Source organism: Juglans regia, chromosome 14, assembly GCF_001411555.2.
Source record: "Juglans regia cultivar Chandler chromosome 14, Walnut 2.0, whole genome shotgun sequence".
Lineage (NCBI taxonomy): Eukaryota > Viridiplantae > Streptophyta > Magnoliopsida > Fagales > Juglandaceae > Juglans > Juglans regia.
Window position 1 is genome coordinate 163,187 of NC_049914.1, and position 68,792 is coordinate 231,978.

The 68,792-nt window shown below is 35.4% G+C and overlaps 6 protein-coding genes across 15 annotated transcripts; 4 read left to right on the forward strand and 2 right to left on the reverse strand.

Moving 5' to 3' along the window:
- The first annotated feature begins 6,857 nt into the window (after positions 1-6,857).
- LOC109001502 (putative uncharacterized protein DDB_G0290521) lies at positions 6,858-14,168 on the forward strand. Of its 4 annotated transcripts, none has more exons than XM_018978818.2 (7): positions 6,858-7,462; positions 7,870-7,913; positions 7,992-8,037; positions 9,373-9,450; positions 10,960-11,073; positions 12,478-12,557; positions 13,678-14,168. In XM_018978818.2, the coding sequence occupies exons 1-7, from the start codon at positions 6,986-6,988 to the stop codon at positions 13,796-13,798; spliced, it is 960 nt and encodes a 319-aa protein (XP_018834363.1). In that variant the 5' UTR covers positions 6,858-6,985; the 3' UTR covers positions 13,799-14,168. The 4 variants fall into 4 exon arrangements, with proteins under 4 accessions (XP_018834363.1, XP_018834364.1, XP_018834365.1 ...); XM_018978819.2 differs by having other exon boundaries at positions 13,690-14,168; XM_018978820.2 differs by lacking the exon at positions 9,373-9,450.
- Positions 14,169-15,304: 1,136 nt separating this feature from the next.
- On the forward strand, positions 15,305-26,583 carry LOC109001501 (protein N-terminal asparagine amidohydrolase). Of its 5 annotated transcripts, none has more exons than XM_018978813.2 (9): positions 15,305-15,490; positions 22,084-22,269; positions 24,083-24,147; positions 24,259-24,358; positions 24,478-24,516; positions 24,619-24,810; positions 25,245-25,420; positions 25,897-26,016; positions 26,256-26,583. In XM_018978813.2, exons 1-9 carry the CDS (start codon positions 15,443-15,445, stop codon positions 26,359-26,361), a joined length of 1,032 nt encoding a protein of 343 aa, XP_018834358.1. In that variant the 5' UTR covers positions 15,305-15,442; the 3' UTR covers positions 26,362-26,583. The 5 variants fall into 5 exon arrangements, with proteins under 5 accessions (XP_018834358.1, XP_018834360.1, XP_018834362.1 ...); XM_018978815.2 differs by lacking the exon at positions 22,084-22,269 and adding an exon at positions 23,145-23,222 and having other exon boundaries at positions 15,324-15,490; XM_035685479.1 differs by lacking the exon at positions 15,305-15,490 and adding an exon at positions 23,145-23,187 and having other exon boundaries at positions 22,127-22,269.
- A 2,237-nt stretch (positions 26,584-28,820) lies between these two features.
- LOC109001499 lies at positions 28,821-32,629 on the forward strand. Its single transcript, XM_018978810.2, has 3 exons — positions 28,821-29,454; positions 29,592-30,252; positions 31,416-32,629. Exons 1-3 carry the CDS (start codon positions 29,120-29,122, stop codon positions 32,442-32,444), a joined length of 2,025 nt encoding a protein of 674 aa, XP_018834355.1. The 5' UTR covers positions 28,821-29,119; the 3' UTR covers positions 32,445-32,629.
- A 290-nt stretch (positions 32,630-32,919) lies between these two features.
- LOC109001500 (protein EMSY-LIKE 3-like) lies at positions 32,920-38,648 on the reverse strand. Its single transcript, XM_018978812.2, has 10 exons — positions 38,207-38,648; positions 37,355-37,563; positions 37,151-37,260; positions 36,775-37,027; positions 36,402-36,620; positions 36,260-36,328; positions 34,582-34,824; positions 34,434-34,502; positions 34,250-34,313; positions 32,920-33,895 (listed from the first exon to the last, which is right to left on the reverse strand). Exons 1-10 carry the CDS (start codon positions 38,232-38,234, stop codon positions 33,846-33,848), a joined length of 1,314 nt encoding a protein of 437 aa, XP_018834357.1. The 5' UTR covers positions 38,235-38,648; the 3' UTR covers positions 32,920-33,845.
- Positions 38,649-40,108: 1,460 nt separating this feature from the next.
- LOC109001504 (AP2-associated protein kinase 1) lies at positions 40,109-45,091 on the reverse strand. The gene is made up of 8 exons (XM_018978821.2): positions 44,859-45,091; positions 43,346-43,835; positions 42,462-42,627; positions 42,318-42,368; positions 42,030-42,212; positions 41,802-41,895; positions 40,861-41,609; positions 40,109-40,755 (listed from the first exon to the last, which is right to left on the reverse strand). Exons 2-8 carry the CDS (start codon positions 43,807-43,809, stop codon positions 40,387-40,389), a joined length of 2,076 nt encoding a protein of 691 aa, XP_018834366.1. The 5' UTR covers positions 43,810-43,835; positions 44,859-45,091; the 3' UTR covers positions 40,109-40,386.
- Positions 45,092-61,847: 16,756 nt separating this feature from the next.
- On the forward strand, positions 61,848-66,543 carry LOC109001505 (beta-glucosidase 17-like). Of its 3 annotated transcripts, none has more exons than XM_018978823.2 (13): positions 61,848-62,167; positions 62,255-62,324; positions 63,140-63,198; positions 63,291-63,366; positions 63,551-63,628; positions 63,721-63,808; positions 63,917-64,169; positions 64,551-64,666; positions 65,224-65,441; positions 65,525-65,556; positions 65,697-65,799; positions 65,886-65,988; positions 66,213-66,543. In XM_018978823.2, the coding sequence occupies exons 1-13, from the start codon at positions 62,030-62,032 to the stop codon at positions 66,217-66,219; spliced, it is 1,341 nt and encodes a 446-aa protein (XP_018834368.1). In that variant the 5' UTR covers positions 61,848-62,029; the 3' UTR covers positions 66,220-66,543. The 3 variants fall into 3 exon arrangements, with proteins under 3 accessions (XP_018834368.1, XP_018834367.1, XP_018834371.1); XM_018978822.2 differs by having other exon boundaries at positions 61,850-62,167; positions 66,208-66,543; XM_018978826.2 differs by having other exon boundaries at positions 62,149-62,167; positions 62,262-62,324; positions 66,208-66,543.
- The last annotated feature ends 2,249 nt before the right edge of the window (positions 66,544-68,792 follow it).

Sequence of the window (68,792 nt, forward strand, 5' to 3'; positions counted from 1 at the left end):
CTCTATGACCAAATTATCGATCCTAGCATGTATCCATGACTCTAGACGAATACATCTCTTTGTTCGACTAGCAACTGCTTTAGTTGCTCTAGGTATTCCGGCGGGAGCTTTGTACCAACCCTTGTGGTGGTGGTCGGGCATTCTGGGTGCATCTTCACTATCTCTAAGGGCTCATTGGCCTTGACTTGGAGCAAGTTGTTTTCATCCCTGGTTTATATGTCTTGTTCCTCATCTACCCGAGGCGGTGGCGGCGGCTATTCCCTTGAGTTACCCACTGGACAGACTGTCGGCACTCCCGCTTTCAACTCCTAAACGAAACATTCTCGGGCCAGTATATGCTCGCCTCAAACTTCACTGACTCCTACTTCTATTGGGAACTTCATTTTAAGATGGTAAGTGGAGGTCACCACCTTCAGGTTGTTAAGGGTCGAACACCCTATTATGGCATTATAGGAGGACAAAGCTTTGACCACCAAGAAGTCCGTCATGTTGGTGACCGTATGGGCGCCTTGCCCCGCCATAACCAGAATCGTGATGGCACCAATGGGTTGAATGGCTTCTCCCGAAAACCCTTTGACCGGAGAAGGTGATGGTCACAATCTATCGGAATTAATACTCATTCTAGTGAACGCATCCCAAAACAGGATATCGGCTGAACTCTAGTTGTTGACCAAGACCCGCCTGGTCGTGTAGTTGGCAACTAGTAGCTTGACCACCAAAGTGTCGTCATGGGGGTACATAACCCCCTCGCAATCTTCGTCCCCAAACAAAATGGTTGGGGTTGCCCCTGTCTTGGGGTATTTGTGCGGCCTATCTGCCATGTATACGTCGTGATAGCTCGCTCTGTGGGTGTGGGCTTTCCTACTTGATGTTGTGGTGCCACCCCCATCAAAGACGCTCGCTATTGTTCGGATTTCTCCAATGGGGGTCTGCTCTTGGTCCCTTCTTGGCCGGGGAGAGTTATTCCTTCCTCGCCTTTCCTACCTCTGGCGCTTAGGGCTTCTACTTCGCCTTTGCTCTAGTTGGCGATTCGTCGCCCCTCTGTGACCTAATGTAATCAGCTAGCATCCTTTCCAATTCCCCACTCCCGGACAACTCATCGACTCTCTTCTTCAAGGTGACGCAATCTTCAGTCCAGTGGGAGTTGGTTTGGTGATACGTGCAATGGCGGCCCTATTGTTCTCTTGCACATTGTGGTTGTTGTGAATTAGGCGACGCCCTTGGTCTTATCGACTGGTGTATTGGTCGCGTTTATCATCCTGGTGCCCTCGGCGGTTGGCTCTTTTGTCTTTATCTTTGGAATTGTTTTGGCTCTTGTTTCCGACTTGGTTTCTTGCTTATGTGGCTCCACGAGAGCCTGTAGTGTGTCCTCCAAATTAACGAAGTCGTATGCTCAGTCCATGAACTCCCTTAAACTCCCTTAAAGTGGACAGAGTTCTTCTGGCCAATTCAGCCATGAACGGGCTCCAAGGCCATATTCCTCCTAAGAGGGCGGCCAAGGTGATCTTCTCATCTTGGTCATCCGTGGTGAGCCTCTCTTTGTTGAAGTGCGTTAGGTAGGTTTTGAAGTTCTCTCCCTCCTTTTGTTTTAGGGTCAGTAGATAGGCGGTTGGTTTACGGCGCCTTCTACTTGCCATAAACTGCGTAAGGAACTGTTATGCTAACTCCTCAAAATTGCAAATGGATCCGGGGCATAAGGCTCCAAACCAGCCTCGTGCTATCCCCTTTAGTGTTAACAGGAAGGCGCAACAAGCCACCTCCCTGGGGAAGCCATGGAAAGTCATGTGTGTTTTAAAATTCTCAAGGTGGTCAACAAGATCCTTGGATCCGTCGTATAGGTCGATCTGGGGTACCTTAAATTTGGGTGGTAGTGGAACCACCATGACCTCCTCGCTGTAAGGGAGGTCTGTACACATGAGGAGCTGCTCCAAGGAAGAGGAACCACCCATCATCTTATCCATCTCCTCATATTTGTCAACCAAACTGCATAGCTCGTCGTGCATATTTTTCTTTTCCATCTCTTCACTATTTACCCACTCTGCATTGTGTGCATCTCCTTCAAATTGTATGTTCTGTTCTGGGGGGTTATCCTTCTAGCGTTTTAACTCTTCATTCTCCTTTTGTAGTTGCTCAACAACTGCCATCACTTGTTTTAGCCTTGCTTCTGTTTCTTCTGTGACGATTGGCATGTAAAATCACTTTAACATCTGCAAAAAAATTCCACAGACGGTGCCATTGTAAATGACGTGTTTTACACCACCAACTGTACGAATGATCTGTAGCAACAAAGGGCGGCACTAGTTGTCCTAGGGAAACTCCGATGCTTAAGTCAGTAATATAGTATAAGAATTAAGTGTATGTAAAGATGAAGATGATAATGTTTGTTACCTCTTATAGGTTATTTATAAAAGTGCATGGACGTGGCGTGATGGTAACTGACTCTAATCACCATTTCCAAGTGTATATCCTTCATGATCCCTTATTAATCAGAGGGGGGATAACTCTTGTTTTATAGGAGTTATCTTCCTTAGGGTAATTGCATCCAACTGTGGATCAGACCTCCTAGTTTACGGGAGTTATCTACCATGTAGTTATGGTCGCAGGCTTTTCGGTTGTGGCTTTCTTAACCCTAAGCTAAAGCTTTGGGCCGGTTTCATAGTCGTGGGGCTGGAAGCCCAATGGATCCAACTATCCCCTCCAGAAATAAAAACAAACAAATAGAATTTATTTATTTTTAATAAATATACCATTCCTGGTGGGTTGCCCCCTTTTTTAATATATAACTCTTTTTCATATGAAAATCTATTTACAAGCCTATGTTATTATCATTATTATTATAATTTTTATTTTGTATTCAATTTGAACTAGAGCATTTTAAAGACAATTTATTCAAAAGTTTTTAGGGTTACGTCTAATTGGACAAAAAGAGCAACTACAATCACAATGTGGTGTAAAGTTTGCACCCTTCAATAAAATGTTGACATGTTAGTTTAGTACTATATTATAGAAGTTGAAATGTCACCCTTGAAGGCTTGAAGGTGTGGCAGGACCATCCTGTGTGGCGTCCCTTGAGTGGCCGGCTGCACCGCAAATGAGATTGTTAGACCACTAGTCAATAGTCACCCTCCCTTTTAATAATATTTTTTTAAGGTTTTATTAAGTAAAGATATAAACATTCAAAACTCATTGCATCTTCACCATTAAACATCTTGCATATTGGTTGGAGGTGGCAATTTGTGTTTGCGAGTTATGTTTATGTTGTGTCAAGTTATAAGTATTAAATTATATGGATCAACCGAACATGATCAGCTTAATGAAATGGGTCATACCTTAAAACCCTAATATCACTCATACAAATAACCGGTGACACAACACGACTCGTTTAACCAGTTTAATAATTCATTGTTATTGTGTTAACCTTGACACAATCCATTTAACTCGTTTCATATAAATGGGTTAAACTTACCCGTATATTTATTTTTTAGCTGAATTAATATAATTTCATATATAACACAAAAATAACTATATAAATCATTCATAATTACAACTGGATTTATAATTAAATATTTTCTCATCAATATCCAAACTAGTAACATATAAAAAATTATTATTTTCATAAAATAAATTAAATATTAACAAAAAAGGCTTAGTAGTCTAATATATTAAGTAGTCAAATATTAATATTAATATTACATCCTAACAACAACAACAACAAAAAAACATATAAAACAAAATATTTATCAAATTTGAAAATATAATCTAATCGTATTATACGGGTTGATTATGGGTTTCGCAAGTTGACCCGTAATTGACCTGTTTATTACTCGTGTCTTATTGGGTCAATCTATGTTGACCGAAACTCATTATTACGAACGTGTTTCATATTCCTACTAACAACTTCCAGTAACCTGCAACAAGAAAATAAAGGTGGCTTGTGTGGTGGAGGACACCTCCGATGCCTAAGTCAGAATAGAATATGGAGAGCGCTTTAATTTTCAAATAGTTCAAAAGTTACCTCTTGCTTGTATTTTTTGACCTTTATTTCTATAGGCTAAGGGCCTGACTGGAACGACTTATTTTCAGGCTTGGCATTCTCTAATCCTTGATGGACAGAAGATTGTTAGGGCTTCAAGTCTGCTGCCAGTCAGAGAAGGAATTAATATGCTGGAAGAATATCACGAGCGGGTATCACACTCGAGATTGCTCGAACGCTACATCAATTAATCACAATTAATTGTGCTTAAGTTTGAATTCTACAAGAGTGTATTTTGTCAGTTGGAGCTTTGGTTTTACTGAGTTGGCCCTTAGCTTTGGGTCCGTGGGTCTTTACGAACGTGGGATTGTCCCATTTACTTTAAGGAATGTTGGACCCAATACTCATTTATATCAAACTCGTTTATTTTGTGTCAAATTCACGGGTCATGTTATATTAAGTGATGTTGGCAAATCTTTTACTATATATAAAAGTGGAATCATATAATTTCGATGTAGCATTCTACCCATTAAATTTGAAGTGTTATGTTTATGAAACTGTAAACCTTTTAAAAATAATGTTTCATTATGAACCATTGTAACTTTTAAGTTTTATTTCTTTTCTTACATATAAAGATATAAATCGATTCAAGACTCCACCCAAAAGCATTACTTCAACATTTATATTGTTTTGTATTTTAAGCGAAGTCATATGACTCCAATGTGGCATTCTACCCATAAAAGTAGACATTCTACCTATTAAACTTAAAGCGTTATGTTTATGGAGTGGTAATCCTTTAAAAGCGATGTTTCATTATGAACTGTTGTAATTTTTAAGTTTCATTTATTTTCTTACATATAAAGATATAAACCGATTCAAATTTCCACCCAAATGCATTATTTCAACATTTATATTGTTTCGTCAAATAAAATGCCCTATAAACCGTTTCGAATTTCTCCACTATAAAATCCGATCTCTCTAAATCTCTCTCACTCATACATAACATACACAACAATCCACGCATTGCACGGGTTATAGGCTCTTAAAAATCCAAAAGCTTGACCACTATTTGGTTTTCTAAGCATAGTAGACATATACTATTTTTGAATTGTGTTCATTGGTATTTTAGTTTGATTTTATTTTTGTAGTTTTTAATTTTATAACTTTCAAATTATTTTACTTTTCAATTAGTTTAAATTTTATATATATATATATATATGTAAGAGTTTTTGTTATATATAAGTTGGTCTGATAGCACATTTCTTATAGTATAATCCATTATAATTTAAAGAAAAAAAAATACCAATCATTTGTTAATATAGTTAACGGAGAAAATTTCTACAACAATAATACGATGAATGTGGTTCCAGTTTCACCTACCAAAAACTCTCTCCATTCGCTCTAAACTCTCCTAACAACCAAATTCGACTAGAGGGGGTGGGAGCTTCGGCTCCTACCGCCCTCCCTTCACCTCTGTCCACTTTTCTTCCGGTATTGAGCTTTGCTTTTTTGTTTTATTTTTTCAGGTCAAATGAGGGAGAATCGTCGATCTGAGACTTTTCGGCGACCAAAAGACTATACACGCCCCACCACGGTGTTCCCTCATATATGTAAGACTACACACTCCCCACCACGATTGAAGGTTGGCGCATGGCTCTCACGCGCTACTGCAAGAGCTTTCAATCGACGCCATGCGCGGCGTTTCTGGGGCCTGCGATGCCGGGACTTTCCAAATCTACCGTCGGTCTTCCTCCTAGAGTGGCGCAAGTCCTGCACGCGCCACTACATCCCATTATCTTGTGTCTTTTTCAGTTTGTTTGCATATCCGGGTTTTTCCCGATTTTTTTTTATGTATTTTACAGTTTTTGTTGTTTATTTTTTTAGTTAAAAATAATAAGAAATAAGCTATTGGACTTGGTGTCTATAGCAACAGAGTCCTGTTCCTCCTTTGAGAGGAGTCGGAGAGATAGTAATCCTCATTTTGAGAAGGATGAAGATAGTACTTCTCTTTTTTGGAAGATGTGCATATAGTTCTGTTTTTATATAACGATCTTCTCTGTTAGGAGAAAGTTTATAGAAGTTAAGAAAATATCCATCATAAAGAAATTTGTGTGAGGGGTCCCTAGAGCAGATGCGTTATTTGACTTGTAGATCGGATTTTTCCTGTATTGATAAGTCACAACTATAATTTCGGTTTCATTGAATGAAATGAAGTCTATTGCTATAAAAAAAAAATGATTGATGATAGGATTATCAAAAAAAAGAAAAATGATAGATGATAGAGTTACCATCTACACACTATTAATTACAATTTGAGCAGTGCTACATCTCCCGAGAGATGTAGCCCGAAAGTTCACCGAACAAGCAAAACATATTTTTTTATTTTTTATTTCTTTTATTTGATGTATTTTTTTAATCATCATAAACATTTATGAAAAAAATAAAAAATTTATAATATCACTAAAAAATCCTTCTTTAATCACTAAGTAAAAAAAATAAAAAATAAAAAAAGATTTCAGGACACATCTTCAATATATATCTTCGAAACACATCTTCGAATAATTTAACATTTCTGTTACAATTTAGCATGTGTCAATTGATAAAGTACGTTTAAAAAAAAATTTTGATAAATTACGTGTCATTACGTACGTTAGGGAGAAAATCTATTTATAATGGATAAATATAGATAAAAGTTACTATTAAGAGTATCTATTTTATATATATGATGTGACATCATTTAGACCATACATCTCTTCAAATAAGTGTTGAAAATAATCAATTAAAAATAATCACATAATAAATATAAAATATACACTACTATAATAATTTCCCTATAACATTTCTCATTTATAACTCTTATATTTTACGTTCTATAAAATTTGCTTTTCTCTCCGACACAGAAAAACGATGTTTCAATTTTAAAAAACCCACCCACCATAGCCACCTACCATCCCACGGAACTGTAAAAACCTGGCTTTCTGTTCTCACAAAATCCCCGCCACCGCCACCAATATGGCCTTGGATCCCAACGCCAGCGCCACCCCCACCGCCACTCCAACAATCACTACTGCAAGTACAATCACCCCACGTCCCTTCGCAAACCTAAACACATACCCAAACCCAACCCCACCATCCACAAGACCCATATCTCCACTCCCCCACCCCCACCACCACCCATACCCAACAGCAGCAGCCCAATCCATCCGAACAACCCTAACCCATCCTCAGCAACAGGGAATTCTCTACCCTGTCGCCTCCTCCGGACGCGGTTTCATCCCCAAACCACCCATGCAGACCGTCACAGTCGCCGCCAACCCTGCTGCCCCCTACGCTCCTCGCCCGCTCGTTTCCTACCCCCACTCCCATCCTCTCCACCTCATGAGGCCTCCTAACCCCCACCACCACTTACACCCACAGCTTGGCGGGCCGGGTTTGGCTTCTGGTTCGGTTCCGATTAAGGGCATTCCAGTTTCTTCTCCGCAACCTAAGGTTGGGATTATTTATAATTGTCTTTTCTTATATATTATCTCGTATTTATTGGGTTCTTCTTTAGAGATTAATCGATAATGGGTTGGGGTTTTTATCTTTCAAAAAGCTTCCTTTATCGATTTTGATTTTTCGACGCTTTTTTGTGTGTTTTCTATATTGGATGGAATTTCAATTGGCATAATTTGATTAGTTATTGTTCTCTCAGAATAATCGAACTCTTCTGCAGTTTTCTTGTTGGTTCTTTTAGAGTAATCGTACTCTTCTGCAGTTTTCTTGGAGTTGATTGCCAATGACTTTAACGGGAATTCAAGTTACTAACTTTGTTGAACATGGATATATTATTTGGTTCTTTTATTTTATTTTCATTTTTCTCAACGTCCATTGGCTGTGGCTTCTCCTTGTTGTAGGTTCCTCCATCGCTTTCTGACTGTAATGGCTATAAAGACACGAGGTAAATATTTATGAAAGAGCAAGTTTCACAAGTATGGGATTATGTAATTTAATGGATCTTTTGTTCTGCATCCTGTAGGGATAGAAGCAGAGATGACTCTTTGACCACTGTTAGAGATCGAAAAGTAAGTCCGTGCTTTTTATCTGTAAATTTTTTATAGGTTAAAAAGATTTGGCTGTACACATGATACTTTGCAGTATTATGCTGCTGTGATGCTTGAAAATTTATTAAACAATATAAATAATGAATTAATCCAAGAACATAAGACCCTCCCAGACCTGCAGAACAATCACATTCCTTTGGAAAAGCACTTGGAGAAATAAGGCGCCTCTAAAGGCGGGGGTTTTTTTTCCGCTTGGACAGCTTCTTTGGGCAAGATTTTGACTATGGATAACTTACGGAAACGCCGGGTGATTGTTGTGAACTGGTGATGTATGTGTAGAAAGAATGGTGAGACTATGGATCATCTGCTAATACATTGTGAAGTCGCCAAGGCATTATGGGATGATGTCTTTAGAAGATTTGAGCTTGCCTGGATTATGCCTGCTACTGTGATTAAGCTTCTAGCCAGCTGGACGAATTTGGGCAGTAGTTCACAAATCACAGCTATGTGGAAGATAGTTCCTATCTATATTCTATGGTGCATATGGAAGGAACAAAATGATTAGAATTTTAAAGATAGGGAGCGCTCACAGGAGGAGATTAGATTGTTCTTTGTAATACTTTAGTCCTATGGGCTAAAGCCATAGATTCCAATGGCCTAGATTTTCATAACTTTATTGTCTCCATTTCTTCCTCCTAACTAGGTGTTACCTCTTGTACACTCCCTGTGTACTTGGGCTATACCTATTCTTATAAATATAATCTTTTACTTTTTGAAAAAAAAAAGAATCATTAATAAGAAAGGATTTGGAAGGAATCAACGCTGTAAATTGTTTTCTAGAAGTAATTGGATTGATAAAAGAGTATTTTGGGTTGTTTTTTCACAAGCTTTTTGGGTCATTAGGGGCTTTTTGGGTCATTTTGGGCAAGGCGTTTTCTTGTATACATTCAGTGTACTTAGTTTATCCTTTTGATATATATAATATTTTAACTTATAAAAAAAAATAAAAGAGTTTTATTTTTTATTTTTATCTTTGTTCCGGCTGATATGAGAACAAAAACCTGCGATATAAACTTTTCTTTTGCTTGAAGTCTGTGTGTTGCTGCCCCATTGCCATCCCTATCACACCCAATATCTTCACCAGCCAAATACTTTAATATGTTTTTAATCAATGATATGGTATGTTTATCTTTCATATGGACTTTTGCATATATCATAGAACTAATATTCACTTACAACCTAGAACTTCAACCAAACTGCTGGCACCCGTTTTCCTAGCTAGAATCTCTACTGAAAGACACTGAGTTCACATTTTGGCCTTGGTCACAATAATTTTGCTGCTGTTTATTTATGTAGGTGAGAATAACTGATGGGGCTTCTCTTTATGCACTTTGTCGATCATGGTTGAGGAATGGTTTTCTAGAAGAAATTCAGGTGTTCATTATTTAGATTATGGATTTCCCTTTTTATTCATTTGAAATAGGCCGTTTCTTCTGTGCTTTATTTTTTTCTCCATAACATACTGTAGCAAAGTTTCTGGGGGAGATATTTTGTCCGTATGTTAGGATCAAGTTGATGTTATATTTCTGTGGAATAATAATCCATAATGGTATTTTTGTCAGATACTTAATGTACTTGATTTTTTGATAAGTCAGTCAATTTTATTAAAAGTGTGAACGGGCATTACCCAAGTACACAAGAAGTATACAAGAGAAAGCCCCCAATTAGGGGATGAAAAACAAAAGGTTAACTTTCGTAATTTTCTGAAAAACAAGAAGGTGAAATTCCCTATGATTGGTGGGAATTTCATGTGGTCCAATAACTGGGATCCCTCTACGTGGTCCAGAATTGACAAATTTCTTAATGTACTTGATGATATATAAAAGTGGAAGAAGTGCGGATTTTTGGGAAAAGGTGATGGCATGTGTGCTAGTAGGCCAGTTGCATGGATTTCATGATAAGCAAAATATAATGCTAACAATTTCGGTGGCATTTTATGCAGTTCTCTTTCCCCCGCTCAATGCTTTCTCTCCTTCTTTTGGAGATCCACATATGATTCCTGTTCAGACTGCTGTTAGCATTATCCTCTCAAGTTAGAACTGTTCATTCGTAGGCTTCATTGTAAACTTCGAAACGCCAATCTTTTCTCCCACTTCCCCACTTCTATGCATACATATTTCAATAGGGTTATCAATTTTCTCTTTCCTCGATTAGCTACTTATAAAATTAAGTTTGATATGGTCTTTTTTTCTCGGTAAGAAAAATATGTGAGAGGGTCTTTGAGAAAACTTCTGCTGAATTACCAAAAATCTCATTTGTGCATTTACATGGGTTTTTTTATTCAGAACTATCTTGGGTCTATCTCCTGTTGAAAACACCATTATATCATTTTCCCACTTAAAGTCACATTCTTTATTAATGTCCTGTGTCTTTATAGTCATCCTTTGCTTAAATGGTTGATGATTTCAGCTTTGTTTGAAAACATTTAGTGTTAAAAGCATTATAATGTACCTTTCTACTCAACTTATTTTCTAATTTATTATTCTATAATGTTTATGGTGGCTGGTAAAATGAAAATTTCTCCCCTGCCTTCTCCAACTCCATCTTTTCATTATAGTGTATCTCTCAAGATGGTGCATGTTGGAGGACCGGTTAACATGATGATCAAACCCCCTTCTTGGACCTTTGTTGACGTTAAATGTTGAAATCAAGAATATCCTTTGGGCAGTCCCGGTCATTATCTGCTGTATTAGCCTTGCAGTAAAGCAGGCTATCACCTGTACTGTATAATTTCCTTGTAATTTCTTTGGTACCCCAACCTTCCCCTTGGGGCCATCATAGTTAGATGTTGGAGGTATACTGTTTTAGAGACTTGTGATTAGCATTGTTCTTTTCATTATTGGCCCCAGAAAGTGCTTTGTAATTTTTTTCTCCAATTGACAGCCACAATATGGAGATGCTGTGAAGTCTCTTCCCAAACCTTTGCCTATGCCCACCGGAGCCACTCACCTGCCAAAGAGAGAGGAAGCTGATGAAGAAAAGGCAGCAGATAAGGAGGTTGTCTTTTAATTTTATTGGTCCTTTTTTTCTATATAATATATTTGTTAGCAACAAAAGCATTATCGTTTTTATTTTTTAATCTGTATTTTGATATTACTATGATTGAGCTATTTTTTGTTATTATTAAATAAAATCTAAATGAAATATACTTCATAGGCATATGAGATAACATTGCCATGCTATTAGTGAGAATGTTCAGCTCCATCTGTTGTGTTGTGTGTCTTTTAGCACCTGTGTACATGAAAAAAGGTGTTTGGTGAATTATCAGTTGTGAAAAAATATTGATGCCATATTTCCTTTCAGACTAATAGTTTTTACATATTATGTAACAAGAGTGTGGATCGGTGCACTATCAACATCCACCTTTATATGGTGACCATATGTTTATGCTTGGATTTTTTGTGAATATTCCCAATAAATTAATGTGTTTGTGTGCCATTATTAAAAGAAAAAAATAGAACTCATTTCTGATTTTTTTATTTTCGTTTACATCTATTGATATGAGGCTATTTCTGTTTTTTTGGGGTAGTTCCTTAAAATATGTCACGATTTCATGAAATAAAAGTGATGTAATATGTTTTGTAAACTGACAAGAGCAGTAGTTACAGTCCTAGATTAGTGAGATGATGCAAACTTTATGTGGGGGTTCTTGGTAAGTCTGCCCACTTCTCCAAGTTGCCACTTATATTCTCAGACTGATAGTCATCCTTCATCACCATACTTAAATGTGATAGTGCTTCATCTTCAGTAGTTCTTTGATACTCTTGGATGAGTATCATACACTTCACGATATGACCTTGGTAAGTATTGGATTAAAAAACTATTTTTTGACTAGTATATATTATGGATGCTTGCATATGATAAACTTGACACACAATTTCACAACAAATTAACATACATCTGTCATCTAACGTGGATATGTTACCTATAAAAAAAATCTAATGTGGATATGTCTCAAAATTGAGAAGCTTCCAAGTGTGTTGTCTTAATAAGAGGCTTAGGAATCGAAGTGAGAGTTATTTAGTTATAGAATTTGAATGTTATATAAAATAAAATAAAATCTATAAAGAACTAATGTATGTAACGAGCTAAAGAAAAGGAATTTGAATTAGCCATTATAACTTTTTTTGTTTAGAATTTAAAATTCTTCCCAATTCTTTTCTATTATTATTTATTATTATAAATTTTTATTTGAAATCTATATAAATAAAATCTACTTTTTTTTATTATAGTTATATTAGTAATATAGGGCTATACAGACACGAACCATAGACCTTCTTGGTAAAACAAATCAAACTGATTATTATCAAAATGATTTGAACTGTTTCAAAGACCCAACATGCTCGGTTGAAAATTTTAGATACTCCTCTAACTCCTTCAAACTAACTTGTCTGTTTTCAGGATGAGGAATCTGTTGAGCATTTATCGCCACAAGACCTTTTGAAAAGACATGTAAAGCATGCTAAAAGGGTTCGAGCAAAGTAAGTTTCTCGATTTCATATTTGGTGCCATTTTTTTTCAAGCTCACATCTTTTAACAATATTCTTTTTATCGGACTGAGATCTTAAAATCCGAAATGACATAGGGCTGTTAGACCGGCCATTTTCTCTTAACTCACAGTCATATAGAGGCGTTTTAACTTGATTGTAGTTGAAGTAGGACCCTGTGATAGTGCTTCCTATGAGCAGTCTAACCTGAAACCTCTAGGTTCTAAAGTATCCCTCCAAACTTCAGGCTTAGAGTTAGTTCTAGCTCTAGTCTCATCAACTAATATAATAGCACCTGCAAAAACTTTCATTAAGGTATGGGGTTTGTCTATTTGAGGCTTGTACCTAGCATTACTCTTCATCCTAAATTGACTAGTATAAGTAGAATTATAAATGAAATGATAGAAAACAACCTGGCAGTCAAAAGATACATAGAATGATTAGTTTTCATGTTGGATCATTAATTCTTAACAATTGGGAAACTGATGAAGTTGTGATTTATGGGCTAAAGCAATGTAGATGAAATGGAGAAGTGCATTGGAAGTAAGCTGTGAACCTAGATACCTAGCAAGTTAATGGAAAAATAATATTGGACTTCCACAAGACATGTTTTTACACTTTGACATGACTTTTTATCACTAATCATTCAAAATAATTTACAACTTTTTACTGGTATAGTAAGTGCAGCTTTTTGCATGGCTGTTGCTTTCTAAAAACTACAATATAGAATCTTTATAAGTGGGGTCGAAGAGGGGAAAATGAAGAAAACATAAACTTGAAGAGGCTTGGAAGATTTGTGGAATCTGAAACGCTCCATTATTGTTTTAATTGGAATTTGGAAGTGACGATTTTCTCAAATAAGGGAGTTTCAAGACACATAAGGCATAATCACTTTCATGGCTGTGTGGCCTTTCTTAAAATGGATTTATTTCATGTCCATTCCCATTTATGCAACGGTTCCATTTTCCCCCCAATAGCTTATGTAACCTCTACGAGACATTCATTGTAAATGGGATGTCTAAAGGAGCCATTAGAAGTTTTCCCCTGTTTGGAAGTTTTTTATGATCATTTCCCTGTTTGCATTTGAATGCGATAAATGACTTGGATATCTAAGGTTTTGCTGTAGATTAAGGGAAGAACGGTTACAACGAATTGCAAGGTATAAAAGTAGACTTGCTCTTCTCCTTCCTCCACTAGTAGAGCAGTTCAGAAATGATACAGCTGCTAGAAACTGAATCACATCGAGTAGATCAGTACATCTTGCCAACATTGGGCGGGCATGCTTCTGCAACAGACTTGGGGAGGTCTTGTCAGTCTTCAGGGATGCTGAAGGAAGAGAGGTACTCAAATTTGGAGATCATTGATCAAGATGAAAGCCAGTAGATAGGGAAATTGGTCGGGTTCTTTGCTGATGAATATGCTGCATAGAATTGTTGGTTTTGCTATAATGAGGATTTTTAAAAGAGGGCAAAGATTGTTCTCCTCGCTGTAACTAATTTATTTCTTTTTCCTCTTTATTTGTTCAAAGAAGACGTTCTCTGCTACCCCCAGGATCACGCACCTCTTGAAAGTTGTATACTTCGTTGAAAGCATTTCATTCGGATCTTTTTTTCTTTTATATATATATATATATATATATATATATATCAAAAAGAGCAGCTAGGCTATCTAGCTGAAAGTATCACCTAATATAGCTATGAGAATCTGTCTCACTCAGCATTTTTCCCGTCATATGTAAAGGTTTATTGATAAAGTTGGAGCTATTCTCTTAAAAAAAAAAAATGTCGCAGTTTGACGATGATAGACCATGGGATGTTGATTGCAGAAACAAGACAATTTGGCCTCTTCGGAAAGGATAGATAAAGCGAGACCAAAGTATGCCGTTTCTAATCATTTTCTTGTATTCAACTGTGCTTTGGCATAAGAAATGAACGACGATATACATAGTACCGAAAATTAGTCAAAATAACATTCATTGGCCTTTGATTGTAACTAACGTTAAAAAGGAAAGATAACTTTTGAGATCACCTCATAAATCGTTACGAATTTAGGTTTCAGAAAGCGACACCTTTAAGATGATTCTTTTTGTCGAATGAATGACTCCCACAATCCTTTTTTAAATAAGTTAATTATAACATTCAGTTATAATTAAGTTGATACATTAACACAGTTCTTTACAGTTCATACATTAAAATATATATATATATATATATATTGCTACACATAAGTTGGTGCATTAACACAGATCTATTATAACTTTAAAAAAAAATCAAAATACCTATCTTTTTTTAGCATAATTGATACGAAAAGCTTCAACAGTAATACTGTAATAGGGTGTTGGGTATGTAAAAAAATAAGCTTATAAATAGATATATATATATATATATATATATGAAAAATATTAAATGTATTTAATAAAAAATTATAAAATACTTAATTCTCCACATGTCAGTTATTGATACATTAAAAATCATAAAATTTGAAATTTAAAATTTAAACTTAAAAAAAAAATTAATAAACAGAAATGCTTTGAGATCCGAATTTAGGTCTCGAATTTGTGTCCCAAATAGGATTTTTATTTTTTATTTTTTTTTTATTTTGTGATTAAGGAAGTATTTTTTATTGATGTTTTGAATTTTTTATATTTTAAAAAAATATTTATGATGATTCAAAAAATACATAAAAAAAAAAAAAAGAGAGAGAAAATAAAAAAATGAAATACACAGATATTCGGTAGACTCATTTGGACCAATTATTCGGTGGCCGTAGCAGGGCTCAAAATTAGTCGTCCTACTCCCATTCCGTTCATCTCTGATCTCTACTCCCCACCCCCTTTCTCCTCCAAATTAAACAGAGTTCTGCACCCCAAAAAAAAAACCATGATTTTTGTTGGTGGGCTACCATTTTCCACTGACCCATCGTCTCAGGTACTTTCTTCACTCTGTCCTCTATTTTCACTCCTTTCGTGCATTTTTTTTGGCACAACTTTCTGCTTATTTGCAGAAGTTTACTATTTTCTTGTCTCTCCATCACTTCGTTTGGCTTCCCAGAAAAACAATCCGAAAGGGAAAGAAATTGCATAGCTATTATTTGTCTCTCTGTTGGGAGACTAAGTGTCCATGACTTTGTTATTTCGGTTGTAAATTCTAGTTAGTTGTTACTCATCCTGTGCACTTGGGCTAGTCTATTGCCTTATTAATATAATTTGCTGATGACCTATAAAAAATGTCATCCTTTTTTTTTTTTATAAGAAGTCAGCTTTCATTCACAAAAGAAATACCATGTACAGATTACAATCTACATGTCAGCGTCCAATAATACTCTATTGGAAACAAATTCTGGACAAGAGTGCCACCATTGTTCTGTATCATCGATCATCAATGCATGTCTTGCTAGCAAGTGAGCAGCCTCATTACCCTGTCTTCCAACATGCAGAACCTCATAATTTTGAAAGCGCTGAAGAAGAGACTGAATTTCTATTATCAAAGACCCCTGTTTAGAGAAATTAGGTGCCCTTGAATTGAGAGCTTCTATAACTGTCAAAGAGTCCTCTTCTAGGATCAAACCAGAAAAACCCAAATGGAGAATCATTTGCAATCCCCTTAAAGCAGCCAAAGCTTCAATATCATCTTCAAATATTCTCACTTCCTTACGACTCATAGCAAAAACAACTGCACCATTATGATCCCTTAAAATGATTCTCACCCCTGCAGTATCTGATTTTCTAAATAATGCCCATCAAAATTCATTTTCACCTTACCACATGGTGGAGGCTGCCACTGAAGTACCTTCTCCTTTTTTTATAATCAATCGATTATGTTTGATGATATTGTAACAATCCACATGATGGTACTATCAGAATTCTTAAATAGTCTAAGATTCCTATATTTCCAAACACCCCAAGAAATAGTAAGGAAAATAGGAACAACTGACATATCCACTCCCATTAGATTCCATGGCCAAACGTCAAAAGCATTATCAGAATCCAAGAACTTAAAACATTAGTGCACTGAGAAGCCCATATCTGCCAAACAGTTGTACGCTTAAACAATGCATGGCTGCTGTCTTCAATTTGCAAATTACATTGAGCACAAATTCCACTGGTTAAAATACCCCTTTGCAACAAAATCAGCTTTGTAGGGAGACTATTAGTACATGCCCTCCAAGCAAAGTTCTTCACTTTATTTGGTAGTTTCAGATTCCACAACTTCCTCCAAAACTCATAAGTGCTTTGTGAATGTGAACTTCCAATCCTTCCTCCATGTCTTAACAACTCCAAAGCAAAATGATATTCTAATTTTACTGAATCCATTCCACTTTTATGAATACTCCAAACAAACTGGTCTGCAAACCGCAAGTGAATAGGAATTCTAACAATCTGCTCACTTACAAATGGAGGAAATACAGCTCTTATCAAATCTATATTCCAGGTTCTTGATAATGGGTTAAGCAACTCATTTATAGTAGAGTCTACAGTTAAAAACTGAGAGGATGGTTCGATACAAGGGATCAAATTTGCTGAAACCCATCTATCCTTCCAAATGTTAATGGATTCCCCTTCCCCACCTGCCATATACACCCCTGTTTAGTATATTCTTCGCTGCATAAATGCTTCTACATACATATGAAGGCTTACACCCTAATTGTGAGTCCAAAAAAGTTTTGTGGAAAATACTTAGCTTTAAAGAGCTTAAACAGCAAAGATTCAAAATTTTGACTTTTGAAGTCCATTCCTTTCCTCTTTCTTATGACTTTTCATCTTCTATTTCCAGCACTTCTCGCTGGGAATAATCTTTAATCTATTTCCGTTTATCATGTTTCATTATTCTGTTCTAGTTCCTTTCTTTTGTCATTCTTCCTTTTGCTTTTGGTGGTTGGTTTTGATGGAGTGCAGTTTTTTGGATTGAAGCAAAACAGTTTGTGATCAGAAGGAACAGGGGGAATTTCTTTTGTATTATAGAGAAGTGTAGGAAGTTCACAAAGGAAGGCTGAAGTTATTTGTTTTAAAATAACTAAATTGAAAATAGTCAATAAATCGTTGATTAATAGTTTATGGAGTTGCCAATGTGTGGGATGGGTTGAATTAGTTTCAAATGGAGCTTTGGGAGCTATTATTGCAATGTGGGATAGGAGGGCCGTGGAATTAGTAGACTATTATGTGGGAGAAATTTTGGTGGCATGTCACTTTAAGAATGTGGATGATGAGGTAGAATGGGCTTTTGTTGTTGTATATGGGCCAAATTCATGCTAGTAGAAGTATTTTGTGAGAAGAAATCGCGGGAATCTTCAGCTGGTGAGATCTTCCATGGTGTATAGGAGGGAATTTTAATATTACTCGTTTTCCTTGTGAGCGAGTAGGGGATTCTATGATTTCTAGAGTTATGTCCAAGTTTTCTGATTTCATTTCCGAGCTACAGCTGGTTGATTTATCAATGGTGGGAGGGGACTATACGTGATCAAATGGGAGAGCATGGTCACGGCTGGACAGATTCTTGGTTTCGGCTTCTTGGGAAGCACTCTTTCCCAAGTTAAGACAGAAAAGACTGCAGCGAATTGTTTCAGATCACTATCCTATCATGTTGGATTGTGGGGGCATTATTAGTGGAAAGAGATATTTTAAATTTGAAGCGATGTGGTTGGAGGATGAGGGTTTTATTGAAAGTGTAAGGAGGTGGTGGGTTTCATATCAGTTTTCTGGTACACCAAGCTTTGTTTTGGCTGGTAAACCCAAGGCATTAAAACAGGATTTGAAAAGATGGAATGTGGAGGTTCTTGGCAATATTAAAAATAAAATAAAACAGCTTATGGAGCAGCTGCATATTTTGGAGGAAAAGGAGATGAAGGGTGAAATATCCTATGAGGAAAAGGAGAAGAAGAGAGGGGTAATGGCAGAAATCGAAAAGTTCACTCTTATGGAAGAAATTTCGTGGAGGCAAAAATCAAGAATTCTTTGGCTGAAGGAAGGTGACAAATGCACGAAATTCTTTCACAAAATGGCTAATTCACACCGTAGACATAATGCTATTGAGGTTCTTCATGTAGGTGATAATTTTTCGGGAAGAATATTCTTGGAGACCTAAGTTAGATGGGCTGTCTTTTGAGTCCATTGATCATCTCAGTGCAGATTGGTTGGAGAGGAATTTTGAGGAAGAGGAAGCTCTTGATGTTGTTAGAGATAAGGCACCGGGTCCGGATGGTTTTTCTATGGCATTTTTTCAAGCATGTTGGGATATTGTGAAAGAAGACATTATGAAAGTTTTTGGAGAATTTTATTCATTCTTAAAATTTGAGAAGAGTTTTAATACTACATTCATTGCTCTTATCCCTAAAAAGGCGGGCATTGTAGATATGAGGGATTTTCACCCTATTAGCTTGGTGAATGGGGTGTATAAGATCATTTCTAAGGTGCTAGCTAACAGCATGAGTGTGGTCATGGACAAGATTATTTCGAAGACTCAGAATGCATTTGTGAGGGGAAGACAAATCCTGGATTTGGTTTTAATTGCTAACTAATGCTTGGAAAGCAGAATTAGAATGGGTAAATCTGGAATCTTAGTTAAATTGGACATAGAAAAGGCTTTTGACCATGTCAATTGGGACTTTTTTCTTTATTTACTTGGGAGATTTGGTCTTGGAGAGAAGTGGTGTTCGTGGATAAAACATTATATTTCGACAGCCAGATTTTCTTTATTGGTGAATGGCACTGCGGTGGGTTTTTTTAGTATCTCCTGTAGACTAAGGCAAGGAGACCCTTTATCTCCTTATCTTTTTGTATTAGTTATGGATGCTTTGAGTCATATGATCGAAGCGGCTGTGAAGAGGAATTTTTTGTCGGGATTTATGGTGGGAGATGACTTACGGGGCAGCATTACAGTTTCATATTTTCTTTTTGCAGACGATACTTTAATCCTTAGTGATTCAAGTCAAGATCATCTCCGTGCTTTGAGAGCCTTATTGCTATGCTTTGAAGCTGTTTCAGGACTTAGAATTAACTTATCTAAGTCTGAAATTGTTCCAGTGGGTATGGTCAGGAATATTTTTTATTGTCTAATATCTTGGGATGTAAGGTAGCTTCTTTACCTTTGAAATATCTTGGATTACCTTTGGGTGCTCCTCAAAAATCACTTTCTATATGGGATGGGGTTATTGAGAAGATTGGGAGTCTGCTAGCTGGTTGGAAAAAACTCTATTTGTCAAAAGGGGGAAGAGTTACTTTGATTAAGAGTACTTTGTCTAATCTCCTCACATATTTCCTTTCTCTTTTTCCTTTACCCGTTGGGGTTGCAAAAAAAAAATAGAGAGGATTTTTCGAAATTTCTTGTGGGATGGTGGGGAGGAAAGAAAATTTAATTTGGTGAGTTGGAACAAGGTTTGTCAACCGGTTTCATGTGGAGATTTGGGTGTGAGAAATTGCTTTTCAATAAAGCTCTACTTGTGAAATGGCTTTGGAGGGACCGTTTTGACAGTAATTGATTGTGGAGATAAATTGTGGATATTAAATATGGGAAGATGTGGGGGAGCTGGTGCACAAATGAAGTTAAAGGGGTTTTATGGGGTGGGCTTGTGGAAGTCCATCCGGTTAGTATGGGGGGATTTTGTTAAAAACATAAAATTTAAAGTGGGGGATGGGGCAAATATTTATTTTTGGCATGATAATTGGTGCAGAGATTCAGCTCTTAAGTACATTTATCCTAATTTATTTAGGATTGCTAGAGATAAAGGGGCTGCAGTGGCTGAGTCTTATAAGATTTCTAATAACATGCTTCAATGGAATGTGGATCTCAACAGAGACGTGCAGGACTGGGAAGTGGGTGAGGTATCTGATTTTTTGGGAAGATTATATGATATGAAAATTGATCAGAATAGAGAGGACAGCCTGCTGTGGTTGCAAACAAATAACTTCAGATCTACTGTAAAATCTTTTTATAAGGCATTAATTAGTCAGGGAGTTAAAGACTATCCCAGGAAATGTATTTGGAGGGCAAAGGTGCCTAGCAAGGTTGCTTTTTTCTGTTGGTTGGTGTCTCTTGGGAAAATATTAACCACAGATAATTTGAGGAAGAGAGGTTTATTTGTGGTTGATTGGTGTTTTATGTGTAAGAAGGATGGTGAATCTGTTAACCATCTTTTTCTTCAATGTAAGGTGGCGACAATATTGTGGAATGAGATTTTAGCAAGGGTAGGTATTGCTTGGGTGATGCCTATGCATGTGGTGGATTTTTTGGCTTGCTGGCAAGTTCAGTGGGATGTAGAGGCAGTGCAGCAGTGTGGAGGATGATTCCCTTATGTTTGTTTTGGTGCTTATGGCTAGAAAGAGATGGGAGGTGTTTTGAAGATTGTGAACGCTCTATGGGGGAGTTTAGGGATTTTTTCTTTAGCACTTTTAAGTTTTTGGGTGAAGAATCTTGTAAGGGACGGGAATATTTGTAATGTTTTATTTTAGTACTGTTTAGCTTTAGCTTGTATTTAGGTGTACTCACTTGTATACATCTTGTGTACTTAGGCTATGCCTATTTACTTGGAATAAAATCTCTTATTAACTATCAAAAAAAATATTCAGAATTTTGTAACAATTTCCACCCTTGCTTTGCAAGTAAAGACATATTAAACACCTCCAGATGACGAAAACCCATTCCACCACGCATTTTAGATTCACACAACTTAGCCCAACTTACTCAATGCATTTTACGTTTAGAGCCACGCTGACCCCACCAGAATCGAGCAAACATACTCTCCAAATCCCTACAAAATGTCTTGGGAAATTGGAAACAACTCATGGTGTAAGTGGGTAAGGCTTGAGCAACTGCTTTAATTAATATTTTTCTTCCAGCTTGTGAGAGCAGCTTTTCTTTCCAACCTTGCAAGAAAAGTTACGACTTTGGCGAAGTTTAATGCTTGGCTACCTTATGGTTTTCTAGCATATTGTTTAATGTAGTGGTAAAAGAATCACTGTAGGAGTTTAAAGTTCTAAGATTTTTCATCTGGGGAGGGTTAATAGTCTGTTCTCTATCAGTTGTTTTACTGAAAACACTCTGATTTATCAGTTCATAATAACATGATAATTTAAGGTCTTTGACATGAAGTTTGTGATCGTATTTGTTGAGATACTGCCGAGTAAAAAGAGTTTGAGCTGCTAACTGTGCTAGGTTTACTTTCTCTCTATTATCTTCTTATTGGGTTTTGAATTTCAAAACTGGCTACAAAAGAATGTATGCATATGCCATTGATTAAAATATTACTGTGAGCATCGGATGTCATAATTCGCATTTTTGTTATATTTTGTCTACATAATGGAGGTGTTTTTCACCATTTAGGATGTATAATAGAGCAAATATGACACTTGAAATACCCACATTTTCTTACTTATCGAAGAAGAAGAAGTTTTCGCATTATCTCATAAACGAAAATTTCTTTAAAAAACTGTAGATCTGTATATTATTTGACAAATACATGCTCGCAGGCTTTCTGTGTTATATTATGTGAGCAGGTAACGGACTTGTAAACTTGTGCTTATGAACAGGGAAGTGATACCCTCTCTGCTTTGATGGAACACCCCTTTCTGGTATCTGTCTCAAATTCTCTCAAGGCCATCCCAGTGAGGAATTTTTCAGTTAAAGAAGAATCTACCCAGGAGAGAGCAACTAAGACTAAATGGGTTTACGCGTTCCAAAGAGAATATGCAACCGTCGATCCTGCACTTGTCGATGTGTGTTTATTTCTTAATTTCTCGCATAAAATACCCATAAACTACTCAAAAATTTCTGACAATATTTTTTTTATAAGTAAGAAAATTTATTGATCCTCATAATTAGGCTTAGCCCAAGTACACAGGTAGTGTACAAGAGAGAAACACCTAATTACAATCTACGAGCTATAAAAAGCAGCATAAAAATCATTAAAGTTAACCCCCTCCAATACAATAGCCTTAGCACAAAGAAACAAAGTATGAAAAAATATATCTCTAATCCCCCCCAACAAACTTTCTCTATTTTCAGTCCATTCCTTCCATTCCATATGCACCACATAAGACATAATGGCACCATCTTCCAAATAGCCGCTATTTGATGATTGCCCTGAATTCTATTCCAATAAGCCAAAAGGTCCACCACGTATCACCCAAGCAATATCCAACCTAATAAAAATCTTGTCCCATAAAGCCTACACCACATCACAATGGAGAAGAAGATGATACACCAATTCTCCATCTTCTTACATAAGAAATAGTGGATTGGAAGCCTTTATATGTGTATATGCCTAATTTTTGGTTTCTCTCGAGCTTTCATGTTAAGTTGGATTCATATATTTTTTTGGCAATATGAACTTCTTGACCCTGCTTAAAAGGGTTTGTGTATACAATGTGTAATATGTTGAACATTCATGTACTTGAGAAATGGGTAGCATTTGCTTTAGAATCACTTATTAGCTCCATGTCATGCATACAAAATTACCTCAATTTTGACAATTGTGCACCTTACAAATTCTAGATGCATAATCTGGACTATCCGTTCCTTTCATTAATTTAATAGGAGAATCTTGGTAATTGGTGATTTTTGTTGTGTGCCATGTACTTACAATGTACAGGAACAACTGTTTTAGATGGATACCGGCCTTTGTCACCTTGTTGGTGAGTCACATACCCTGATGTCCCCAAAGTCTAAGGTACAATGAATGATAGAACAAAGAAGAAAAAAAATAGATTAGATGGATGGCAATGATATACTGATGGATGTATCAAAACTAGGTGATTGGCCACCTCTTTCTGTTATGCAAATTGGAAGTTAACTCTTTTTCATGCCTATCATTGTGCATTGTATATTCTCTTGCTACTCTTGTAGTTATCTGAGTTCTGTACTGGTGACCGCAGCATGTTCAAAATGGAAGGAAATAACGGCTTCTTTTCATTTGAAGCTTTGGTGTTATTTTCAGTTCTGTAAGAATATTGTGCATGCAGGGCAATATGATCCTCTTTTGGAACTGCAAGCAACAATTATTTTTCAGTACTTTATTGTGATACCATCATACCACTACTGTTGCCAGAATGTTTTTTTTATTGGCACCGGGTGTCCGAGAACAAAATCACGACTAATCCTAGGAGTGCACAGGCCCTCGACAATGAGTTTACTTCAAGTGCACATCGGGTAATTTAAGGGGAATCGAACCGATGGCCCCTATAAATTATTTGCACCCAAGAGGAATCGAACCTTAAACCTAGAGGGAGCTTTCCACCAAGACCAAGGCCCTTACCCCTTTGTGCCAACCCTTGGGGCTTCTATTGTTGCCAGAATGTTGTTCTCTCTAAACCCCATTTTCTTTGCGAGTTAACAGGAAGATTTTTTTTCCTTAAAACCGAAATAAATTTTTCTGTTATTAAATTCTCAAGAGAACCCAATTTTAAATTTTAGATATTAATTTGGAAATATTTTTGAATGGGATTCACATTTCTGCTCTGCATCTAGACCTGTTCCTGCTGACTTCCTTTTAATTAACATCATTACTTTTTTCCCTGTTAACATGGAAAGTTTGTTGGCACTGATGAAGCAACGACCTGCGTGGGCCTTGTTATTCGCAACAGAAAAAATGGAATGTAAGAATTGATTTATCTGGGATATTGGTTTTATTAATATGTTTTATAACCATTGGTATAATTTTCAGTGTTTGGTATTCTGTCTTTCTAATGTTTTTTCCTTGTATGCAGGACCTCAGTTGCTCATATGGATTCTCCAGATATTGTAGATATGGGCCTCTCCCAAATGTTATTGCTTGTTGTTGATCACAATTTGGATGCTGAATTAGAGGTATTCTTCTCTATTTCCTTTATAGTTTTATTTCTAAATGATGGTTTCAGTGTTACACCTATATACCTTGATTACTGCCACATGGATTGAAAACCCTGTTCGATGATTACATTATGCAGGTGCATCTAGTTGGTGGTTTTGAAGATGTTTCACCTAATGTCTGGCTTGGGATCCTCATCTTTGTTATTGAATTTTCAGAGATGTAGTTATCAACTCAAAGTCATATAACTGAAGTTGAATGTGTTGAACTTTCTCTGCAGTTTCTTAAGTCTTGCACTGGATCAGAAAGCGATGCAAAGTTGGAGGGTTATTCCTATCCTTTGTGTGCCAAAATTTTTGAAACTTTGTGCACAAGACGGGAGAAGTTTCATATTCAGACTGCCTTTATTCTTGGGCATAACACCAGAAGGGATTCTGAAGGGAATGCATTCCCCATTTTCAATGGGTTAGCGGTCAGCTTACACTTTATGATTCCTTTGTCTTGGCTAGTTTCTGGGTTGTGCATATATATAAATAGATTGAAGATCTACTTGGCGGGAACAGTTTTTTTCTTTCAAGCTATGAATTTAACTTGTATTAGCAAAGTACTAGTTGTATTCTGCTGCAAACAAGGTGGTACAGGAAACACATTATTAACCTGCCCTTAAATCCAAACAGTCTTAGCTTGAATCTCATATGGCAAGTTCTCATGATCACTAAACAAGTTACATGTGTGAGACAGTTTTTAGCTTGGACTTAATAGCATGATGAAGACATGTAATCACTGACTTATACATTTCTTCTTATGGTTTTATGCCAACATGTTGCAGCCCTTGTATTGTCATGTATAGATGCAGTTGAACATTTTAGCAAGATTCTAAAACAGAGGCTCTTGTATTTTTTTCAGGTAGAAACTTCCACTGGATCAGTTATCCCTGCCTCTTTTGATGGAGCAAGATGTCCGGATGAAATTGTCAGGAGAATTCGAGTAACTGCATCCTATGAGGATTGCAGTTGGAACGGCAAGTTACTGGATACATATGATACTCGAACTGATCAATTCAGAATTGCTTCCTGTTGCTGGTAAAATTGTCAGATGATAGTTTACAACCACAACTTCTATTATCTCTAGACTTAAAAAGTGTTAAGATATAAAATAATAAAATCTATTTCTTCCCATCGGCTTAAGCTTTTAAGACAAGTGGTGATTTCACATGATATCAGAACAGAAGTCCTGAGTTCGAACCCTGACTTTACATTCTATCCTATTTAATTAAATATTTCATTTATTAGGCCTACTCATTAAGGGGAAGTCTGGTCCACAAGTGAGGAGGAGTGTTAAGATATAAAATAATAAAATTTATGGAGGAGTGTTAAGATATAAAATAATAAAATTTATCTCTTCTCATCGGCTTAAGCTTTTAGGACAAGTGGTGATTTCACAAGAAGAAATTAAATATCCTTCGCTTTGGAGTCAGCTTAGTATTTGTTGATGTCGTTCATTGCTCGTTTTGTCCAATTTCTGTTGATGCTTTGTGCTATTCTTTCCGGTGATACAGGACCTCTCGGCAAAGACATACTGCTTTGACACTACGACGTCTAACTGATTCTGAAATCCTCCTCACGTGTTCTACTTCACCTTCTGCTGAGGGCCCAGATTTTGTGGATAATTTAAGAAGGTACTTTGACCAAGTTAAAGGGTGGATTTTACAGCTTGTGTGAACTTATGAACTACACAGTTTGCATGCTGGATGCCAAGATAAGATACCATTCCATATGAAATAACCATTGACTGGATACTTGGGAAAGAAAAAGGAAAAATATAAATATTATAGTGGCGTCACGTCACCTTCACACGTGGTTTGTTTATTTATTTATTTATTTATTTATTTTATTTGTGCTTGATTTTACTTTCCAGGCAGTGTGAATATCTGATTAAATACCCAGATTGGATTGAAACCTTCCCTTTGAAGCAGCCACGTGTCTTCGAAAGGACCAGCGATGGAGAATGGAAAAGGTGCTGATTACAGTTAGGAGGTTCTTAGCACAAAGGTCAATGTTTAAAGCTACTACTATTATTGTTATTTCGAATGGATGGTATTGGCTGAAATCTGTTATCTGCTGTCATAAACCCTAGGTTTTAAGGGATGTTTGCTGTAATTTTTCTAATGGAAGATTATGTTTGAAAAAAGGGAAATGATGGGAAAAGATAGGGAAATAATACCAAGAACTAACTGTTCGAGGTACTCGGCATCTCCCACCAAAATGCCCTTGAATTAACTTTTCTGATAAAATTGACTTTTTTTTTATTGGCACCAGGTGTCTAGGAATAGCATCCCAACTAATTATAGGAGTGGAAGTTTTCTGCAAGTACACTTCAGTAATTCAAGGGAAAAATCTTTCAATCCGATGGTTCATAAAGATTGTTTGCATCCAAGGGGATTTGAACCTTAGACCTGGGGGGAGCATACTCCCAAGTCCATTGTCTTTCCCACTTGAGTCAATCCCTAGAGGTTGATAAAGCTGATATTATGCTAACACGGATTATTTATATGACTACAGTAAATTCTTAACAAATCCCAACTATTGTGATCGAGTTAGTACAACTAATTGACTAACTACACAACCCAACAATTCTGACCCATGAATATTCATTCTTGGAAATCCAATATAACCCCTCAATTTTATTCATAATTCTATGTATATAGAAAATACTCCCAAGAAAAACTTATAATCTCTATATGCTCTCTAGATTGTTATAAAATTTCAATATACATAAAAATACCTCTTTCTAATTTTTTTTCTTAGTCTCAAAATTTTGTATCATCTAAAAAAATGTGACTCCACCAAAATTAAATTAAAACTAAATTTAAGATAAATAATAAACTTATTAATATGGATCCTAAAGTTTTGTATTATAGAATATTAGGCTTCTTATGTATATATAAGAAAAATTATTTGAGGTTGATAATCTGCATGAAAAATAGTTGAGAGATTTTATCATCTAGGCTTCATTGAGCAAGAAACAATTTATTTAAGGTCTTAATTGTTGTATTATATGCTCAAGGCAATACAAAAATATTTAGATTTTACATGAATTTTTATAAATTGGTTTACGTACTAGAATGAAAAACGACCTTGTAAAAGAATACTGGATAATTTCTATGAAGAAAATAAATTATAAATATTTTATTATAAAAATAATAAAAAATGAATATTATTCAATGAAAGCATTGCCATGATAAATCTGAAATAAATATTTAAGTTGTGTTTTTAAAATTTTGTTTATATGTATATGTAGTAAATTATCAAGATTTAATTTTATATATAATTATTTTATTATGATTTTTCATGAAATTAATATTAGGATATATCTTTTTTATTGTAGGTAAACGATCGTAAGGTAGAAAAGTTAATCCATCTGAAAAATTGTTGGTTCAGCCACTGAAACCAGCAATGCTGGATGCGCATGGATTGTCCACAGGCTGACATGGCAGTTGCCATGTTAAGCTGCCACATCAATCCCATACAATCAAATGTTGACCTTTGATCGGTCAAATACTCGTGTGTTATGTCAGGTAAGCAATAGTAAAAAATATGCCATGTAATATAATGATGTGGCAGTGCCACAATGTTGACTGGCCAACGAACAATCTGCGCACAAAAATCCGTAGAGCACCATTCTTAGGTTTCATATTTAAACACTCTAAAATATTTTAAAATTTTATGAATAATAATGAAATGATTTTAATTAAAATATTTTATTAAATATTAAAAAAACTTATTTAAATATAATTTTTATTGTAAAATTTAAAAAAAATTATGCTGCTTTTTGTGATTTATTTTGAAGTTTGAGATAGTTGTATTTGGTTTTATATTTGAATAATTATTAGTAAATAATTAGATAAAAAATTTATAAATTTAGAATTAGAAAAATATTTTATGTTTGAATAATATTTAAAAATAAAATTATTCAAACATAAAAGTATAAAAAATTTTAAGAATATATGAATGTCCAAACATCCACTTGGGAATTGTCGTGTCATACAATTGGGATTGCAGAACACTGGTATTGGTTGGGATGTGACTCGAGTTCTGGGTCATTGGGCCAGATCGAGGACAAGGCAGCCCAGAATTTTGTAGGGTCCCGGAGAAGTCAGTCCATTAGAGAAGGTGGGCTCTAAATCTTAGCATCTGCCGGAGACTCAGATACTACCACTTTGATGAGTCTGACCAGTGACCACGCCATCCTCCGTAGTCGTGTAACCAAATTAAACCACGGTGATAGAAAAGAAAAGAAAAGGAAAGAAAAGAAAGAGAAGAGAATTAATTAGAAGAAAGACAGGCCCAGGAATTGAGATGAATGCAAGGGGATGCAATGGTAATTAGGCACGACGAAGCCCAGTTACGTGGTCGCTCAAGATCCAGATAGATGGTTGGATCACGGATGGATGCATGGATGGATAGATTATCATAGATCAAAACACAGGAGAAAAAAAAGAAAAGAAAAACGCAAATGGTGACTCGTGAGAATGTTTGCGAGACTCGGCCCCCAAACCGGCAAACCCCATCCTAATAAAAACCTTACCGATAACTCAAGTAAATAGAAAATGGAAGGGAAGGGAAACAACCAGGGACAGACACTACGACGAAACTCGAAAGCTTATGTTATTATTTAACCAAATCAAGCCAGCCCTAGCTTTTTCCTTTTACTTTAATGAATAATCTGTACTAAATTTGAGTAATCGCAATCGGAATCATCAACCAACCAACATCCACCTCATGTTGGCCATACCACATAACCAAACCTGGGGATCCTGGGAGGAGCTCTTGCTAGCATGCGCCGTCAAGCGCCATGGTCTCACCGACTGGGACTCCGTCTCCCTGGAGCTCCAGAACAAGACCTCTCTCCCTCACCTCTTCATCACCCCTACCAACTGTCAACACAAGTACCACGAACTCCTCCGTCGTTTCAACCCCACTAACCACTACCTTTCCCCACCCTTACCCAACGGAACCGCCGATGTTGATCATACTATTCCCTGGCTCGACGAGTTGAGGAAAATCCGCGTTTCCGATCTTAAGCAAGAGGTCCAACGTTACGACGTTTCCATTCTGTAAATCTTCTTCTTCTTCTTCCTCTTCTTCTCCTCCTCTCTCTCTCTTCTTTTTTTTTTTTTTTTTTTTTTGAGACTTTCAAAATTTCTAATTTCGGATCTGAGATTTATTTTTGTTTATTCCTGACCTGAGGAAGGTCCTTGGAGCTGAAGGTGAAAAGGTTGGAGGAAGAGCGGGAGCGGGAGCGGGAGCTGAGCTTCAAAGATAATGGAATTAGTCGCCAAGGAAAACCAGATCTGGAGGACGGGGAAGAGAGATCAGAAAACGACAAAAAGGACGAACCGGAAAGAACCGGAGACGACTCGGACCGGGACAATCGTTCCGTTAACGAGTCCAACACTACCTGTTCTAAAGGAAAAGATGGTAAAGAAAGCGAAAGAATGGAACATAAAACGTTTAACACCGGTTCGCATAGAGCGGATCCGGGATTTAGCGGTTCAAAACCGGTTGTAGAGCATTCGGACGACGGAAGCTCGGATACTGTTGGGAAAAACGAGTCAGAGTCCGTCGAGCCAACTCATGAGAGAAAAGGTGGCAACTTGTCGGACTTACCGACTGACTCGGCGGCTCAGTCGAATGGAGGGAGGACGAGGGAGAGCAGCGACATGCAGAGCTCCGCGAGTTTGACTCGGAAGAGGAAGAGGAAGAGGAGCCAGAGAAAGGAGATTGCGAGCGGCCAGGAGCCGTCGGAGATCATGGACCTCACCGCGAAATCGCAGCCGTTGGTTAGGATTTTGGATATAATCAGAGGGCATAATAATAACAGCTCATTGTTCGAGCGCCGGCTTGAAAGCCAGGTAAGGGTCCATTTCTGCTCAATGGGGGGCATATTTAGAATTCCACGCATTATTATTTATCATTATTAGTTTTTTTTTTTGTGAAAATAAGTTTTTTAGAAAAATTAAGTCATTTAATTGATTGCCCTTCTTTATATATCGTTTTCCAATTTTGTTTTGGATAAATTGACTACTAAAAGCAGATTAGTTGAGAAATTGAGTATTTTGAGGTAATTTATTTTCAAAATCTAAATTTTCAATTTAAAAATATAATTTTAATTCTAATAGATTTCTTTAATCATTCTAGCAATTAGAGGATTGAAGGAGAAGGTAAAACATTCAAGATTTTAAGACCCAATCTTTTTTTTCTTTACCCAGAAAAAGGGAAAGTAGTATTTGTTTTGTTTGTCTAGTCTTTTTGATATGTATTGGTAAGATTAAAAAACATACCTTTCAACTTGGACTTGTCAAAATCAAAATTTATATTTATATTTTTTGTCTTGCCTACGATCCTCTCTCTATGTTTTTAACTTCGGATTTACCTATCAAAAAAGTGTATTGATTTATTTATTTTATCTTTTTTTAAAAAAAAAAAAAGTTACGCGACCTATCAAGTGTCATAGGTGGTTCAAATAAAAAGAAGGTTTGTCTTAAAAGTTCCATATGCATATGTCATCTACTAATATAGGCCAGCGCAAAGTCGTAGGTGGTTTAAATAAATAAAAAGTCGTTTTATATTAATAAAAGCTCAAGTAGGCGTTTTCCATTTTTCAAGTTTCTGATGTAGTTTCGTATGACTCTGCTGCTCTGGACCTTTGCTTCCGTAAATTTCCGCATTTATGAGAGCGAAGAAGTTAATTTGTTATGGTAGCGGGATTTTAATTTTGTTTGAAAAGAATTTTCTGCTATGTTTATTTTTAACTGTGTACTTAATTAGTAAACAAATAGGTTTTGATTTTTCCAGGAAAAAAATTATAATTTGTCTTGTGCAAAAGGCGACAATTAGCTATGCACTTCTTTGTTAGGTTTAGCTTCAGCCCATATCTAACCAACACAACATGGCACGAAATCACTGATCTTTTTATTTTAGGTCGGTTCATAGATACTTTGCGAGATCTTACCTATTCTTCGGTTAACATTCATTGATGATAACCTTGGTCTTTGCCCAATCCAATACTGTGCAGGAAACAGACAAGTACAATAGTGTGGTCAGGCAGCACGTGGATTTTGAAACGGTAGAAAGCAGACTCCACAAGGGCAACTATTCCACATGCACCCTCGCATTCTACCGAGATCTCCTGCTCCTCTTCAACAACGCCACCCTTTTCTTTCCCAAGTCCTCCGTTGAATCAATCGCCGCCCACCAGCTTCGCCACCTTGTGTTGAATGAAATCCCAAAACGCTGTGACTCCTTCCCAACGCAAAATTCACCAACACCAAATACAGCAGTATTCCAACCTAAAGCTGAACCAGAAAGATCTCATTCATTGCTTGCAAAGCCCAACGCATCCGCTCCCATTATCGTTTGCCGTAAACGAAGCTTCATTTCGGCTAAATCAAGTTCCTCTGCCGCTACCGTTTGTCAGAAAGAGAATCAAATAAGCGATGAGAAGAAGCCAGCTCTTGATCCAAAGACACCACCCATTAAGCCCTCTACGGATGCTGCAGTGGAAGACATGATGAAAACCAATGCCAAAGACAAGCCTGTAACTGGATTCCGAAGCTTGAGAAGGAGCAACAAGAACCCAACAAACAATACTACTAGTAGTGCTTCCAGCAGGAGACAAATGAGCACGAGCCCTAACTCAAAAACCAGTCTAGCCAACCAAGTCGAGACTACTCCCAAAACCGACAAGAAGAAGAAAACGGAAGCATTGGCGTTGGAAAAGAAAAGAAGTGCGGCAGATTTCTTGAGAAGGATTAAGCGGAATTCTCCCGCGGAAACGTTGAAGAGTGGTAGTAAGGAGCAGAAAAGGAGGCACATTGGGAAGGGGCATAATAGGAATGAGAGGGTGCTAAGGCAAAGCAGTAATAAGAAACATGCGGAGGAGGAGGAGGAGGAGGAGGAGGAGAGTAGCCCATCAAAGCGGAGTGTTGGTAGGCCACCAAAAAAACTAGCCAAGGCCAATGCAGTTTCAGCGAAGCGTGGAAAGGAGAGTGGAGTAAAGGAAGTGGTGGCCTTAAAGCGGCCTAAAAAGCGTCCTAGGAGGTGAGGTAAAACTGACTACCACTTTTAGTTGCTTCTGTATATTTATGTGACTCTATATTTTAACTAAGAAAAAGGGTTTACACTACCTTCTGGTCTTCCCTGTAAGATGGATCTTCTTCATTTGCCTGTTACTTTGTACCATTTGTCTTTCGCAAGGAAACCATACCCATCGTGTCCCGTGTCCATATATCATTTTCGCCTTTGTTTATGGATTATCTACCATATTTTTTCATGTTCATTTTAAAACAAATATCACATTCGTTCATAACAAAGTTTAATGTAAATAACTTATCAATCATGGGCAAGCCTAATAATTCATTAGAAGCAATGAAATATGTCTTTCCTTCGTTTCCTGCCATACGCAATAAATCAATTGATTTGGGCGAAAGAAATGTGTTTGTTTTTCTTGGTGGACCGATGCATCAAGCCCAAGTTCACCAAACAAAAATAATGGAAGGTAAATGAACCAACAAAGGTCAGAGCACAACAAATTTATTTAATGGCGTCGATCCGCAAAAGTTGGGGACTTAAAAATTCCCAATTCCCTAAAAGAGCATTTTAATCGAAACAGTTTGATCTCGATGATTTTAAACAAAGTTGCACACTTTGTTTTACACCCGAATCATCGAACGAAGCTGAGCTTGAGCTTGAGCTTGAGCCAGGCCAGCCAAAAATCAAAGGTCACGCTCCCATTTGCACTTGTATACTGGTGACTTCATCGTAAAGATCGTACGAAGTGGTAGGCCGTCCAATGTTATTCCGCTTCAAGCGTCCCAACTAACATCCACATTAGTCCACTGGATTTTGATCCACTGTCTTGCAACTGTCAATAAGCTTCTGATGAAATTCTAAAGGACACTACCCACAATTGAAAGGCTCATCTTTCTTATAGGTAGCAATGCCTGATCACAGCAAACTGCATCAATTTTTTCTCGTTTCAAATTGCAACGTTCATCAATCTACTCCTTACGAATAACCACATTTAATTTTAATTTACTCCTTGAGATAATCACCGGAGCAAAATGAAAGGGAGCCCTTTTTGACCACACGACGTGCATCACAATTAAGAACTGTTTCCTTTCATTAAATTGCGTTTTAGAGAGAGAGAGGGGGGGGGGGGCCCGAGTGAGAATTTTGTACATGATCAGTTAGTCACTAATCAAGCAATGTACACCAGCATCAGCCTTTCCTACGTGAACTCTTGCTGTTAACAAATAAATTACTACCCAGCTAAAATAAATTTAATGTTTCCTTTCATTAAATTGGAAGATTGGCATTATCCTAGAAAGTAGCTCTAATATCAGATGTTTGATTTTAGTCTCATCACTGGCCATCTTATAACCCTCCAAACCTTTTATCACCACGAGCATGTGCCATGCTGCTTACTGTCAGAACCAGTCCCTAATCATTCTCGATCCATTGACTGCCGAAGCGAGAATTGGTGGCCACCCTCATCTGTTTAAAGGGGGAAAAACGAACAAATATGAAGCATTAAGAAGGAAATCAACTCAGATAATTGGCTTTCATTACAAGAAAAGGTATGAACGTGTTAATAAGGGGGGTAAAAAGCTTCTTTTCAAGTACAAAATCATTAATCAACGTTTATACTCCCTGCACATATCACATTCAGTATTATATTTCACATTCATAGAATCAGAAACAATTCCATTCTATTTCCAGTGCTAAGAAAGAGGACACGCTCAATATGGACAGCTTAAACCGCCTTCATTGCTGTAGGCATTTCTATCATTAGCTTGGCATAGGGCAACTTAAGCTCTTAAGAATGATGCAAGGTCAAATGAAAAGTACCACTTTCGCCATCAGAAATCTCATTAAGCCTTGAAATTGCATCAATAAGTGCTTGTTCTTGTTCCTGCAGTTTAGAATTTGTAAGCCAGATTTTAAACAGAGCTAGAAATGTAACAAATCTCAACAAGAAACAAAGGAAAAGCGAAAGCCTTCCACGAGGTACCATGGTTTTCCCTTCTTATACCTTCAACATTTTCTTGGCCTTTTCAATTTCAAGAGGATCTGGATGAATTGCACCAAAAACTCTCTCTACCTGTCCAAATTCACCAGAAAATTATACAGACGGAAAGAAATTAACTCAACTAAATATGTATCGCCCTGCTTTCACTTACCTCCTTGATCAGAGTATCTGTCTGAAGAATTTTTATATCCTCTGGGGCCTTCTTTCCAATGCCATTTTGTGATGGCAGAAAATCTTTTCTGGAATGGCCCTTTGTAACCCCCCTACCTCGTCCTACACTTGGAATACTGTCGTGGCCTACAGATCTATTAATCCCATGACCGAATCCACCATAACCAGATCGATGGGAGATTCCAGGATCCTCCCCTACCCATTGAATATCTTCAGGAGAGATCTGCATTAAGAATAATGACTCAGAATGTGTTTGCAACCAATATACAAAATCTTCGGGAAAAAGGGGTAAAAGAAAAGAGAAGAGAGCTTCATGAAAGTAGCCGGCCACAAGAAAATCTAATTTGAACATACAAAGGCAAATCAGAATATATGATGCATAAACAAGTGAACTACTGAAGTTAAACCAAGCATAAATCCTAGAAAATAAAGAGTTAAGTTGTAACAATAAGTTGAAGAATGTATGATAAAATTTGAGTAGTTTCCTGGAAAATGGACCATATCAATTATCGTTGTAGCATATACTACCACCAATAAATGATGTCGAGTGTTCCTTTGTAACGAACCAAGATTACGATTGGCGTCCCTTGAAATCCTTATAAAGGACAAGAACTTTTCCCCCCCAAGTAATGTGGGATCCCATTCACCATCTTCATATACTCAATCCGGGGTATTATAATCTCCACCCTTAAATCCCTAACGTTCTCGTCAGGCCATTCCACCATAGGTGACATGGCTCAACTATACCTTTAGTTGAACCTGTTTCTAATACCATTTGTAACAATCCAACGAAAGCTCAAACCATATTTAGGCCTATACTCTAAAAGGACTATTCAAGGCTACAATTAGAGTCTCTAAGGGCTTGTTTGGGATTGTTGTAGGTAATAGAGCTTTGTTAAAAAGTTCTACTATTAAAAAATTGTTTATTGTTTGACAAACATGTGGCTAAAGCGCTTTTAAAGTTAGTTACAGTGGCTTTACGTTATCTGTAGGAGCTTTTCAACAGAAGTTTCAATTTGGTGCTTTTTAAAAAAAATAAATAAATAAATAAATTGATTTTCAACCTTTCTTATGTGCTTAAAACACTTATAAATTTACCAAGCATACCATTTTTTCTATAAAAGAGCCTAAAAGCACTTTATAAGCTTCCAAACTCAAAACCAAACAAACACTAAGAATCATTATAGAGGGTAAGACCTTATCCCTCCCAAGCAATGCAGGATCTCATTCACCATCTTCCTATAATCAATCTTGAGTATTACAAAGAAGCACTAGACATAGACTCCATGAAGGGTGGTACTCTTTGAAAGATAGATTATAACCACAACAACATAAAACAAACTAAGGCCAAGTGGATTAAATTGTTCCACTAAGATCAGCCCAGTAATTAGCATAGAATTTTCGATGTTGTCAACCATAATTAGATGCGCAGAGAAAGTGAGGGAATGAAAGGAGCTCTCCCTCTCGGCGGGCCCTCTCTTGTGAACAATATCCAATCAATATGTGAGAGATTTCTCTCTATCTTTGCCCCCCTTTATTTTCTCTATGGAACTCCAAATCAGTGTATTAGTGAATTGAAAGGCTTAGACTAAAGTGAACCTAAAATAAGATTTGGGTAGAAAATACCGTAGGCCATGGTTACAAAGCATCGGATATACCTCTGAAAGATTGACCCACTCCCATGTCTCATTCGCTGAGCCAATATCGTAGACCAAAGCATGTCGCCCCTGACAAAAAGGGAAATCAGCCAACTATATCACTAGAATCTAGATTAGCAGCAATCAAGAGCCATATATACACCTCAACAGGATTGTAGTCAGTTATGACAGCTTCATAAAAGTTATTGTCATCTGGCCACCTGGTCCTCACTCTCCTCCCAATCAATGGATCCAATGTTGCTCCTTCAGGAGGCTGACTCGCAACAGCAGCAGAAGAAACTCTATTCGCAACTTGACCCCTCCCACTTGGACCGGACAGAGGGTACTGCTTCATTGAAGACGCAACGGGTAAGACTGTACCCTGTAAAATAAAATGGAATAGCAAGGAAACAAACCAATCAAAAGAAAAAGTTCCAAAAAATTTATGGTATTAGTCCAAACTTACATAAACGAATTAAGAAGGATCTTTTGCATGTATAATTCCAAATTTCATAACTTCACAAAATTTAACTTACAGCTTTCTGCTTCTTTGCCTTGGGTCCTGGCAGTGATCCTCGCTTTGCTGTCGACGAGGATGGCTGGTGAGATGTAGCAATAGCTGGTTGGTGAAATGGTGGAGATGGCCCACCATAGGATTGTGAAGGTACCGAATGGGTTATCTTCTGTTTCTTGCGAGATGCAGAGACAGTGGGACTGGGTACAGGATCATGAACAGCTTGACCTGTACTCAGCATGCCAGATTGATGGCCACCTGCCTGTCTCCACTCCCTATTGGAATTACCCAATGCAGTGCCCATTATCAGACAAAAGAGATAAAATCTTGCTACAATTTAACAGATTGTACTTCTCAAATAAACAGTGCTTGTTTCATAAATCTTAAATCTATCAGACCTTATCCTCCGTATGACGTCATCTGCATTAACCCGTCCTAAAAGCTCTCTGTGCTCCTCATTTGATAGTCTCAACTCTTTTCTGAGTTCTGTTATCAAACTTTCCTTCTCCTGCAGTAAAAGATTGCATGTGGCGGTAATTTAAACTTGATAAAAAAGAAATTCAAATACATTAGATTCATGAAAGCAAAATGACCAAAAGTACCCAAGTAATGGCATCGGCTTGAGCTTTGAAGGCTCTTAAAACTGAACTGTATGCTTCTTGCTCAAGTTGGTGGATTTGGGTTTCCATATCAGTTTCACCATATATCCTGGGATATGGGACGGAGCCCACGGCAGATCTTCCATTCCCAGCAACACGGCCTCCTCGAGGAATTCTGTTTTGATGTGTTGGAGGAAGATCATCATCTGTTCCTGCAATTTTTTTTTAAATGCAACACGGCATTTATCAAAATAGAAAATAACTGGACACATTTCCGCTGGAATTCAGAGAAGAGAAATGAAACACGACATAGTGTTCGGGATGTTTTCCAGGAGTTGACATGTTATGCATGCAATTTAATCTGTTAGTCCCTCCACAGCAAGAAAACCAGTCTCATGAAGACTATTCCCAAAGGGGGAAAAATGAAGAATAATAATAAAATAAAAAATAGTAAATAAACGGTTGACTTACGCATGATTACACTCTTTCTATGTTCTTTGAGACCATTTTGGTAACGGAAACTGGTTTAAGCTCATAAATCATACAAAAGATCCAGACTTTAGAACTTAAAAGACATTCTCCGAGCAATAAAAACAAAACTTGCACCATTCGTCATAAACAAGCTAAATTAAGAAGTCCAGAAGCAACCTAAAGAAATACAGAAACCAAATTTCCAAAAAGACTGCCATTAATCATAATCCAAAACCCTGGAACTTAAATCTTTCCCTCCAAGAAACCCATAACACCTCAAGAAGAACATACACAAAATTCAAGCTGCCGCAAACAAAACACACCGAAAAGGAGGCAAAACCCTAATCACCCTCTAAAGATATAAAGTTTTGCGGAAGCATTTACCACTGCTATCGTACGGCTCGTAATCCATAGCCAGTTTACCACCCAAATAATGAAACCGCTACCAATTCGAAAGAAGCACCCCAAAAAAATCCCAGCCAATCGGAGAGCGAAGCAGGCCAAAGATTGCTCGGTTCAGCTTAAACAGACACTGAGAAATGACGCCGTTGCAAAGCGAATTTCCGATTCGTTAACCGCACTGAAGACCACAGAATTGAACGGTGATTACCGAAGAGAAAGAGAGGGAGAGAGAGCAGTGGGAGCATAATTGGGTCTCGGAGTGTGTCAGAGACTCGCGAGAGCGACTTCCATCATCTTCTTCTTTTTTTCCCCTTTTTGTCTGGTGACGGATTTGAAACTAAATTATAAAGTGGGGATTTTGTTTTCAATTTACCGTTTAGTTTGAGTTCCGCTCTTCCGTTTGTGTCATAGTTTGTGCGTCTCTCTGTCTTTGAAAAAAGTTGCTGAGATATCTTATGCTTCTTATTGAAATTAATATATATTCTAAAATTATATTGAATAGTATCAACTTATAAATTTTGTTATTATTTACAGGATTATTATTTTTTAATACAAAATCAATAGCTAGACTGAAGTCCACGTTTTTTCAAATAAAAACTTCGAAACTCTTCCGTTTGTGTTTTTTTTTCACCAAAAAATTATTTGTATAATTTGTGCAAATATGTCCATTTTCTTTTTAAAAAATAGCTTTTTTAAAAATAAAAAAAAATGTAAACCTTATACATTCTAAAATTATATCTAATATTATTATTTTTTTAATACGAAATCAATCTGTTCATGTTTTTTCTAGCAAAAACTTTTTTCTGAGATTCTGTTTTGTAATGGTCAAGGACAATGACACGATTATCTCTCTTACAATTATGGGTTAATTCAACATTAGTACTTAAATTTTTATTTTTTACATTTGGAGTCTTCAGTTTTCAACTTGTGTAAAATTTAGTACTTGAATTTTAAAAAACTCGCCTTACTTTTAATTTTGCCATTAGAAAATTAACAGTGTGATTGACGTGTGGCAGTCGATGCCACGTGTTAGTGCTTGATTCGCTAACATGAATATTGATGCCACATGTCTATCAATCACAGATTGACACGTAATTTGCCGTTAATTTGTTAATTATAAAATTTGAGAAATATTAAATTGTAAGTCTCTTAAAGTTCAAGTATCAATTTTATAAAAGTTAAGAACTGAATTCTTGAATTGCAAAAATGTGAAAATCCATATATTAATTTCGCAATTAGCTGTACAATTATTTTATAACCTATTTTACGATCAACCAATACAATCATCTCACTTTATTAAAAATATCTTAGATTTTGATTATTATGAAAGGAAATTTTCGTCCAAGCCAAGTCCATGTCCGGCGGTAGATGTGAAGAAAAAACCTCTGGGAAGCTTATAGCCACGTTGAAAGAACCATCATTCAACAATTTACCATTATGTTTACCTTCTAGGTTGACGGTCTAATGCGATGAGTTTAATTGAAAAATGAAGCAAACCACCATGATTCCATCCAGCTTTTCAAACATTCCGAGAAGGATATATAGGTTCAAATTAACGACCATTAATACATCCCAAAGTCTAAATCGATGAAAATGATAATATGACTCTCAAATATGTCCATGTATTTTAATTTTTTTTTTAATGATCGAGAAAATGATTATTAGTAAATTTGTATTTTTCTTACCTGGCAGGAATGGCGGTTTGAGTGATAGGGGGGTTTGAAAATGTTGCAGTTTTTATCGTTTGGGGGCATATCTTTACAGAATAACACTACAAACAGCTATCTGCTATGCAGCCCACTAAAACAGGGGTCAAACCTGTGCAAGCACAACTTACACAACAACCCCACGTATCCCTTGCCTTCCGTATGCCAACACCATGACTACCAACAAGATGGACAGAAATTGATTATTTTCTTAACCACCAACTGAGACACACATAAAAGTATATAATTGTAGTGTACACAAAAGCATGTGTAAATGGTCACCGCATGGCAAGATCTCCAACTCACAAGCACTCAACAGCACGAATCAATTCCAAAAAACCAAATATCTCTAGAATTTCTCTATCCTCAGTTTTTGCTACCAGCACCAAAGGGTGCAACGAAGGATGCCAAGGTTCTCACGAATACCTCCATTATACCCTTGCCCGATCGGCCAAGTTAAAAACCAGCCCATCCAGCAGGTTGAGAAGCTGGCTTGCTCTCTGTCATCTTTGCCTCACCAAAGCGCTGAGAATTATATCCTTCACCGTTGGGTCTGGATATCTGAGGGCTGGCAGTCGAAGCAACAGAAAAATTCTCTGTTCCAAAACCCCAAGTATCAAAACCAGTATTTACTAGAGCAGCCTGCTTGTTCTGGCTAATATTTCTCGTCCTAACAGATTTTGAAGGGCTGTCCGTTGAAAGCGGCTGCTGCAGCTTAGGTTCCTCAGCAAATGCATCCCATGGCTTTGGCTCCAGGCTTGCAGTATTCCCATCCGATTTCTCTCGCTGTACTTCCCAACCTGCTCCTTCAATCTTCGCCCCATGCTAAGAGGAGAACGAATACCATAAGAAAACAAGCATGATGGAGACAAAACCCACCAAATTCAGACAATTACAACAATAGCAAACAAAATTCAAAGAATACATTACCAAATGGGTTGCAGATCGTATTCCAGACAAAGTTTGATTTTTTGAAGCATCTTTATGTGGTGGAGTTCTAGCCGTGAGTGCTTGCTTCAGCTCCTGTATCTCCTGCCTTTGAGATCGACAAATGGCAGACAGCTTTTCAAATTTGGAAGTTATTTCAGCCTTATCCAAGTTAGCTTTCTTCAGCTCCTCCTTCAACTTCTCTACCTCGGCCTCTAATGCTTCCTCTTTTCCTGATTTGCTATTACTAACTCCAGAGCTGAACTTATTCGTATCAAATTCAGCAACAAAAGTGTTAAAAGCCTCATCTTGAAAAGCAGATGTGCTCTCAGTTTTAGATGGTTTTAGCCTCTCCAAGCCCTGGTCTGTATCCCTCTCGGAAAACGTTATCTCGAAGTCCTTGGAAGGGCCATCCCCAGGCTTGAGCGTATTTCTTCGGACTGCATGGGTTTGCATATTTACCTCTTTAGCAGGGGTAGTGTTCCTAGGCAAAGGATGATTCTCTGGGTATTGATCATGTTTTGATGTGCTATAGCTAGTTGGCTCTTCATCAAATTTGGGTCTTGTTGTGTCCTCAGCAGCAACCGAGTCCTTTGCATGCTGAGTGGACCAGAAAGCACCAAGCTGCCCCTGACCTCCCCCAGTCCTAGATAAAGGGTGTGATGTGTTTCTAGTTGGTTCTGCAGATGAAGGTGGCGGTGGTGGACTTCTACGCGGCACTGGATGAGCCTTATTTGCAGGCTTTGAAATACCTATAGGATTGCCATCAAATATCAATATCACTTCAACTGAAAGCAATCTCAAACATTTGTGGCATTCGCCAATTTCAAGCACTAACAAAAATATTTTTTTCTTAACCTCAGCCATGCTAAGAAATTGAATTTAATCAATCATACAGAAAGAGAATAAAGTTGCATGTGAAAGTACACATTTGATGCCCTCACCTTCATGTATGTCAGTAAACTGCATTTCAGGTGGTCTATCTGGCAAAGACTTGTGTAAATTAGCAGGTAACTGCTCGTTGACACGAAACCACACCTGCCACCATCATATAAGGTCCCAGCATAAGTAAGCAGAATGATGGTCTATGCACCTAAGATTGCCATGGACAATATAATCTAAAACTAACCTAAATTCATGGAGATGAATGGCCAATCAAGCAAAGCGCTTGCCTGCGTGATGTCTGGTCTGTCATCTGGGGAAGCTTGAAGCATGTCGCTGATTAGGTCTGTTACAGCGGAGCTATATTTAGGTAGTTCTGGAACGCGATAATTCCCATTCAAGATTTGTAGCTTTGACTCTCCATCAAACGCATTTTTGAAGTAGCATATCCGGAAGAGGAGGCAACCAAGAGCCTGCAAAGTGCCAGAGAAAAAAATTAGTTTCCCAATGCACATTTGAAATGATTATCTAATTGTTTATAGATTATACACTGAATTGAGAGTTTCACATTGACTTACCCATATGTCTACCTTCTCATTTATAAGTTCTCTCCGGAAGAGATCCCACATCTAAGTCAATAAAAGGAGGAAGCTAAAAATCAAATAACTTTACTACCAAATATCAGAACTATAACTTTGTAAGAGAAAAGTTCCTTGTTCAACCTCAGGGGCCCTGTAGGCAGGTGTTGTGTGCTTCCTGATATTATCTTCTTCAATACCCATTTCTTCAGGCTTCTCAAAGCGCTTGTGATTAGTAGAGGTACTTCCAAAATCACACAACTTCCATAATCCATCAGGCCCCAACAGAAGATTCTCGGCTTTCAAGTCCCTGAAAATTAAATTGAAGAAATATAAACTAATAGCATGCATTCTTTGGCAAGTCACAACAAAAAGAACCCAATTAAGTATCTTCCAACAAGTAATGCAATTGATAAATCTTTTCTTCGTGTTTACTTGTATGATATCCCTTTTTTTTCTACATGAAAGTAAAAAAAAAAAAATACTAAACGAGATGTATGGTTGAAGCAATATATGTGTATGTATCCATGTATGCATGCATGCATGTTTTTATTACAAATAATGCAACTTAGAGAACAGGTTGAAGCGCTGTCATGCACCCTCATCGGTAAAAGTATGGTTTACAAGCCAATCCAAGAATCGCCATTATGTAATCATTAACTACAGATGGGGGGCTAAATGCACATCTATATTTCATTGACTATTCCAAGAGAAATGCATGAATGGTAAAAAAAGTTGTATGCTTTAGGCCTGGTTTAGATACTGAGGTGAGTTGAAATGAAAATTAAATAAAAATATTATAAAGTTATAATATTGTTAGAATATTATTTTTGTTTCAGGATTTGAAAAAATTGAATTTTTTTATTGTATTTGAAAGTTTAGGAAAGTTATAATAATTAGATGAGTTTGAGATGGTTTCTAAAAACAAACGAGGCCTTATAAAAAAAGTAAAAAAGAAACAACTATAGAAGAAGAGTATCTAACTTTGATAAATATTAGACTTGAAAGCACCTAGTTAGAATCCTTACCTATGCGCAATAGGCGGTGACTGACAGTGCATTGCAAAAACAGCATTGCACACATCCCTAAAGATTGAGAGGACCTGTTTCTCATCAAAAAACCCAGCTCCTCTGCTCTCTAGCACATTAACTAAGGACTTCTCACAAAATTCCATCACAATGAGTGCTTCCTTTGTTCGTCCCACATCCAAGATGGTGTGTGCAAAGAGTGCAACAACATTTGGATGTCCTTTGAGGGATTTCATCACTGAGATCTCCTTCATCACCAGATCCAGTGATTCCTCGTCATTACATATTATGTGCTTTAAAGCATACTGCTTTGAAACATTCACAGCATCCCGAGCTAAATAGACACATGAGAATCCTCCCTCGGCAATGGAATTCCGGACATGAATCTTAAGATTTCCGACATCAATAGAGCGGCCTTCAAGACCAGTTGCTTCTTTTTGCATAAATGGTTTGAACCTCCACATGATCAAAACAAAAGGACAAAAAAGCACTGCATATGCAACACAACCAATTGCAGAAGTTTTTTTATAAGTAACTGTAACATCAATTATGGAAAAAACACTACTCATAGGAAATGTTACTACCATCATTCATGTTACATAAGATGCAAAGTCTCAAATTAAGTTACTATATTATGGTTGGGATATATAACTCTCACTGCCTCAAAATTTCAACTGCATCGATGCTTACTCGACTTGTAAATTGATAACTCCACAGGCCACCTCTAATCACTAGGTAATTGATTGAAAGGAGGCCAAAATAAAATGATCAACAAAAAAGGCACGAACAATCTAACAATTGTAGAGTTGAACAACAAGCGAGTAAAACTAAAACATTTGCATATCCTCTATGTTTAAGAAGTCATTTGTCAGAACAGTGCCAGATGGGAACTCAGCTACTAAGACATAAACATAAACATACCAGGCAAATTTAATAAGGCGGAGAATTGCGTAGATGCATTGAGAGAAAAAGAGAAAATACTGTCATCATTATTAAGATCAAACACTGACATTCCCAGGCTCCTAAAACTAAAGTTCGGAATAAAAAGTAATGGATATCATTAAAGCCGATAACATTCATTCAATAATACGATCCGCACTACGATAAAAATATTTAGCAGCAAATAACCAAGATCTGGCTCATACTCCAGAAGCTGATCCTTCCCCACACAATATCAAAATTTCTAACTTTATTTCTTCTTCTTTTTTCCCTTTGAGCATTGAACATAAAAATAAAAGTACAAAATCAAACAAATCGAAGATATTTCTTTGCAACATAGCTCAAACAATACGCATCGAACCCCGGCACTAATTGAATAACCAAGCTCAAATAAACTCCAGCGCATGCTAACAATCTTGAGCTAGAATTTTAAGAAATCGAATAAACGTACAAGAAGCAAACGATTGAATCCAAGACTTTCCAAAAGGCTCGATCTATTTTGTAAAGATTTCTAGGAAACCTAAAAAAAATCTAAACAAAAGCAATGAAAAGGAAAGCTTGTAGATGGTTATACCTGGTAACCAGAAGCGGATTTGAGTTAGCGAACGAGAGAGAGAGAAGCGTGTGGTGGAGGCTGATTCAGAATTCGATAGTAGAAGACAGAGAAACTCTGGAAGTTGAGATCTGAGGGTTTACGACTTTACGTGCTGATCCGAAACTCTCTTGAGCCCTTTTCTGATTCCCAGAGACGGAGATAAAGGTGGATGAAGGGCGAATTATATATAGTTGGAAGAGTAGTGAATATTTGATTTTTTTTTTTTTTTTCCGCATAAACAAACCTACGAATTTAGTTTTTAGGTAAAATACTACAAATTTTATTTACAACCACAATATTTAACAGTATAATTGAGGTTTTTTTCCTAATTCCAACAAAATTATCTTGATTTTAATACTATTGGCGTCTAAAATGCTAGAAGAGAATGTAATTAATTTAAAATACTAATATTAATATAGATGATAAATATTGAGTAAAATAAAATGTAGAAAATTAGAAGTGAATCGCAATGGAGCCATTGATGTAGGAGGGGACAGACATCCATCGGCCGAGAATGGGTGATGTATACGCTGCGATTGCATGCATCGAATATAAGCCCCTGGGCTGTGCTTTTCGGTGGTTTTTGGAGTAGCACGTACGTGAACGTGACTTTCCCGCTCTGGGAGCGGTGACTTTCCTCCTGCTGGCGCCACGACATTCTAAACTGCTACTTGCTGTGTATGCACACCACGTGTTACGCTCTTATTGCTCTATTAGATGATCCTATCAAGTTGGTGGATCGAGGCAAATACAAACTGATGTACGAGATTGATACGAAAATGAGAGCGGCGATCCGGTAAGAGCACAGTAAGCATTTGAAGAACGTGTGGGAATGGAAAAGATCATCAAATAATACATTAAAAATGAGATTTATCGCGAATGACAATACGTTAAATGCATATAAAGCATTTAGAGGATGTGTGGTGAACAGAAAATAATATTAAATAATACATTGAATATAATACTTATCATGAACGGTGATTCATTAAGTGTATAGGAAATATTTGGAGGAAGTGTGGTAAACCAAAAAAAAAACATTAAATAACACGTTGAATATAAAATTTATCACTAATAACGATCTATTAAGTGCATATGAAGTCTCTAAAAAACGTGTGGTAAACGAAACGAATACCAAATAACACGTAAAATATGAATCTTATCATGAACAAAAAAAATGTTGTGAGAAAGGTTAGGAAATTGGTGGCTTTTATGCTAAAATGCTAACGACAACTCGCACAACTAATCGGTGCTCTGATATGAGAAAAATCAAATTGAAAATTTGATGTAATTGAAAAAAAATTATGAGAAATAAAGCTAGCGGAAGAAATTTAAAATAAATAGTCCTCAGAATCAAGCTTGGCACTAGCCAAGGTCTCTGATACTATGTAGAAAATAAAATACAATAGAAAAATAGATGGAGAATAGAGAATGAGGGATAGAGACTATGAGGGCTACATCTTTACCATTCTCAATTATTTTTTAATACATAACATTTGTCAATATTTATAGGTTAATGAGGTTAGAAATATAATAAAAATACAATAAAGCAATTATACTAATTGATATTGAATGATTTACATAATAAACTAAATATTATAGAGAATAAGTCATATTACTATATATAAGAGAATATTATAAATATTTATTCTATTATAAGAAGAGCCTATCCAACTTGAACAGTAATAAACAACAATTTTATTGTCCTTCTGTGTGCAATTTGTGTGTTATGTGGTTATTGTTTATCCTTCAACTTTGTTCGTGTCCGTTTATATGAGGTTTTATTTGTCTTTTTACGGTTCTGTGTCAGTGTTGGGGTGTGTTAGTGGGTTATGATTTATTTTATCTTTTTGTGTTTTACGTTTGCCGATTGTGTCAATGTAAAAGTCTGAGTCTTATGTCCGTTTGTCAGTTTATCAGTCCGTGCATCTAGGTAATTGTGTCTGTCAGTCACAATTTATATATAAAAAAATTTTATACACCATACTATCAATTTATTTTTATTCTATTAAATATAGTGTAGCATATTTATCATTATTAAATGATTAAAATATAATGAAAATATCGTATATAATATTACTCTTATATATATATATCTATTATATATATAAATGCGAATAAGCAGGTAGGAGTTATCACATTTCTTTTCGATTTTGCCCTCCACTCTCTATATATTTTTCTGCTCTGTCTTTCGCCTCTTGTATGTTCTGGATTTCAGTTTTGCAGAATTATTTTCCAATTGTTATCCTATTGTGATTCTGGCCACAAACTGAGAGAAGAGAGAGAGAGAGTTGATGGCAAAAAGGGAAAAAAAAATCAGCTTTTGTCAGGAAAGAAAGAGAGAGTTGACGACAACCAAAAAAAAAAAAAAGAGGAAACATCAACTTTTTCAGCTTTCAATCATCCATCTACAAGAAATGAATTCACCAAATTCATGTTTGGATGGTTGAATGAGTTCATAGCGGAGGATATCGGGTTTAGCTTGGGAACCAAAATAGCCTAACTCTTTATAAAAATTTTATAAAAAATATTGTACTCTTGAAAAAATAAACTTTAATCTTGGACAGTATGTTATTTTCTTTCATTTAAAACTATGTGATTATTGAATTTATCTGTTTCATTTCATTATTAGACATTATATAGCTTTTGCTTCATAGTATTTTACATATAATTAGTTACAAATTTAGAATGAAAAAGTACTCCTATTTTACTAATGTTTTTTAAAAAAAGTTATCAAAAATTAACTTATGTAAATCCTTTGACTTTTTTAAAAAACTTTGTTACTATACTTCTTCATTTCCACCTATCTCATTAATTGTCAATTTATTTTCATATTTTTGCAATTGGGCATAACGTGCCATTACTAGAATTTATAAACACGCGAATGTTGGATGAACAACATTTTTGTCTAACATTTTCTTTTCTAATTTTGCCTTTAGTTTTGTTCCATTCTTCACATAACTGACTTACTTTTTGGTCTTCTTCTATGCAATGCATATCCTGCTATTTTATCTATTTACGCATCATCTTCATATATAGTTTTTGGTCTTCTTGAACCTGCAGATGCATGATGGAAAAAAATAACAAAAAAAAAGGGAAAAAATAGAGAAAATGAAAGCGAAGAAAAAATTACAGATAAATGAAAATTTTTAAAAAATAATAATTAAACCACTAAGATCTGAACAAGATAGCTTCAAATATATGAAGATCTGTTCAGATCTATAGAAAAAACAAAATCAGAAATAAAATCGACCTAAAAGAAAAATATACATGGACTCAGATCTATAGGAAGAAAAAGATTTAAGATAAAATATATATATATGAGAAAAAAATGAACATCGACTCAGATCTGAAGATTTGTAGGAAAATAAAAAAAAAAATTCCACCACTCAGATCTAAACACAATGTCTTCAAATATATGAACATCTATTCAGATCTATAGAAAAAAAATTTCAGAGATAGACCAACTTCAAAAAAAATTTATGAGAAAAAAACTTCGGATAAATCAAAGAAAAAAACAGTTTTAAAAAAATACAAACCAACAAAAACATAAAAAAGAATGGATATGAAAGAAATAGCTTCTGTTAGAGAGAGAGAGAGAGTGTGTGTGTGTGTGTGAGGAGAGGCCTTCTTGATGTTGATCCGGTTGAGAGAATAAGTAACAATTTGTAGTCTAATGGTGAGGCTACGACACAGATGAGTGAAAACGAAAAAAAGATTGAACAGGAAGGGAGACTTTGAAAGATTACGTGAGAGAGAGTTTTGTGGAAAAAAATAAATAGAGGAGCAAAAAAATACTTGGATTTTCTCTAGCTTCAAATGACGTCGTGCGGGGACTTAGAATATTGGTATTGAATTAGGTAAATATATTTTCATCTTCAAATTTAATAAATATCATCCATATTTTCTTTACATTGAATTAATTAAATTGTTTTCATCTAAAATATAAGTTACGGTAAATTCATTCTTCTTTTCAAATATGAAAAGAACTATAACAAGTCTAAAAGTATTTTTTGAGATTATTATATTATATATATGAGATTTTTATTCATATGAGATTTTACCATCTATATACATATGAGATTATTATATTATAGATTGTTGGATTGTGAAAATGAAAATAAATATGATTATTGAAGGTTATTAAATATTATGAAAATAAAATAATAATTAATTAAAAATATATAAATAATAAAAAATAATAATATTTTATTATTATAGAGAGCGTGATGACTAATCTAATATAGACTTCAAATTTTGAATGATTAGTTAAAGATGAAAAGGCTACATATTAGTTAAAATTTGAAGAATAGAATGACTAATCTAATGCTAATGCTTTTGAGTGTCAGGGACACGATTTTTCATGTGAGGATTTGAGTTTTTTTTTTCTTTTTGGTCTTTAGATAGAAAAAATACATAGGTGTTAAAAATAATTTTCAACCTAACTATTACCTAAATGTTTTTCTAAATTAATATATCAACTGCCCATAAAATTGTTATAAAAAAACTAAAATCTTAAAAAAATAAATTTTATTTCTTTTCTGCATTTTTTTCCTTTAATTCGTACTTTAATGACTAATCCAAAATTAATAACCACATTTGAGAACTTTTAAAATTTGTAATGTATTATAATTTGTTCAAATTGCTTCTTGTAGTTATAACTTATGAAGATTTATATTATAATTATACGATAAAATTATTTAACACTTAGTAATGTACTTTCTAAGTTTAAATTTAACACATTATATATTTATTTTTGAACTAATAAATATATGATATATGCAATCGATTATAATTATTAATATAGATATAATGTTTGGAATTTTTTTTTGAATTTACAAATTTGTTGCTTCCGTTCTTCAAGCTGACTATTGTCAATTTCCTCTATTTTTACTGTTATTTTACTTGTCATATACTTTCTGGTATGTTCTTTTCTATATCATTTGATAAAATATTATTCAAATTTTTTATAGTTACATAAATACATTTATAGCTAAAATAAATCATTGACATTATACGTTTGTTATATGAATATTTCATTTTCTCACCGTATTAATTTGTCTTAATAGATTTGTTATGTTCTAAAGTGTGCTATTTCATTTGGTTCATTTAATGTAATCTATATGAAATTATTATTTGGAATTAATTGACTTCTTTTTCTGCTTTAGCTATAAATGCTTATAATATTTATTATATATCATCTCTCTTTGTATATATATATTTACTTACATTTTTTATATGTTTTCAAATCTTTTTTAGATTGCATTCTGAAATCAACACAGAATTTATAACCTTCTATAACTTTATGCTGATTGGTAAGACAAGATTATTAAAAACAACAATAGATTTTAACATTATTAATACTAATTATTTTAATTTTTATCTAACTACTTTTATGAATAAACCTTGAAGAACATGAAGAATACTCAATAAGAATAAACTGATATGCTGCCCAATCAGAGGAGAAAAATGAAGACATCCATCGAGAAAAGAGAGATATATGCTAAGTTAAAAAAAACTCCAAATATTAAAACTCAAAAGCAAACGCAGTCTCAGCATACTCTCTATTTTCATTCAAACAACGATAAAATAATTTGTAAAGATAGATTGGATCATCTTCGAATGCTAATTTTCTCAAACTAATGTTCACAATGATCCTTCCACTTTAGTGAATATAACACTTTCTACTTCCAACAATATTGCCGAAACTTCAACACTTCGGCAAATAAATTTATGTTCTGACAACATAATTACATCTATTTCAATATTGAGCGATCATGTTTATTCATAATTATCTATTACTAAAAAAACACTTTATTCATTTTATTTCCTATTTATATCAATATATATTATTTATATCTATTTAAATTTAATATACCAAAGCATTCATATTATACGTTTATTCCTGTCTTTTTAATGTAGAGACCAACATTCTCAATTAAAGGAAAAATTTCATTAATCGATTTGCATCAACAGTTATACTACATGTCCTGTGCAAATTGTAACGAGGCCACTGGATATGATCACAATGAAAATTTTATGTGTTATAATTGTAAAAATACGAGCATCGCACAACCACAATAAGTATTTTATTTCATCATTTGAAATGATTGTTTTTGACATGATAAATATAACATAATGATTGTTAAATTTAGATAATATTAATATTCTCATTAATTTTAGCCATTGAGTCTAGATGGAAGTAGAGGGCGATACTGGATCTCTAATAGTTGTTGTCTTTCGATTGATGGTAGAAGAAATATTGAATTCTACAACTGTTGATCTATTCGAACACACATACGAGGTAAAATGTATATTCATAAATTTATTTAAAAATATTTAATGCATCATGTTTTTATATTTTCTCATTATTACAAGAATACCTACCATATTTAACAAATATTGCAAGTACAATTTCATAAAAAAAAGAATTATATACTCGTGTGCAAAAATGAATCAATATGAATAACTACGCCAGAATAAATTTAACATGCTCTTTACCCATTTTATGGATGAAGCTATATCATGAACATTGAAAATCTCGTCTTCTTAACATTTTTATTATTGTAATTATATATTAAAATATAACATTGACTTGTATATAAAGTTTATCTTTATTTCTTCAATTTTTTTTTACGTTTTATTCAAATTTTCTTTAAATTCCAATTTTCACATTTCTATTTACTATTTCTTAGTAATTTTATCTTCTCCTTATAGTTTCATTTGGGCATACGTACAGCACCACACATTACCCCTAGTTATGAATAAGAGAGGCTATCCGAATAGTGAATTTCCGACCATTTCTTCATTTTCAATTTTATCCCTCTGTTTTATTTATTTTCTCTTTTTATCCCTCGGTACAGCTCTCTTGTTTTTCTCGTTTTTTCATTTTTGTCCATTTCTTTGTTTCCTTCTCTGTCCCTGATCCGCTGAGAGTAGTGATTTGAGACACTGTTTTTGGTTTTTCTTTTTTGTCCCTGTTTGATTGACTCATTTGATTTGAGTTTTTGTCTCCCTTGTTTCTAAACAGTAATTTTTTGCCAAATTTTCATTTTCATTTTTGCCAGTTCAATTTTGTTCGTTTCTTCCGTTTTATTGCATTGGTGTTTCCGTACAGATAAATGCTTTCGGGATAAAAAAAAAAAAAAGTTTCGAATGAGATTTTTTTTTATTGGATGATTAAGAAAATATTTTTTAATAATATTATAAATTTTTTATTTTTTTAAAAAATATTTATAATATTTAAAAAAATTATACTATTCAAAATATTTTTTAAATTTCGAATTCGGAACTAGTAGTACTCTTCAGTATAATCAGAGTTTTTTGTTTTAGTTCTTTTAAGGATAGTGGTAGGTTTACTATTCTATTACAATCTATTTATTATATTTTAAATTTTTTTATTTTTTTATTATTTTTTTTAAATATTTTTTTAACATCTTTAATCACTAAAAAAATTAAAATATATATATATTTATTAATACACACTTTCTTAATTATTAAGTAAAATAAAAAAAATAAAATAAAAAAAATAATAAATAAGTAGTAAGAGGATAGTAATTTTATTATTATTTTCTTTTAAAATGAGTTTGTGGTTAAAGTTATGTTTGAACAGAAATTCTAGAGACAACCGAGATGTGTCCCCGCCGCGGCACCTGCTGACTGCCACGTCAGTCCAATAATATTAAAAAAAAAAGAATAAAAAAAATGTAGAAATGAGAGAAAACCAAAAACGAAATCTGCGGCTGGGTAAGAGCATTGGTAGTGGTTTATGCATCTTCATATGCAAAATCATCATTTTTGAAGAATGATTTTGCATATGAAAAAAAAATTTTACATTGGTTTATGCATCTTTGAACTAAATAATAATAAAATATTATTATTTTTTTATTTTTTATTTGTTTCCTAAAATTATTTTTTTATATATATTTTACAATTAACATCCACTTTGTATTATCAACTTAATACAAATTTTATGTATCAAAATCATCTTAATATAAATTCTACAAAGTTGATTTTAAGGGTAGGAGAGAGAAAAAAATAGTAAACTAATGTTTGAAGAATGAATAGTGCTTCTTCAAATTTGAAGAAGCACTATTCATAAGCTATGCAAAAATTTAGAGATGCATAAGCCAATGTAGATGAATTTAAAGACATATTCTTTAAATTTGAAGATGAAGATGAAGATAGAGAAGCCACTACCAATGCTCTAAAGATGCGAAACCAGACTCTTATTTTTTGTCCAGACTTCTCTCTCTCAAGAATTGCATAACTTGCTGCTAGTCCAACAAAACTCTCTCTCAATTTCTCTCTTCTCTGATTTATTGCCAGTTGAACGATGTCTTTTTTTTTTTTTAAGAAAAACTTTAGTTCAACAAAACTCTCTCTTAATTAATTTCTCTCTCTCATTTTTATTGCTTTCAATCTTGAGAAAAACTTTAGTTCGGAAGAGAAATTGAACTTTTGAGAGTAGTTTGGTTCGATATGGGTTCGGATTCCATAATGTTGGAAGCTCAAGAAGTAAAATTAGAAGACGATGCTGAAATAGCCAAAAATGGAAAAAGAAAGTTCAATAAAACCATGGATAATGCGCACGCCATACCAAAAACTCATCAAAAGGATTATATTATCTTTGACCAAGCCATCTTCTGTCCTAGGACTTGGTCCAAAGACTGGCTTGAAGATTGTGAGATGGAAAAATCGCATCAGGTTATGCTATCTGTTGTGCAAGCTCGGCAAGAACTCGTGGGTGGATCTGCGACTTTCTCAAAGACGAAAGGTAATCGTGACAAAAGGGAGAAGAAGAAGATGAAATTAGAAAGATAAATTGTGGGGCGAAATGGGGGAGACGAGAGGCCCTTCTGTCTGTTACAAAACGATGCCGTTTTTATTTTTGCCACGTGGGATGCGATGTCGCAACGAAGATGCAAGACGGTTGTATATAGAATTTTTGATATTTGAATATTAAAGTGAATTGAATTGAGATGATAAAATTATTATTAAAATATTATTTATTAATATTAATATTATTTTAAGATTTGTTGCGTGTCAGGATGAAGGGATGGTTTGGCCGGCTGATGGGAGGGCTGCTGTCTGTATCAGTCTCTGTAAGTCTCCCCGTGTTTCATCACTTCCATTTTTCTTTTCCTTAAATTTTTGTCAGTCTCTCTCCTATTTTCCCTTTTCAGTTTCTTATGTTTTCCGATTTCTCAAAGAAACGTCTCAGTTCTTCAGTGATAATGAGCTCGACCAGCTCCCAAGCTCAAGATCTTTGCGTTCAAGATCAAGTTTCTGTCCTCAATTTGTCCATCCTATGTTCATCTGTTTCACCTAGAATGTAGAACTGGGAAACTTTTCTTATCTTAATGACCATCGCTCCCTAAATCTTGTGATAGCAGATGTATGTATATACCTTTTATTTTATATTTTCAAGGCCCGAATTCACTTGCATATAAAATGGTACAATGCTAAAGAAGAGATTCTTGGGAAAAAAATGAAGGTTAGCTTTATTCCCAAATATCATCAAGTTTTGTTAGAGGGCTAATGGTTCCTTGCAGAAAGTTTTTATGGTGACAGGATTGGCTGAGATATAGTGTTGCATTATGGCGCACATTCTGTGGGGCTGGTAGTGACCCATTTCGTGCACCTACAAGGTAGTTTCCATGAGAAGATGGAACAAATTCAGTGCACATGGCCAAGAGAAGAAGTAAGATTGATCGCTATGAGTTCATTTTTTGGATAGATACAAGCTGTTGAATAATAAACTTAAATAAAGTTGTCTTTTAGTGTATTCATGAACTAGAGTCTAGGTTCATCTTGGAAGAAGTAATTCATGTATTTGGAGATTCATGTATTTGGAGATTCATGTATTTGGGGTATTCATGTATTTGGGTATTTGTGTACTAGGGAAGTTCATGTATTAGAGTAAATGCTAGGTGAATCTACAAGCCTATAAATACCCATGTATGCATTGGCACAATGTAAGCCACTTGAGAAGTAATTCACTTAGAGAAATTTGAGAAATAGTCTCTCCTCTCTTCCCTCTAGAATAGAATATCAGTTTTTCTCTTCCAACAAACTGGTATCAGAGCTAGTCTTTTCTAGATCCTGAAGATGGCTAACTCGACGTTTCCGTTTCAATTTCCGCATTTGACAAAGGAGAATTATGAGAATTGGTGCATTCGAATGAGGGCTTTGCTTGGATCTCAAGATGCATGGGAGATCGTAGAGAAAGGCTATGAGGAGCCTAGAGATGAAACTTCGTTGAGTTCTAATCAAAAGGAGGCTTTGCAAAAGTTGCGGAAGAAGGACCAACAAGCTCTCACACTCATCCATCAATGTTTGGATGAAGCAATGTTCGAGAAAGTGGCCAATGCCACAACTTCCAAGCATGCATGGGAGATCTTACAAAACTCCTATCAAGGAGTTAATAAAGTGAAGAAAGTGCGGCTTCAAATGCTACGAGGTGAGTTCGAAGTCCTTCGTATGCAAGAATCTGAGACGATTGCAGATTATTTTTCAAAATTGTTGGCCATTGTGAATCAAATGAGGAGATATGGAGAAAAACTAGAGGATGTCCGGGTAGTTGAGAAGATTCTTCGCTCGTTGCATTCAAAGTTCGATTATATTGTGGTGGCTATCGAAGAGTCAAAAGACTTGGAGATGATGACGGTTGATCAACTCATGGGGTCTCTCCAAGCCCATGAAGAGAGACTCAAGAAGAAGAAGGAAGAACCTATTGAGTAGGTTCTCGCCACAAAGCTCTCTGTAAAAGAGAAGGAAGGAGAGCATGATAGAAGTCAACGAGGAAGAGGACGCGGACATGGACAAGGAAGAGGAAGAAGAGGACGAGGACGAGGAAGAGGCGGACAAAGCAATCAAAACGCCAACCATGAAGAGAGAGGTCAATCCTCAAGAGGTCGTGGAAGAGGAAATTACTCAAGGCAGAATGAGAGACAATATGATAAGTCAAAAATCAAATGCTACAATTGTCAAAAGTATGGCCACTATGCTTCGGAATGCTGGAGTTCTCCTAGCAATGATGAAGAGAAGGCGAATCACGTTGAAAATGATGAAGCGGAGCCCACTTTGCTACTAGCCTACAAAGGAGAAGAAACTAGCAAATCGAATTTGTGGTATCTTGATAATGCTGCAAGCAATCATATGTGCGGAGACAAAAGCAAGTTCGTGGAGCTTGACGAATCGGTGAGTGGGAATGTCACTTTTGGAGATTTGTCAAAAGTTCCCATCAAAGGGAAATGTACGATTCTAATTCGGTTAAAAAATGGGAGTCATCAATTTATGTCAAATGTTTATTATGTTCCAAGTATGAAAAGCAACATTTTGAGTTTGGGGCAACTCTTGGAAAAGGACTATGAGATTGAAATGAAAAATCGTAGTCTTTTTCTAAGAGATGACAAGAAGAATTTGATTGCTAAAGTGTCCATGACAAGCAATAGGATGTTTTTGCTTGATATTCAAACTGATGTGGCTAAGTGCCTCAAAGCTTGTGTGAAAGATACATCTTGGCTTTGGCATTTGAGGCTTGGGCATGTGAATTTTGGTGGATTGAAGTTATTGGCTCAAAAGGAGATGGTGAAAGGCTTGTCGCCTATTGATCATTCTGATCAACTTTGCGAAGGGTGTCTTGTTGGCAAACAATTCCGGAAGAGCTTTCCAAAAGAATCATTTACAAGAGCAAGTGAGCCGCTCCAACTTGTTCATACTGATGTTTGTGGACCGATCAAGCCTTCTTCATTTGGTAAAAATCGATACTTCCTCCTCTTTATTGATGACTTCAGTAGAAAAACATGGGTATATTTTTTGAAAGAAAAATCTGAAGTGTTTGGTGTTTTCAAAAAATTCAAAACACTTGTTGAGAAACAAAGTGGCTATGAGATTAAGGCTTTGAGATCAGATAGAGGGGGTGAATTTACATCTAATGAATTTAATGAGTTTTGTGAAGCACATGGGATTCGTCGGGCTTTGACGGTTCCGAGATCACCTCAACAAAATGGGGTGGTTGAAAGAAAGAACAGAACGATTCTCAATATGGCTCGAAGCATGTTGAAGACGAAAATGATGCCTAAAGAGTTTTGGGCGGAAGCGGTTGATTGTGCTGTTTACTTATCAAACCGTTGCCCTACAAGAAGTGTAGAGAACTCAACTCCCCAGGAAGCATGGAGTGGAAGGAAGCCAAGTGTTTTCCATTTGAGAGTTTTTGGAAGTATTGGCTATGTGCATGTGCCCGATCAAGAAAGATCCAAGCTTGATGATAAAAGCAAGAAGCACATCTTCATCGGCTATGATCAAAGATCCAAAGGCTACAAGCTTTATAATCCAATCACTAAGAAGATGGTCATAAGTAGAGATGTGAAATTTGATGAAGAAGGTTCATGGGATTGGAGTGATCAAGAAAATGAAAGATATGATTTCTTTCCTTTCCCTGAAGATGAAGATCAAGGAAATGATGTACGAGAACTAATGACACCTCCTCAATCACCAATAATTCCTAGTACTCCTTCATCATCTTCTTATGAAGGAAGTTCTAGTGAAAGACAATCCCGAATGAGAAGTCTCCAAGATCTTTATGAGGTAACGGAGAATTTAAGTGATGATCTAACTCTTTTTTGTCACTTTGCCGATTGTGAACCAATAAGTTTTGAAGAAGCGGTACAAGAGAAAAAGTGGAGAATTGCTATGGATGAGGAAATCAAATCAATCAAGAAGAATGATACATGGGAATTGACGACTTTACCAGAAGGACAAAAGCCCATTGGTGTGAAGTGGGTTTTCAAAGTAAAGAAGAATGCAAATGGAGAAGTAGAAAGATTCAAGGCAAGATTGGTGGCCAAGGGATATAGCCAACGTCCCGATATTGATTATGGAGAAGTCTTTGCCCCCGTTGCACGATTAGAGACGATCCGGATGATTATTTCTCTTGCAGCTCAAAAGAAGTGGATGATTTATCAAATGGATGTCAAATCGGCTTTCCTGAATGGAATCCTTGAGGAAGAAGTTTATGTAGAGCAACCTTTGGGTTATGTGGTCAGAGGGCAAGAAGACAAAGTGTTGAAGTTAAAGAAAGCCTTGTACGGCTTAAAACAAGCGCCAAGGGCATGGAATAGTCGAATTGACAAGTATTTTCAGGGAAATGGATTCACCAAGTGCCCGCATGAATATGCACTCTATGCTAAGGTGCGTGAAAGTGGAGACATTTTGCTTGTTTGCATATATGTTGATGATTTAATTTTTACTGGAAGCAATTCAAGCATGTTTGGAGAATTTATGAAAGCTATGATGAGAGAATTTGAAATGACCGATATTGGTCTTATGTCTTATTATCTTGGCATTGAGATCAAACAAATGGAAGATGGAATTTTTATCTCTCAAGAAGGTTTTGCAAAGGAAATTCTCAAAATATTCAAGATGGAAGATTGTCAATCCGTGAGCACCCCAGTTGAATGTGGAGCGAAATTGTCCAAGCATGAAGACGAAGAGAAGGTAGACCCCACAACATTTAAGAGTCTTGTTGGAAGTTTGAGATACTTGACTTGCACAAGACCTGATATACTTTATGGAGTTGGACTTGTTAGCCGATATATGGAGTCACAAAGCACAATGCATTTCAAAGCGGCTAAGAGGATTCTACGTTATCTAAAAGGTACTATTGATTACGGACTTCTTTATTCATTTTCTAATGAATTTAAGCTTGTGGGGTATAGTGATAGTGATTGGGCCGGAGACTTGGATGACCGGAAGAGCACTACCGGTTTTGTGTTTTATTTGGGAAATACGGCATTTACTTGGAGTTCTAAGAAGCAACCAATTGTAACACTCTCCACATGTGAAGCTGAATATGTTGCTGCGACATCTTGTGTTTGTCATGCAATTTGGTTGAGAAGGTTATTGAAGGAACTACTCATGCCACAAGAGGAAGCCACAGAGATTTTTGTTGATAACAAGTCGGCACTTGCATTGGCGAAAAATTCAGTTTTTCATGATAGAAGCAAGCATATTGATACAAGATTTCATTTTCTTCGAGAATGCATTGTCAAGAATGAAGTACAAGTCAAATTCGTGAAGACCCATGATCAAATTGCAGATATTTTTACGAAGCCTCTCAAGTATGATACTTTTAACAAGTTGCGGATGTTACTCGGAGTTACCAATAATTAAGTTTAAAGGTGGGTGTTGAATAATAAACTTAAATAAAGTTGTCTTTTAGTGTATTCATAAACTAGAGTCTAGGTTCATCTTGGAAGAAGTAATTCATGTATTTGGAGATTCATGTATTTGGAGATTCATGTATTTGGGGTATTCATGTACTTGGGTATTTGTGTACTAGGGAAGTTCATGTATTAGAGTAAATGCTAGGTGAATCTACAAGCCTATAAATACCCATGTATTCATTGGCACAATGTAAGCCACTTGAGAAGTAATTCACTTAGAGAAATTTGAGAAATAGTCTCTCCTCTCTTCCCTCTAGAATAGAATATCAGTTTTTCTCTTCCAACACAAGCTTCCATAGCCCAAACTTGTTGACGGCAAGCAGAAGCTTTGGGTAAGAAGTGGTCTACAACAAAAGCCATAGCAGCTGCATTTGTTAGGAGATCACGAGGCTATCGAAATGCTCATCTGGGAGGAAGGAGAAACTATCGAAATGTTGCTGAGAGTTAAGGATTCGATGAGAATGAGGAAACAAATGGTAATGATGGAGGCGAAGATTTGTCTTCTGATGATGAGCTCATAGAAGTCAGACCAAAACGAAGCAAAAGATGAGGAGGAGCTCGATTTTCTCAGCCTTCTCCAGCAACTGCAGAAGTTGGTGGAGGTGGCGATGAAAATGACTATGAAGTGAATACAAAATCTATGGGTACAAAATCTATTAGTGGCTCAGAAAGGCTTTGCAATGGTAAAAGTGACATGCAGAATCACAAATGATATGACAGTATGAGTGGTGGAAATGGTAAAAATGCACAGAACAGTCACCTTTCAAAATTGGCTGATTAACCATACCACAAAGTCATTTTGTTCATTGCCCTTTTATATTGGTTGAGGTCATGACACAATTTTTTTTTTTTTTTAGTCAATGAGGGTTTCTCTATGCATCTTTTTTTAGAATATTTCTTTCTTTTCCTGATTTGAGAATATTTCATTCTTTTTTAGGCCATATGATTGTTGCTCCTCGCGGTTTGATAACTGAAGCCGAGTCTTTACTTTCAGCTGCTCTCATACACGAAGTGGTAGTTTTTTTCTTGATGATCAACAAGTGTTTTATTTGCAGGTTATGCGTGTCCTTGGTTTTGATCACCATGCCTTTGCTCATTTTCGAGTTGAGAGGAAGAGACAATAAAGTCATGTAATTAGCACTACTTCGTATTAGACTCCTAAAGGTAAGAATTATTCACCAGTGTTCTTACAAAAACATTTGTTACAAAATTGTGGTTGAAGCGTATACCACAGATGAAAACTGGCAGGTTATTACTTGTTAGATAGTTTATTGATTAGTTTCTTCTATCAAAAACTAATTTAACAACTTGTCCTAACAGGTTGTAAATCTTAAAGAAGTGCGGGACTTTGCCAGTAACAAAAAGTATATATATGACTTCAAAGTAATATGCTCATTATTAATAACATGAATATTGACACGTATATCACTATATATGTGCATTGGGTGGCTTTTTATTTTTCTTTATTTCCTTTTTCAGGGTCAGCTTCTTTTGGGGTTGGGGGGAGGGATTTCTTACTCCATTTGTTTGAATTTGAATTGATCCACTATATTCACAATTTATTCTTCTAATTATTATAATTTAGATGTGGGGCAAAAGATGCTTCTTGTGCACATATTTCATTATTTTCACAATGCTAAAATCCTTGCCAAAAACTTGAATGTGAGTCTTTGTCTATTGATCTCCTACCTCACCTTAATAGGGGTGAAAAAAAGACCGGTGAACCGGACCAGACCGGTGGGTTTGGTCTAGTATTGGGTTTGGTCCGTTTCGATCTGCTATTGGTTCCATTTTTTTCAAAACCGATCGAAATCGGTCTAGTTTTGATTTTTCTTTTTTTAATACTGGACTGGATCGGTTTATATATATATTTTAGTTTTTTATGTTGTATAAAATATTATTTATATGATTATTTATATTATATATAATTTTTTTATATAAAATAATTTTGTACTATATGATAAATTATTAATTAATATAATATTAAATTTTAAAATCTTATATAAATAACTATATAATATTACTATAGTCTATTGTATTAATTGTTATACTAATACTATATCACTATATATTATAATATACTACAATATATTATCACTATATTATTATATACTATAATATATATTATATTATATATACTATATAATATACCGAAAAAATTAGACCAAACCGGTAAAATTGAAAATACCGATTTAGGAGTATAACCGGTGCGATATTGAATTTTCAAATCTCAAAATCAGTATATATCGATTAGATTTTAAAATATGTCTAAAACGAGACCGAACCGGACTCGTTACACCCTTAAATCATGATATGTTCATTGATGCCAATTTAACGTGCTTTCCGAGGGGGAAAACCAGAGAGATGATGATGGTGCAAATCGAGTTTTTCTTGGGTGGAGAGCGCTTTATATAAGGAATATCAAGACAAGCTTATATAACATAAATTTGACTTTTTAAGTTTATCCATTTATTTTGTTGAGAAAACTATTGCTAGAGTTCAGAATATCTAAATTCTTTTAGGATTGGTTTGTATTCAGAGATACGATGAGATAATTTTAGATGAAAGATGAAAGTTGAAAAAAATATTATTATTTTTTAATATTATTTTTTTTTTGAGATTTGAAAAAATTTAATTATTTATTATATTTTATTTAAAAAATTGAAAAAATTCAAATAATAAGATAGATGAAAATTGTTTATCACAGGAATGGTAGCTGCCCTTGCAGGAATGGTAGCTAGCTGATAAGGTGGGAAAGAGTCTAAGAGGGATAAAAGAGGCATGCGTGGAACTGTCCCGATTCGAAAATACGGGAGACAGGACTGTAAATATCATTTCAGCCGGTATTGAAACTGAAGTAGTAGGACTGGCTGTAGGAGAAGAGAGTGGCTGCAGCCTACACAAAAAAAGAGTGAACGTATAGGCATGAAAATAATTCATGGGAGTCTCCTATTATGGTACCTTCTACTTCCTCTGACCTCCTTTTTGGGATGCACTTTGGGTCTTAACCGTACAGATTTTCCAGCTGGTTTCATTTTTGGAGCCGCCTCCAGTGCTTACCAGGTATATATGCTACTCCACTGGCATTTATTATATGCATCTCGTATTCATATAATGTTTTGTTTAGGGTTTTCGTTGTTTCCTTTCAAGTACGAAGGAGCCGCATATCAAGATGGAAAAGGGTCCAGCATATGGGATACTTTCACCAGCGTACATCCAGGTCTCTCTCTCTGCATCACTTTCTTTTCCAAATTCAAAGACATTTTCTGAAGGTAGAAACACAGAGCCCAACACACAGAAAATCCTCCCAAACAAGAACACAGCCATCGTTCTTAAAGGACAATAAACGAATATATAAAAATATTCTATCATCTTATTTTCCTAGACAGTAGACGTTACATTTAAAAATCACATGTTTTTTAATTTTTAAGTAGTATGTCTATAATTTTTCATTTGCCTAACATAAGAGGCATGAGAACCTTCAACAGTTTTAAAGGGACTCCCCCACGCCCCCCAATCCAACTGTCTAAGTACATCATTTATATTTTAGCATTGTCCCAGGTAATGATCATCCCGATCTTGTTATCTTCAATTGTGTTGATAGATGCGTTGCATTTTAAGGGCCTCGATCACTTGAACAAAAAACTGTTTTAAATGTAACGCATCAGTTCGTATGATTAGAAATGAGAAATTCAAGAAAGCCACATTTTTCTTTGGATAATATACAACCAAAAACTTCAAAGTTCTATTGAAATATATAGAAAACTGTTGCCACATAACTTGCCACGGTATTAGTTGAGGTGAAAGGTGTATGGTTGAACTGGACAATGGACATTACACAAAAGGCTCTGATGCCATGGGAGCTTACAAAATTTATCAAAATAGAGGCAGAGTGCACGCACGGTGTTTGAGAAAATGTTTCAACCTCACACATAGCATTGGTGGTCGTGGTGTATCTATACATCTAATACTTATATACTACCATTTAACCGTCCAACTGATGGTTTTTGAGAAATTTTTATGTTGTCATGACAGAAAAAATTGCGGACCATAGCACGGGGGATATAGCCGATGAGTTTTATTATCTTTTCCAGGTACGATCGAAGTTACAGAATCCCTACCCTTCTACAAATCCATTATTCTGCAGGTAAAATCTGTCTACTGAAAAGATTGGGAAATGTTCCAGGAGGACATCGCTCTGATGAAAGAAATTGGTTTAGACTCCTTTAGGTTCTCCATCTCATGGTCCAGAATACTACCAAGTAAGTAGCAAGATCATTGCTTAACACAACCTTTGCCATCTTACGTGATAAGAAGAAAAAGATAGACCGCCTAAACCTTTTTTTTTCCCTACTGGAAACCTATAAGTAGAACATTTATCTACAAAGTTTTCTCAAAATACTCCAATCTACATCTGATCTAACCAGAACTTAATTTTGTTTGTAGAGGGAAAAATTAGTGAGGGAGTGAACCAGCAAGGCATCACATTCTACAATAACCTCATAAATGAGCTCTTATATCAAGGTGAAATCTCATTCTCCCTCTCATGCCACCCATCAAGCTAATCATAATTTTATGCAGAGCCTCTCCCTAATATTTGACTACAATATAAGCAGGTTTACAACCTTTTGTAACTCTATTTCATTGGGATCTTCCTCAAGCTCTCGAAGACGAGTATCTAGGATTCTTGAGCCCAAACATTGTGTAAGTTTGACATATACATGTTAAAATCGGTTCAACAAAGCTGGAGAAGAAAAGGTATACATCTGACCAAGATAACTAATTGACGATTCATCAATTTCTAATAATTAGGAATGATTATCAAGACTATGTGGACCTCTGCTTCAAAGAATTCGGTGATAGAGTGAAGTTTTGGGTCACATTTAATGAGCCAAATGATTTTGCTAGTGGAGGGTATGCAACAGGTACTGAGGCACCTGGTCGATGTTCTAACTATATCGGAAACTGTAGCTTTGGGAACTCGGCAACGGAACCCTATACAGTGGGCCATCACATGCTTCTTTCTCATGCAATTGCTGTAAAATTGTACAGGGAAAAGTATCAGGTTTGTGATGTGTAGAATAATTTGAAGTAACCATTATGAAGATTATTTATAGTGAACTTGAGACTCACGTCTTCAATCAATTATATTTATTAGTGTCCATAATTGACATCTTTGCTTATATTTGAGGTTTTAAACGGAAAAAAACTTGTGTTTTCGATTTCGTTCCCTCACATATAGATTCTTCTGTTTGTATATACGTATTATGAGTGAATAATCTTTAAGAAGGAAGCAGATAACCTGTTATATGCTTCAACATATATTCCTCGTGCATATAAAAAAAAATTGAAATCCTAATATGGGTTGCAACCATTGTCTTTCACGATAAAAATGTCTTAAACATCATATGCAATAGAAAAAAATAGTTGTGTTTGATTTTTGTAGGCTTCACAAAAGGGGAACATTGGGATTGTACTAGCTTGTTACTGGATGGTGCCCAAATTCCAAACAGTTGCTAGCACTGATGCTGCCTTTAGAGCCATTGATTTTATGCTTGGATGGTAAGTTGAACGATTTTATGTTGGATAGTTAATTTTACAAGTTGAATTGGGATTAAATTTTGTATGCACCTAACACATCTTCCTTTGAGCTACTATAAGCTAGAGTTGGTATTACATGTTGAAACAGGTTAATCTTAGTTCCCAACAACTTGAGCTGTATAATTGGTACATTTTACGAACACTGGGTGCAAATCATTTGATTGCACACAGGCTCTTTACCATACATAACGAAATTAAAAGATTCAGACGCCAGGTATCCACATAAATGTTCTAGCTTAAATTTCTTGCTTGTTTACGCAATATAACAAGGCACTTGTGTGTTTGTCTTTGGAAAGTTTACTTTTCAGTTTTGGTGAGTTGTCTTATAAACCCAAATAGCTTTAGAAATAACTATTGGTCAATGGGAAGCCCACCCAGACAATCTTGTTTTCTGCAATTTTTCACTACTTTCTATATTATTATTATGTAACTTTATCTTCAACCATTCAAGCTCAAGGGAAAAAGATGCTTAAATGTGCACTTCATCTTCATCTTTATCGCTAATTATTATCTTGTAGGTACCTTCATCCCATTACCTTTGGCAACTACCCTGAGACCATGCGATTATTGGTGGGGAATCGACTGCCCACATTTTCTGTATCGCAATCTGAAATGCTAAAGGGGTCTTTTGATTTCCTAGGAGTAACTTACTACACAGCAAGATATGCAGATGATTCTACATCTTCTAGCAGTGTCAACCTAAGTTACACAACGGATAGCCACGTAAATCTGACCAGTAAGCTCAGGATGCACAACATATATCTGCTTAGTATTATTTGTTTTCCCTTAACACTCACATATACTATTTTTTTGCCACAGCGGAAAAAGATGGCCTTCCTATTGGTCAACCTGTAATCTCTCTCTTCGTCTCTCTCTCACACACTCAAACACAGATTTGCAACATGGCCAGTTGCACGCCATGTTCAGCTACAAATTAAGAGTATAATTTTCCTCTTACACTAAGTAAACCATGTTATAAATGGTTGTGCAGACCGCTTCTGGCTGGCAATACGTTTATCCCAGAGGGCTTCTAGAACTACTTTCATACATAAATAGAAAATTCAACCAACCACTTATTTACATTGCAGAAAACGGTAAAGAAACAATCTCTAATCCTTGAATGCTTTCAGCAGTATTGTACTTGAAATCTTAACCAAACTTCTTCATTGGTTCTTTTCAGGAGTTAATGACAATGCCTCATTGCCCATTCAAGATGCACTCGATGATAGTTTGAGGATAAATTTCCACCATAGCCATCTATCAACTCTTTTAAAGGCTATTAAGTGAGTGCAGATTTCATTACTCAAACTCTCTTTTAGCCTACTTCGGGTAAACGTATTACACGTGTTCAATGGGATTCTTATCACTTCTATAATCAGAACTGCAATAACAGTTCTAACCTCCTAGATTTGGTAATATCCTTTTGTAGATGCATAACGTTTCTTTGCAAATACATATTTTTACACTAATGCTAAAGATATTAACGGGAAAAGTGCTGGCAGGGCAGGGGTTGACGTGAGAGGATACTTTGTGTGGTCATTTCTCGATAATTTCGAATGGGAATCTGGTTATACTCTGCGGTATGGCATGACTTACGTAGATTACAAAAATGGATTGAGAAGATACGTCAAAAACTCGGCTTTATGGTACAAAAATCTCCTTCGAAAGGAAAACATAACGAGAAGGCTACCTTTATTGTACACTGTGTGGTAATCAAATTAATAGCGAGTGATTTGTTGTATGGGGATGTAACTTTTGTGATCTGTTCACAGTTTAATCATATATGTCATTGAGAATTTCAGCATGTATTTATTAATGATGAAAATCAGTTGTATAAAGTGTTGTGAAATGGGGATTTTGTAGTTTGCTGTGACATTGAAGATGAAGATGGTAAGAGAGGAGAACCGCCCAATCCATATGAAATCACCAATTATTTCTATTATATTTTTAACCATCATTCTTCTTCGATGAACTTAACAAATTGATTAGATTTGTACTTGTTTGACAAACTACATTAAGGGGAGGGTTGGATATAAAAATGTCTCTTAATTCCTTTCATCTCATTTTATTATTATAATTTTTTTAAATTTTAAAATACAATAAATAATTTAATTTTTTCAAATTTAAAAATAAAAATTATATTCTAATAATATTTTATTCAACTTTCATCTCATCTTAATTTACTATCTAAATCTCTCATAATCCTACTTTATATATGCGGCATATATATATATATATATATATTTTTATCTCACTTTTCTTTCAAATCCTTTTCTTTTCTATCTGTCTATTTGGTGAGATTTCGTTCTAGATAATGTTTATTCCTTTTACATTTAATTTGTGCTTTGGCTGGCCGGGTCTGCTAGTGCTAGCTAGGTCGGAGTAGTATATATTTGCCGAGTTTCCTCCATGCTACAAGAAATATCACTTTTTGCGACACTTAAATTTCTCGCAAAACGTAGAAAATGCATCGCAAAAAGATTTTTCCGACCATTTGTTTTTTGCCGCTACATGGTTGGTAATAATGAGTCTCAAATATTCTTTTGCAGCAATTTCAATTTTGGTCGGTAATAATCATGGTATTTGCGGCAATACAAATGGTCTAAAATTTCATCGCAAAAAGTTATCAATCATGGTTAATTATGGCCGCTATAATTGTTTCGGCTATTTCGCCTAAAAAAAAGTGATTTATAATATGATTTTTGGTCGCAAATAATAAAAAATTTTCTACTATGAAGGTCGCACATATTTATTTTTGTCACAAATACTTATTTGCGTCAATTAATATTGACATAAATAAATATTTGTATTACGATTCCTAAAACAATTACACAAAGTTCTTACTTTATATTCGAAGCAATTACATTATTTATAATCCATAAAAACAGTTATACACATTAAATTACAATTCATAAAACAATTATATTATATTCTAAATTTGCAACTTTAGACTTCTCAAGGCATATCAAAGTACAAAATCTGTAAGTATGTATTATTAAGTACAATATACTAGCATAAATCTTTATATCGGGTTCTTGCAAAAATATTCAATGTCATCCTCAAATTATTATAAAACAAAAATTCTAAAAATATAAGAGGAAATGAAGGGGTGAAGGCAAGAAGCATGTACATGAAATGTTTATCTAAACTCAGGAAGCATAAAACACTTGATAGCATAAATATGTATACATGACAAAAAACTAAAATTAACAAAAAATCTCATTTACATATAATCCATGCACAAGTGATTTTATTTTCTCAATTTTCTCCTCAAAGCTATACTTCTACAAACATGATAATTCAAGTTTCCCCTCTACAAAAATGCATACACAAAGAATAGTTCCTTGACTACGTAGGCAACAAATTGACGAAAGAGAGTAGAGAGAAGCCAAAACCTCAATGGTAGTTAATGCCATTATTTGTTCACACAAAGGTTCAAATCAAGTATTCCGCCATGCTCAAACGAAATCAGATGCAATGCAATAAGAAAGTAACTTCAATGTTGATAAGAGTTTATTAAATGATATCCATAAACTTCCTTCATGATATATATGACATTTCTAATTTAATCTATAAAAGATATAAGGGATAAAAAGAGAAAAAAATAGTACGTTTTAGTGATATAAAACAAGTCTGGAGAATCAATCATCTTTTTTACTTGTGTTAGAAGATCAATTGTGTTAAGGTTTGGCCTAGTTTATGAATAATGATGGTTTAGAATATATCGGTTCCCATGCTTTGGTGCTAACTCATAAGCATTTATCACAACCTCTAATGAAACCATTAAACATATATATAAAAAAAAAAAAAAAAAAACACAAACATAAGGTTAAATATTCAACATTGTTAGAACTTCATCTCTAGAGACAGTTTTCATCTCTTGAGATGTTACCTTTCATGAACATGTTTTCCCTTTCATCATCAATCCCACTCTTCACCAACTTCACAATTGTCACCTACTGCTTGTTTCTCCCCCATTCCTTTTTCTCCTTTTTCACCTCTTTCACCTTCTATTATCACTATTATGCCCATAGCCCCAGAAAATCCCCTTACATCACCTATCCCTTCTCTCCAATAGTACCTCCTT

What these genes read in the sequence shown, in the direction of transcription:
- LOC109001504 (XM_018978821.2), bottom strand. Translation starts at nt 43,809, where the DNA reads ATGTGGAGGTTCAAACCATTTATGCAAAAAGAAGCAACTGGTCTTGAA. An exon ending in ACAGACCAGACATCACGCAG is followed by an intron (nt 41,896 to 42,029) that starts GCAAGCGCTTTG and finishes TGATGGTGGCAG; the next exon opens with GTGTGGTTTCGTGTCAACGA. An exon ending in TACGATCTGCAACCCATTTG is followed by an intron (nt 40,756 to 40,860) that starts GTAATGTATTCT and finishes TTCTCCTCTTAG; the next exon opens with CATGGGGCGAAGATTGAAGG.
- LOC109001505 (XM_018978822.2), top strand. Translation starts at nt 62,030, where the DNA reads ATGAAAATAATTCATGGGAGTCTCCTATTATGGTACCTTCTACTTCCT. An exon ending in CCGCCTCCAGTGCTTACCAG is followed by an intron (nt 62,168 to 62,254) that starts GTATATATGCTA and finishes TTTCCTTTCAAG; the next exon opens with TACGAAGGAGCCGCATATCA. An exon ending in ATGGTCCAGAATACTACCAA is followed by an intron (nt 63,367 to 63,550) that starts GTAAGTAGCAAG and finishes TTTTGTTTGTAG; the next exon opens with AGGGAAAAATTAGTGAGGGA.
- LOC109001500 (XM_018978812.2), bottom strand. Translation starts at nt 38,234, where the DNA reads ATGGATTACGAGCCGTACGATAGCAGTG. An exon ending in AAGCCGATGCCATTACTTGG is followed by an intron (nt 37,261 to 37,354) that starts GTACTTTTGGTC and finishes CTTTTACTGCAG; the next exon opens with GAGAAGGAAAGTTTGATAAC. An exon ending in CAGATACTCTGATCAAGGAG is followed by an intron (nt 34,503 to 34,581) that starts GTAAGTGAAAGC and finishes GAATTTGGACAG; the next exon opens with GTAGAGAGAGTTTTTGGTGC.
- LOC109001499 (XM_018978810.2), top strand. Translation starts at nt 29,120, where the DNA reads ATGTTGGCCATACCACATAACCAAACCTGGGGATCCTGGGAGGAGCTC. An exon ending in CGTTACGACGTTTCCATTCT is followed by an intron (nt 29,455 to 29,591) that starts GTAAATCTTCTT and finishes GACCTGAGGAAG; the next exon opens with GTCCTTGGAGCTGAAGGTGA. An exon ending in AGCGCCGGCTTGAAAGCCAG is followed by an intron (nt 30,253 to 31,415) that starts GTAAGGGTCCAT and finishes AATACTGTGCAG; the next exon opens with GAAACAGACAAGTACAATAG.
- LOC109001501 (XM_018978813.2), top strand. Translation starts at nt 15,443, where the DNA reads ATGATTTTTGTTGGTGGGCTACCATTTTCCACTGACCCATCGTCTCAG. An exon ending in TCGATCCTGCACTTGTCGAT is followed by an intron (nt 22,270 to 24,082) that starts GTGTGTTTATTT and finishes TAACATGGAAAG; the next exon opens with TTTGTTGGCACTGATGAAGC. An exon ending in AGAATTGCTTCCTGTTGCTG is followed by an intron (nt 25,421 to 25,896) that starts GTAAAATTGTCA and finishes CCGGTGATACAG; the next exon opens with GACCTCTCGGCAAAGACATA.
- LOC109001502 (XM_018978818.2), top strand. Translation starts at nt 6,986, where the DNA reads ATGGCCTTGGATCCCAACGCCAGCGCCACCCCCACCGCCACTCCAACA. An exon ending in TTTCTTCTCCGCAACCTAAG is followed by an intron (nt 7,463 to 7,869) that starts GTTGGGATTATT and finishes TCCTTGTTGTAG; the next exon opens with GTTCCTCCATCGCTTTCTGA. An exon ending in CCACTGTTAGAGATCGAAAA is followed by an intron (nt 8,038 to 9,372) that starts GTAAGTCCGTGC and finishes TTATTTATGTAG; the next exon opens with GTGAGAATAACTGATGGGGC.